Genomic DNA, 72,089 nt, shown 5'->3' with positions numbered 1-72,089 from the left:
AATCAAATAGTTATGCTCCACAACTAGTTGGTATTTTTGAAAATCTAATAGCTCGGCCCAAAACACAAATCTTAGCAAACAGTAGAATGTTCAAGATCCAACTTGAACACTTTCTGTCTCGCAGAGAGAAAACCTAGGGTGTCACACACACGAAATCTAACATACACACACAAATTAGAGAGACTAGGGGTTAGAAATTAAAACAGAGAATGGAAGGCAAAAGATTGATCTCCGAGTTCACCCCAAAAAATTGGTTACGTCTCCATATATGTGTGTTTGTAAACCCACGTAAATAAGTCAATCCCTTTGTTCATTCCTAATATTATCAAAGAAAGAATAATTAACTCATTCAATATATATTATATTTCTCAATAAGTCAAGATGCAAAAATTCAAGTTAAATGGATATCCATTTCTCTAATTAGTAACAATGGCAGATTGTCGGTAGAGTCCCTAGTTCTCTTTCTATTTCTCTCTCTCAAGTAGGGATGCACACGGGGCGGGGAATTGGCGGGGAGTGCTCCCCCGTCCCCATCCCCGTTAACGATTTTAATCCCCATCCCCGCTTATTCCTCATTGGGGATGGGACGGGAAATCCCCTAATGGGAGCGGGGACGGGGCGAGGAATCCCCTAATAGAAGAATAAAGTTTATAATAAAAATTTTAATATACAAAAATATTAAAATATATAAGAATTAAAATATTACACATTAATTATTATTCAATAAACTAATTATTATCCAAAACACAACATAAAATTCAAAAAAAAAATACTGATATACTAAAAAAAATACAAACATTAACTATAAATTATAAAATATTACTAGAAATATAAGATAATATACTAAACGGGTCCCCGTCGGGGCAGGGAGTGTGATCCCCGTCCCCGTCCCGTTTAACATTCGGGGACAAAAAGTAATCCCCGCCCCGTTCCCCATTTAGACGGGGAATCCCCGCCCCATTAGCCGTGGGCCCCATCCCCGTGGGGGAAATATGCATCCCTACTCTCAGGTCTACGGTCTACCCTCGTCACTCTCTGACGTGAGCTTAAGCAAACCCCATCCCTAGAATCCCTAACCTCTAAAAATTCTAACCACGTTCTCTTCCAACCCCCTCCCTCTTATTTTCTCTTCTCCTTCTTATTGTTCCTTTCTCAAAACATTACAGTAAAAATTTAAAAAACAAAAACAAAACAAAACATAACCCATATAAAAATTTAAATATACGCCTGATTATATTTTTGTAAATAAAATATAAAAATAATATAAATTTTGTAAAAATCCTAAATTTTAGAAAATGTCATTTTCCTAGATAAGAAAAAAAAGAAGCTATTTTATGTTGGGTGCATACGGATAGCAATGCTCCATTGAAAATGGCAGTAAGATTAATATGGGTGCATCGGATAACAATGCTCCATTGAAATACAATTCTAAAGATCGGAAGATGAAAAATTTCCTATAATAAAATATGTTTGTATGAAATTAACACAAAATATTATTAATTTCTATCCAAATGTTTATTTTTAGATGCTTTATGATAATTTTAACATCTTATTAGTAGCTCGTACTACTCAAGTACTATTTGGCCTAAAACTTATATTTGGAAAGACAAGAGTGTTATTCATTGAAAGTGGAAGCGTAAGAGTTATAATACGTAAGTAGAAATTCCCTTTCTTTTTAGAAGGTTAATATTTTATACCAAATAAATCAACCATGAATAAAGAATTTCAAATTTCACAGAGACAAGCTATCAGCATATTGTGTTGTATATTAAGTACAAGCAATAATCTATATCCATATATTGTTCAAAAAAAAATCTATATCAATACGCTCTTCTACTATGCAATAGCTTATTGTAGTAAAAAGGAAAAAAGACAAACAAGAAAGACCATTCTACAGAACAAGGGAGCCCAAATCACTCCTTAATAACGAGGTATCCTATTCCTATACCTACAAGCAATTACAAATGAAATGATATGTAGCAGGAACTTCTAATGCTCAGTTCACTATTGAAGTTCAAGCCACGAACATAATGAATACAATCAAGAAAAATATCAGTACCCCAAATATTTTGATTAGAAGCCACCTATTTGATGATATTTGGTTGAGATTCCTCAGAAGAGCGCTGCGAGCACCTTCAACATTGGTCAATGACTCATCCATGTTATCATCAATCCTGCTTGCATCAATTAATCAGATTTAGTACAACGCAATTGAGACCAGATAAAATCAAGCACTAACAAGCTTTATTGATGGTGCAAAGTTTATTTAGAAAGTACATAGGAGCTTCCCCAATCTAAGAACACTAGCCAAAATATCATAGTATGTAATCAAGCAAAAATAGCAAACCTGATAGCTAGTTCCCCTTGTTGGGCAACCATAGTAGCCAAATGTGTAAAGATCCCACTAAGTTCAGTAATTGTAGATTCTACATTGTGAAGAGCAACCGCCCTGCTCTGCATATGATTCTCTTGCCGTGGAACTACCTGCTGTAGCATGGACATTTCCATTTGCTGGGTTGGAGGGCTGTCCCCTGCTAATCTTCGTCTGAAATAAAAAATATTTCAGAAGCAGCTATGTACAATCAAAAAAAATTATCTCTGATTATTCACAGGGTAAAGCACTGGAATTTTTATTGAAGAACACACTTTAATAGCAACCTCAATTATCTAAATGTCAGAAATTCTACCACAGCATCTCGAGTATTATTGCCCTCGAAATGTACAGAAGTTGAATGATACATCTGTTTGTTAAGCTTAACTATGAGGCATATACAAATACCATTATGCAAAGTAGTTACAAGTGACGCAGCAGTTACAACGAAAAGCAGCAAAGTTGGGGAAGATACAATGTTTAAGACCATTAATATACCTTAATTGGTTGCTAGCTTGAGCTCCATTAGGTGGTAAACTGCTAAAAGAGGGAGAGAAAGAGAAATAGATGAATCAGTTACTAGGAATAAAGCAGCAGAAGTCCCCAAGATTTGACACCAAACTATGGAGCATGTACTAAGTTACGACCACACACACACAAACTATGACTAGAAAGATACTCACACTGATGGTTGGGAACTGCCAGGTGCATTGGACGAGCTTGACCACGGGAGTGGTTCATTCAGAGTTTTTGCTTGATTCTTGAAAGGATTTTGTCTAGATGCATTTGTGGAAAACATCTGCCTTCTATTCTCATGAGCCTTTATATTCTGTGAAAGACAATAGATACATTAAACAAGGATTAGGGGTCAAAATTGCCCATTTAAGGCATAAAATTAAGTTAGAACTGACTTCTGTTCTAGCAGTCAACACATCTTGAAGCTTTTTGGTAGCCCCCATAAGTTTGCCTTTCAAGTCATCACAAACAGCTGTGGAGTGAACAACTTTGTCCTGAGAGTAATTGCCATCAGCTATCTCCATATTTTGTATAGTTTGCAAATCAGTGAGAGCAACATTGAGCGTTGTAATGTCGTTCTTTATCATCACAGTTAACTCCTGTATTTCTACAAGCGGGTCATCAAACATTGATGATCTTTTCGCCACTGCATATCAACACAAAAGAAAATGTTTTCAGGCACTCAAAATCTGACCTTCATCCAGACCACCCAGTTACAATAACCCTAAGTAAAAATGAACAGGGAAACGAAATCTGTTCGTCTAAAGGGACACAAAATTGTTTCCAAATAACCAATTAATGGATAATTATTAAGGCGAGCAGTAAATAATTTATTATTTGAAGCATCAAAAGTGCAAAACCACCGAAATGAAAATTTGTTAGAAACTTGAAAACTATGGAAATTGAAATCGAAAAATCTTCAACACCGAATGATAAAATCTTCTTAATTAAGTTTTTACTCATATTCAATTCTACCCTTGTTATCAATCACAGTCGGATTCAAATAAATCCCAAAAGTGAGTCCACATGTAAATTTGCAATCGCTATTTTCACATAAATCAATAATTGAATTGAAAATTCAACAACCAATTCTTTATCTTTTCCGTTGTATTTTCTTACGTAGTAACAGAAAAATAAGAACAAAGACAAATAAAAGGAGCAACGAGTACATACACTGAGCGAGCTTGGCGATTTTCTGAGAGGCTTCATGGATGCCCAACCCGATCAGCGAGGCTTTCTTATTAAATTGGGATCTAGAACTAGAAGGCGAGGCATGTAGGGAGGTTTCAGGTGTAGACGAATAGTTTTCTGCATTATTAACGGCTGAGATTCCTCCGATCTTTTTGAGAGTATCGGTAAGAGATCGGAACTCGACGGTTCGATCTCGGTAGGGAGAAGAGGCCATCTTAGATTTGGAGGGAGCAGAGAGAGAAGTATTGAACACACTTCGCTCGCAGTTTGTTGTATGCAATATTTCTTTTTTTAAAAAAGCCAATGTTGTATATAATATTGGAAACTGATCCTCTGTCAACAAAGGGTGTCTAATTTCCAGTCTATCCTATTAAGAATTGACATGTGTCATTAGCGATTAAATTATTTATAAAATAATCAACGCGTGTTTGGTATCATAACTAAATAACTGTTTTTTATTTTTAAAAATAAAAACTATTTTTTTGAAAACAATAAGGTATGTTTGGTCTTGTATTTTCAGATTCAAAGTTACAAAAAAAAAAAAAAAAAAAAATTTTGAGAACAACAAAATGTTATTTTTTGTTTTAAAAAATAATTCACTTTTGGTTAATATTTTTTTTTCACTTTATGTCACATCATTTTTTTAAATCATTTTCTCTCTCATCACTTTCTCATTCATTATTTTCTCACATTATTTTCTCTCTCATCACCTCTCTCCTCATTTTCAGTCCGGGCCATGGCCAAGGCCAAGCTGAGGACGGGAGCAAGATCGAGGTCCAAGGCCAAGATTCGGGTCTAGGTCCGAGCTAGGGTTTGGGGCCAGGACTAGGGACAAGGTTCGAGGCTGGGACTGGGGACAGAGTTCGAGATCTGAGGCTGGGAACGGGGTCAGGCCCGGGGTGTTAGTTTTATAGTACTAAATCAGGTACGTAGTAGAATAATAATTATCTGATTATCATTGTATCATAGTCCAAAGATCTCCACATGTATATACATTAAATCTTAAAAAATAAATTACATGAAAGGAATAAATACATCTTGATGACTATCAGGATATCCTCGAAACTTCTCGTAATTTGGATCTAATAAATCCCACATCGTAGTCTTCCAAATCAATTCACCACACACATAGAGTAGTGAGAGCAACTTGGATAAAGTGTATAATTTGTTCTTGTTGAATCCTCAACACATGAGCAAGAACTGTTCTTGAGAGAAAAATAATCTTCCTTTTCTTTGTATTATTCAAAAATAGTGTATCGAAAATAGTGTATATAAAAGTGTGTTCTGAGTTCTCAAATTAGACATCTATTTATAATAATAAATTTAATAAATTAAATCATATATAATTATTCAAATAAGTATCTATAACTGAATCGGTTACTAATATTTCTCATGAGGGAATCTCTCAACTACTTGAGAGAATATCTCAACTAACTTCGAGAGAATATCTCAACTACTTTAAGAGAATTAATCAACTAAAAATATATTCAACTACTTTTGAAATTAAAATATTTATCTAATTGAATTAATTAATTATTAATTAACCCAAAAAGATAAAACCAATAAAGACTCCCACTGTATGGGGCGCATGCACAGTTTCTCGACACAGCGCATGTGGCGCCTTTGATGTCTTGTTTAAGACAATGAATGTGCTTTTTGTCTTGACAACTTTTGTCTTTTTTTCTATTTAAATTTGAAAAATTATTGTTACAAAAATAAAAAATTACTAAATAGATTTTTCCAAACAACATTATACAACTATCTATCCTTACCCTTGATAGTGTTCAAGGTGGTGATTTGGGGACCATAGACCTATAATTTTAGGCTCCAATAAACTAGATTATTTATTGAGTCTCATCAACTAAATAATCTTGTTTATTAATTCTATGATTACTCTACTATAAATATGAAATTGAAGTCTTAGTAAGTATAGAAGTATATTTACTGAGTTTTATTGCATTGTCTAATGATACAATCAATTCCAATGATTAGCCCTCCTTGTGTTGGTTCGTAATTAGTTTTGGTCAATTTACCATTTTACTCTTCTAATTACTTATTTCTCCTTTAGTAGCATTAATTCACTAGTGAAAGTATAATTTAGTTCTCATCTAAATTTGTGCGCAACTTTCTAGTTCCATAATTAACACATAAAGAAAATTGTTAACGCAGATTTTTGTTAACTAATAAATAAGTCTTTTTTGTAATAAACGATTTCCATAATTAATTAAGTAATAATTAATATTAATAATAGCAATAAATGACAAGAAGGTTTTTACGTGGTTTTGAAGTTAATTCTTCATAGTTCACAAGTCCATCTTATTTTGTGTTGATCAATTGTATACAAAATATAATTAATTATTTTACATAATGAATAATAGATATAATTCTCTCTCTTTTCCCTAAAAATAGTCGTCCCATGTTCCCTGAATTTTGTCTCTATTTATAGGAGTCTAGGATGATAGTTATTCTCTTGGGATCTTATCATTTATAACTGTTCATGAAACGTAGACATTCCCCACATTTCATATTTACATCACAAGGGATAATTATAAATAACCGTTGTAATTGCTCTTTGTCTTTATCTATAGACAGTTATGTTGACTACACTTCATACTTCTCACAATTCAATCAATACTTTTCTAAGCACTTCATCGTGAACCAACATCTAAGTATATGTTGTAGTATTCCTCACGTTCTTCTATTAATGTTGAGTGAGGTATATGCGAGATGCTTGGTACAGTATGACAAAAGCGAGATGAATCATGTTGAAAGTTTTTGTCTTTCTTTAAACATACTCAAGTGTATGTGGGTCAATGAGCTGCAAAATCATTATCTACCCTTTCCAAACAATTATGTAATGTATTCTATTTAACCCGAGATGGACTTTCTTTACTCGTCTCGTCGGTCTCATCGATCGATAGTTAGTACTCGTGTCTACCATTGTCTACAAAGTGGTGAGTTTGAGTATTTCTATCAATTGTACTTCCCGAGGCGAGTCATCTGAATGCATTTATTAATGCATAATTTTTGTTGGTTCGTATTCCAGCTATATTACATGTGTCAGCACCATATTGTTGCTCAAAATATGAGTATAACAATTTCTCCCTAAAAGCTGCTTTTTAAAATATAAATGATTTTTTAATTACGGGTACGATTGTACTTTTCCCATTTAAAAATTGCATGCTTTTATTTTGGTAGTTTAAAACATCAAGGTAAATCATTTTAGCATTTAATACTCCAACATTTCTCTTTCCAATAGTTCCCATTTGTTCGATTTATCATCATCGTGATCGAACGGTTGTCACCTTTTGGGTATAAGTTTCAAAATCCCTTCACTTTCGCCATTCTCACCCACGAAGCCCTTAGAACTCAAAAAAATATCAGCCACTTTCTTTTCTAAAATTGCATGCCCTCACTGTCTCTTACTTATTTTATTCAAATTTCAACCGATTGCATTTCTCAACCTCAAAATCACCAAGGTCCAGGCCTCTCAAACCAGGAGTTTTTATTAGAAAGTTCTTCGAGACCCAAATTTTTCCGTCAAACTAGTAAGTGGTTTTTCCTTAATTAATCTCTTTATTTTTTCCATTTGATTTCTTTACATATGCTTCTTTCTTTTTGCATCATGTTGTAAAACCCAAACTTGAAAACTATTTATATAAGACTTTAACCATATAAAACCAATTATAACCATTCATAGATATACACATAAAATTTTATAAGTCGGGATCCCGCATTCAAAACCACATTTGGAAAATACAAAATATACATATAATTTTCTTTTATATATTTCATATATCACATGATGACAACAAAATCTATCCCAAAATACAATATGATCGAAACCTTTAGGTTACACTGCCGCGATATGTACAATCATTGTCGAGCCTCCATCTCACTGTTCTTCTGCTTTAGCCATTCCCTTACCTACACAAGGTAGCAAACTGATGAGTCAACAGACTTACTAAGATATGCATAAAATATATATACCATGCAATACTGGCTTGTACCTAGGCCCTCATGTGCCTAATTACAAGACTCGCCAAATGGTCAAGAATGTTCTTAACGAAAGTACAACCTCTGTACCATATCCACTGAAGTACCACCTCCGTACTAGTGTTGGTAGGGTCAAATTGTACTTCTGGGTGCTACTGAGTGTTGTACCACATGCACTCTGTACCCACTTGTACTCGTGTTAGTAACATCGTAACATACCCTTAAACATCATACACTATACCAACACACTCAGTATTACAACTATTATAGTGTTGGTAGTGTAAACAATATAATTAACATCCATTCATACCGATATACACACACATGCCACCTAGGGGTAATTTGGTTATTTCTTAAACCCTGATTATTACCAACATTTCTAATGCCTACTAGGTTGCCCCACTACTACTAAAATACTAAACCATAAGAAAACGTGACTCACTATCGGCCCAACGTCACGTTCCACTGCTATCGGGCATAAATACAAAAAACAAGAAATTTCATATATATCATGAATAACGCATCCATAACTCAAATAAATCGTCATAAATACATAAATCATGGTTAATAATCTAATTCATAATTAAACCCTAATTATTTGCTAATCCATCATATTAAAATTAAGTGGTCTTCACAATTATTTCCCTGTTAAAAGGATTTTGTCCTCGAAATCTAACCTGAATAGCTCTGGATATTGAGTTCTTATGTTGGACTCCAACTCCCAAGTGGCTTCTTCCACTTTACTATTATTTCAGAGCACCTTAACCAACACTATGGTTTTATTTTGAAGAACTTTTTCCTTTCTATCCAGGATTTGCACTGGCTGCTCATCATAAGATAGATCTGGCTGTAGTTCTAGGGCTTCATAACTCAGAATATGTATTGGGTCTGATACATATTTCCTCAACATTGACACATGGAATACGTTATGCACAACTGATAATGCTAGTGGCAAGGCCAACCGATATGCCACCTGACCGACCTTCACAAGTATTTCGAAAGGCCCTATAAACCTAGGGCTTAGCTTGCCTTTCTTCCCAAAGCGTCTAATACCTTTCATTGGTGAAACCCGGAGGAAAACATGCTCTCCTGCTTGAAATGCAATATCTCTGCGCTTGGGGTCGGCATAACTTTTCTGCCTGCTTTGTGAAGCAAGCATTCGAGCTTTAATCTTGTCTATTGCCTCATTTGTCCTCTGAACTAATTCAGGGCCTATATACTTTTATTCTCAAGTTTTGTCCTAAAGAATTGGGGAACAACATTTTCTGCCATAAAGCAACTCATAGGGAGCCATCCTTATAGTACTCTGGTAACTATTATTGCAAGAGAATTCAACTAGAGGCAAATATTTACTCCATGAACCCCCAAAGTCCATGACACAAGCTTGTAACAAATCTTCAAGTATTTGAATTGTTCGCTCAGATTGCCCATTCGTTTGAGGATGAAAAGTTGTACAAAACTTCAGGTTGGTACCCATGGCTTTTTGCAGACTCACCTAAAATTTTGATGTGAACGTGTGATCCCTGTTTGAAACAATAGATTTTGGAACTCCATGGAGGCGAATTATTTCTTTTACATACAACTCTGCATACTGATCCACTGCATATGTTGTTTTCACAGGCAAAAAATGTGCTGATTTTGTGAAACGGTGAACTATGACCCATACTGAGTCATACATCCCTGTGGTTCAGGGTAATCTAACCACAAAGTCCATCGCAATGTCTTCCCACTTCCATTCAAGAAGTGTTAATGGCTGAAGTAGACCTTTCGGTCGCTGATGTTTTGCTTTAATTTGTTGGCAGGTCAAACATTTAACCACGTATTCCACTACATCCCTCTTCATCTCGTACCACCAATAATGAGGCTTCAAATCTTGATACATCTTGGTGGTACCCGGATGCAGTGAATAAGGTGTAGTGTGCACTTCATCCATTATCTCTTTTGTAAACTCAACATTTCTTGGAACACATACACGAGTCTTAATCAGTAATATTCCATTGCTTGAAATTGAGAAGTCCTTAGCTTTACCAGCTAATATCTCTTCTCGAACCTTAATTAATTCAGGATCTTCCAATTGTGTCGTTCTGATTCTTTCTAGTAAGTCCGAGTGGAGTGTCAGATTATGCAATTTTCCAACTACAAATTCAATGCTTGCCCTAGCTATATCCGAGTCTACTGAGAAAAAATCATTGCGGCACTGAAGGCTTGGTCAAGACCCTTTCAGCTCAAGGCATCTGCTACCACATTAGCCTTTCTGGGATGATACAAAATTTTACAATCATAGTCTTTAACCAGTTCTAGCCACCGCCTCTGTCTCATGTTTAAATCTTTCTAAGTAAAGAAGTACTTGAGACTTTTGTGGTTAGTGTAAATCTCACACCGTTCTCCATACAAGTAGTGTTGTTAAATTTTCAAGGCAAACACAACTGCTGCAAGTTCCAAATCATGGGTTGGATAACACTGTTCGTAGTCTTTTAGTTGTCGTGAGGCATAACCTTGTCTGCTTGCATCAATACACATCCCAAACCCTGTCTAGATGCATCACAATACACCACAAACTTTTCTTGATTAGTTGGCAAGGCTGAGAGTGGGGCTACAATTAACCGCTGCTTCAATTCTTGGAAGCTTTCCTCACACTTATCTGACCACACAAATCGTTGATTCTTTCTAGTCAACTCGGTCAATGACATTGCAATCTTAGAGAATCCTTCTACAAAACATTGATAGTAACCCGCTAAGCCGAGAAAACTTCGTACCTTAGTAACTATTTTCTGGCCTTGGCCAATTTTTTATTGACTCGACCTTCCTTGGATCCACCATAATCTCATCTTTTCTGACAATGAGTTTGAGAAAAGACACATGTGATAGCCAAAATCCACACTTTTTGAATTTTGCATAAAGTTTATGATCCGTGAGTCGTTGTAAAGCCATGTGAAGATGTTGCTCATGTTCTATTTTTGTCTACGAGCATACAAGGATGTCATCAATAAACACAATTACACAATTATCAAAGAAATCCTTGAATACTCGATTCATAAGATCCATGAAGGCTATTGGATTTGTTAATCCAAATGACATAACCAGGAACTCATAATGATCATACTTGGTTCGGAACGCTGTCTTCGGAATATCTTCCTCTCGAATTCTCAATTGATGGTAGCTTGATCGCAAATCAATCTTGGAGAAAACCGTCTTACCTTGAAGTTGATCAAACAGGTCATCAATTCTAGGTAAAGGATACTTGTTTTTAATGGTTAACTTGTTCAACTCTCAATAGTCGATGTACATCCGAAGATTCCCATCTTTCTTTTTCACAAACAAATTTAGAGCTCCCTAGGGAAAATGGTCCGGTAAACCCTAGATCTAGCATCCCCTGAAGTTGTATCTTTAGCTCCTTAAGCTATGCTGGAGCCATTCGATAAGGTGCTTTCGAAACAGGTTCTGCCCCATGTACAAAATCAATAATAAAGTGTATCCCCTGCTATGGTGGTAATCCTGGTAACTCCTTGGGAAACACATCCAAGAATTCCTTAACCACTCTGACCTCCTCAGGTCCAAGTACTCGGGCCTATGAGAATCAATCACAACCGCTAGAAATCCTACACATCCACTGCATAGTAAATCTCTAGCCTTCAACGCTGTAATTTTTGGGACACGAGAACCTTGAACTGTCCCGACATAAATAAATGGTTCCTCTTCCTCTAGTTGAAAAGTCACCATTTTTTGTTTGTAATCGATACTGGTTGAGTATTTAGACAGAAAATCCATTTCGAGTATAATGTCAAACTCTACCAAGGGTAAGTCCACTAAGTCAGCACTTAGTTCTTTGTTGGCAATTCTGATTAGCACGGAGCTAAACCATTTTCTGGAGATAATCAACTCTCCATTAGGAGCAGGGTTCCAAATCCTATCTCAAAGATATCACTAGGCCTACCCAACTGACTAAGTACCCTCGATGCTACATGTAAGTGTGTAGCCCCATAGTCAAACAAAACAATATAACTTAAGTTGTTGATAAGAAGCTGACCTGTAACTACTGAAGGACTGGCTGTAGCGTAACTTGGGTGATAGCAAATACCCGTGCTGGAGTAGGCTTGGCTTCTTTCTTAGGTTCATCTTTCTTCAGCTGAGGACAATCTTTCTTGAGGTGCTCGACTAGCCCACATTGATAACAAGCTCTTCGATTACACTCCCCAGGATGATGCTTCTTGCAACGCGAACAATCAGGATAGGAGTAAGTCTGACGTCCCCCTTTACTCTGATTTCCATGACACCTCTTGCTTTGACTTGAACTACCAGTAGTCGAAAAAATTCTTTTCTTTCGCTCAATGGTAGAATCACCAATCTCCTTACTAGGACTAGAAATAGAGAGGTACCAGCACTCGGGGCCTCTCGAGTCTCTTGTAGAATTTTTACTGCACCTTCTGCTCGAGACCCTTGTCAACCATTTCGGCATAAGTTGTGGTATCATCGGTTGCAATAACCAAATCATGCTAATTTTGGCATTCAATCCTGCCAAATACTTTTCTTTCTTGGTAAAATTTGTTTGTACTATTCTAGAAGCCAACTTGGCCAAACAATCAAATTTGGTTGTATATTCAGTAACTGTCATCTTCTCGCCCTGAACCAAATCAACAAACTCTTTCTGTTTTGCACTGTGACTGCCTCACTATAGTATTTGGCGTTAAATAGATCCCAAAATTCTTCCCAAGTCATTTTGGTGACGTCTCAAGTGAGGGACACCATTTCCCACCACACAAGGGCGTCCTCTTGAAACTGAAACGTGGTACACGCCACCCTATCATTTCCAGTAACTCCCATGAAGTTCAAAATTCTCTCCATCACTGTCAATCACTGCTCTGCTTTCAAAACATCAGGACCCCCAAAATTACGTGCATGTTTCCAGAACCGTCCATACATAAGTTCTATATAGTTGCCAGCAACAGGTTGTTCTACTGGCACCACAGGAACCACTACAGTTGGTGGTTGCGATGGAAGCACCATAGGAGCATCCTGCTGTCTAAGCCTTTGAATTTCTTCCTCTTGTTAAGTAATTCGAGCTTACATCTTAGCAAACCTTTGCTCCCAATCAAAAAGAGACTGAGGTGGATTTTCTTGGCCACCCCTTTGAGCTCAACCACGACCTCTGCCACGTCCACGGGGGTTTTGAGGGTTTCAACCTCCCCGACCACCTCCAGTCTCAACCATTTTGCCCTGACCTCTAACGTTTTACTAGGCGTCCATAATTTAGGACTTGGCTTGCAAACCCATAAGGCATATAGGTTAGACAGTGGTCAATACATAAGGCACATAGGTTAGACAGTGGGCAATACAACCAAGTTAAGTTTGAGTTCTTTAAACTCAAACTTGCATAACTTTTGCTACAACCACTCAAAAGAATTAAAACCACTTCTAAACAGTCCTAAATCACCTTAATAATCATTTCATAACCTTCCTAACTTATTCAACATGTTCTACTATAAATAGCCAGTGAAAACTAACAAAAACCCTAAAAATAAATAAATTTTAGGTTAGGTTTTATCTTAGAAGTTTAGAGGAGCTAGGGGTTGAACTCCTTGATGAATTCTAGCTAGGAAGAGGTTAAAAATTGTGGAAAACACTGAGTTTTGGCCCTGGTTAAGAAGCCACGAAGTAGAGGAAGAAGGAGAAAGTGATTTGGTGTTTTTTTGACTTTCTTTTTGCTTTTGACTTTGCTTTTTCTTTTTGGTTCCTTTTTATTTGCTTCCTAAGCAGCTGGTCATCCTCAAAAGGATGAGCCACAACCACCTATCCCTTCCAAAAAGAGTGACTAAGTTCTTAGGATAAAAAGACTAAAATGCCCTTATTTCCCCACAAAAGTTATCTCATAACCCTAGAGGTAAAATGGTGTAATTCTGTTATTTCGTTAAACTCTGGTATTCTAAGATATCCAATAATATTGCCCCATAAAATACTTGATACAAATTTGTATCCATGTGACTAAAATTGCCATTTGACCCATTTCCACTGTTATCAGGCATAAAAATGTAAAAATATGAAAATTCACAGATAGCATGCATATCACACATATAATTCAATAAAATCTCCGAAATTGAGAAATAATAATCATAACACATATTTTCATAAAAATAGAGTCTATAAAGCATAAAATACATAAATAATCACATAGTCATATTAATTAGTGCTAAGTGTCCCACTAATCCCATGTCTAAGTATAACGGTCATTACAACTATCCCTCCGTTAAACGGATTTCGCCCTGAAATCTAACCTGAATAACTCTGGATATTGCGTCCTCATATCAGACTCTAACTCCTAGGTGGCCTCTTCCACCTTCCATTCTTCCAGTGTACCTTGACTAAGGAGATAATCTTTTTCCGTAGAACTTTGTCCTTCCTATCGAGGATCTGAACTAGTTGTTCCTCATAAGATAGATTTGGTGCCAACTCTAGGGTATCATAACCCAATACATGAGTTGGATCAGATACATACTTCCTCAACATTGATACGTGAAAAACATTGTGCACTGTTGACAATGCTAAAGGTAAAGCTAGTCGATACGCTACTTGTCTAACCTTCTCGAGAATTTCAAATGGCCCTATGAACCTAGGACTTAACTTGCCCTTCTTTCCGAAGCGTTTTACACTTTTCATTGGTGAAATTTGTAGGAATACATATTCTCCTACCTGAAACTCTATGTCTCGGTGCTTAGGATCAACATAACTCTTTTGCCTACTTTGGGAAGTAAACATCCGTGCCTTGATCTTTTCGATGGCATCACTGGTCTTTTGAACTAACTCAAGACCCAAATACTTTCTTTCTCCAGTTTCATCCCAGTGAATAGGTGATCGACACTTCCTACCATACAACAAATCATAGGGAGACATCCTTATTGTACTCTGATAGTTGTTGCTATAAGAAAATTCTATTAATGGTATGTACTTGCTCCACGAACCTTCAAAATCTAACACACATGCTTGTAACATGTCCTCCGGAATTTCAATCATCCTTTTAGACTGACCATCTGTTTGGGGTGAAAAGCTGTACTAAACTTCAGCTTCGTACCCATGGACTTCTGGAGACTTTTCTAAAATTTGGAAGTAAATTTTGGATCTCTATCTGAAACTATGGATTTTGGAGCTCCATGGAGACGCACTATCTCCTAGCATACTGATACACTATAAAGGTGGTTTTCACTGGCAAAAAGTGTGTTGACTTTGTGAAATGATCCACTATTGCCCAAACGGAATCATATGTTCCGGTAGTTCTAGGTGATCCAACCACAAAATCCATGGTGATATCTTCCCATTTCAACTTAGAAAGTGTCAAGAGTTGTAGTAACCCTGTGGGTTTCTGATGTTCAGCCTTGATCTGTTGACAAGTCAAACACCTTGACACATAATCTACCACATCCCTCTTCATACCGCACCACTAATAATAAGGTTTCAAATCTTGATACATCTTGGTGGTACCTGGATGTAATGAATATGGAGTGGTGTGAGCTTCATCTAGAATCTCTTTCTTAAGCCCACTATCATTTGGAACACAAACTCGAGCCTTATAAAGTAGCATACCAGTATCAAAAACCGTGAAGTCCTTAACATATCTAGCTAAGACTTCCTCTCGAGTTTTGATTAACTCAGGATCTTCCAGTTGGGTACATTTGATTCTTTTTGTTAGGTCAAAATGAAGTGTCAAGTTACTAAGTTTGCCAACAACAAACTCAATACTTGTGTTGACCATGTCAGTGGTTAACTGGGGAGAAATTATCTTGGTACTACAAACTTGTCCAGGGCCCTTCCTACTCAGGGCATCAACCACTATATTGGCTTTTCTAATATGATAAAGAATCTCGCAATCCTAGTCCTTGACTAACTCTAACCACCATCTTTGTCTCATATTTAGATCTTTCTAAGTAAAGAAATACTTGAGACTCTTGTGGTGAGTATAAATTTCACACCATTTCCCATAAATGTAGTGTCACCAAATTTTTAATGCAAACACTACTGCTGCAAGTTCCAAATCATGTGTTGGTAACATTGCTCATACTCCTTCAGTTGACGAGAAGCATAAGTGATGACCGTATCGTCCTGCATCAGGACACACCCCAAACCATGTCTGGATGCATCACAGTATACCACAAACTTTTCTTTATTTGATGGTAAGGCTAACACCGGTGCTATGACTAGTCGCTTCTTCAGTTCTTGAAAACTGACTTCTTACTTATCAGACCACACAAATTGTTGGTTCTTAGTCAATTCTGTCAATGGCATGGAGATCTTAAAAAATCCCTCTATGACACGACGGTAGTATCCAGCAAAACCAATAAAGATTCTAACCTCAGAAATTGTCTTCGGTCTTGACCAATCTCTAACTGTTAACGCAGATTTTTGTTAACCAAATTTGAGCCTCATAGTGATGATTTCACACAGAAAAGAAAATAGAAGTTGTAAAAAATAAAAGAATGAACACAGGGGTTTTTACGTGGTTTTGCAATTAAAATACTGCATAGTCTACGAGTCAATCTTATTCAGATTTCTGATTGTTTTTCAGGGCCTCTCCTGTATGAGTTTTTTCGTCCCCTTTTGATCTTGTATGCCACAATTTATAATTACATAGTGGGCAGTAAATTACAAAAGTTGACTGTAATCTTTACAACAATTATTCCCTCAAATCATGGGATTTGATTACAAATCACGCTAAGTAAAATGTGGTTTTTATTTAGAATTCACACAGCTGTGAGTATCCCACTTTTATTGGACCGAGATGAATGCATATTTAAGATATAAGGTAAACCTTATCTTATGGGGATGCCTCGCTGGGAATGGAACCTAGTTAACTTTGATGGCGAGCTGGTGTTCATCATATAACTTCTCGAGGTTGATATTTTTTTAATTCTGATAACTATAGTTTCTGGTGTCGAGATTATCTTTCTCGCGTGCGTGCCATCTTACAACGAGATAGACGCCTCGCTATCTATCACCTTGACCCCCAAACTATTTATACTTAGTTTGTATATCATGTCATATACGCTAAGTGTTTTTATCGTTATCGTACCTCTTCCACGCAACGAGGTTAATGCCTCGTCATGAACACTTGCACTCACATGATTTCTCGTCGATACATAAATTAGCAGTTCGTACATTTCTGTCTCGCATAAGACTGTTCAGCCAACCAAGTTATAAACATACTCTACAAATTGTGCTTCTAACGAGTTGTTCCATGCCAAGTGTACTTACGATTGCGTGTTTGAGTTCTTTGTTCTTCCCAGCTCGACATGTGTCCTTTTCTGATGTGCTTACCGAATTTTGGATATAGCACAAACTAATTCAATCTTTCTTGGATCGACCATAATACCATTTTCACCGACAATATGACCTAGAAAGGATACTTGGGAGAACCAGAACTCACACTTCTTAAACTCAGCATAAAGTTTGCTTTCTCTAAGTAGTTGTAAGACCATTCGAAGATGTTGCTCATGTTCTGCTTCTGACTGAGAGTATACAAGGATGTCATTGATAAATACTATGACAAAGTTATCAAGAAAATCATTGAACACTCTATTCATAAGATCCATAAAGGTCGATGGAGCATTAGTTAATCCAAACGACATTACTAGAAACTCATAATGCCATACCTCATACGAAATGCAGCCTTCGGAATGTCTTCCTCTCGAATTCTCAACTGATTATACCCCGAGCAAAGATCAATCTTACAGAAGATTGTCTTCCCTTGAAGTTGATCAAACAAGTCATCGAATCTTACCAATGGATATTTGTTCTTCACTGTAAGCTTGTTCAACTCTCGGTAATCGATACACATCTGAAGGGATCCATCCTTCTTCTTGACAAACAATACCGGAGCTCCCCAGGGGGATACACTGGGTCAGGTAAACCCAATGTCTAACATCCCTTGAAGTTGAACTTTCAATTCTTTAAGTTCCGATGGAGCCATCCCATAGGTGCTTTAGAAACAAGCTCTGCTCCTGGTATCAGATCAATAATAAAATCTATTTCATGTTCGGGTGGTAAACTAAGTAATTCCTTAGGAATCACATCTAGAAACTCTTTAACCACCCTCACATATTTAGGCCCAACTGTTTCGAGTCTACTGGTATCAATCACTACTACCAAATAACCTATATGCCCATCTTATAATAAGTCTCTAGCTCTCAATACTGATATGATTGGAATTTGAGAGCCTTAAACTCTTCCCACAAATACAAATGGTTCCTCACCTACCGGTTATAAAGTACCATCTTTCTCATGCAGTCAACACTAGCTGCATACTTGGATAAGAAGCCATCCCCAAAATGATATCAAAGTCTACTAAAGATAACTCGATAAGATCAGTATTTAACTCCCTATCATCCACTGTGATTGGTAGAGCCCTAATCCACCTCCTGGAGATAACTAACTCCCCACTAGGTAAAAGGGTTCCAAAACCTAATTCATAACCATAACAGGGTCTACCCAGTTTATCAATTACTCTTGATGCCATGTAAGAGGGTGTAGCCCCAGAGTCAAACAATACAGTAAAATAGGAGTTATTTATAAAAAGCTGACCTGTAACAACTGATGGACTAGCCTCAGCATCTGTATGTGTAATGGCAAATACCCGAGCAGGAGTGAATATGAACTCCTTCTTTGGCTCACCCCTTGTCAATTGAGGGCACTCCCTCTTAAAGTGTCCCATCTTACCACACTAGAAGCAGGAATCTTGTTACATTCTCCCAAGTGATGTTTCTTACAACAAGGACTGGGTACGTAAATCCACCTTGATGACCACCACTCCGACCATGGTTCCCGCGGAACCTCTTGTTCTGCGTAGAATTTCTTGGTGTGAAAGGAGTCTTCCTTTTTGAATCAAAAATTGAATCACTACTACTCCTACCCAAACTAGAAAGAGGCGGAGTAGTGACTCGACAAGAACCCTGAGTCCTTCAAGGCTCATGCAAAAACTGTACTGCACCTTCAGCTCAAAGAGCCTTCTATACCATCATTGCATATGGGGTAGCATCATCGGTCGTAATTGTCAAATCATGACGGATCTTGGCATTAAGCCCACCTAGATACTTTTCCTTCTCAGTGTAATTTGTAGGTACTGTACCTAAGATTAATTTGGCCAGTTGTTCAAACTTGGTCGTATACTCCGTCACTAACATTGATTCTTCCTGAACCAATTGTGTAAACTCCTTCCATTTTGCACTGCGAACAACCTCATTATAATACTAGTAGTTAAACAGATCCTAGAATTCATCCCAAGTCATAACAGCGACATCCTGTGTGAGCAGTACTAACTCCCACCATACCAGGGCATCTTCCTGGAACTGAAATGTGGCACATGCCACTCTGTCGCTATAGGTCACTCCCATAAAATTTAGTATCCAATTCATAGTGGTTAGTCATTGCTCGACTTTCATAACATCATGGCCTCTTAGAAAGACCGAAGGTCCCTATTTCCGAAATCGTTCATACAGTGGTACCAACCTGTTGCCAGCTACAACATATTCCGCTGGCAACATTGGTACTGGAGCAATACCAATCTGAGGAAGAGGAGCAACCTGAGGGCCTTGCTGCCTCAGCCTAACAATCTCCTCATCTTGTTGCTGTATTCTAGCCTGCAACTCAGTAAACCTTTGCTCCCAATCTTGTGGAGCTTGTGGTGGATTAACATTACCCAGACCATGAGCCTGTCCACGTCCTCTACCTCGACCTCGTAGATGAGGGGGTTCTTAGTGGGCTTGATCGCCACTAGTTCCGATCACATTACCCTGACTTCGTACATTTTGCTGGGTATCCATATGATACTAGCTTGCGAACCCATAAGTCAGTTTAGTTAGGTAGTGGTCAACATAATAAACTTAAGACCACATACATGAGATCTTAGACACGCACATAATTAATTAATATATCACTAACATGTTTCCATCATGCTTTTCTAATTATAATAAGCTACTAAAACATGTAAAGGTTTACTGAACCGTGAGTCGAGCTTATATCTGATGATGATTGTACATATCTTGACAATTTAGTAGACAACTTGACAGCTCCGATACCAAAATTGTAACACCCTACTAGTTTAGGCGTGCTACAATACTTTTCATAATTACTGTGCAACCTTTGCTAATCAAAAGATTTATCAAAAGTGATAAAATTTAAACTTTAATAAATAAACATATATTGTATTACATTTATAAAATATGAGATCCCGTATGTATATTTTTCAACTTTACATAATCAAAAGATATCACACAGCGACTACAAAATCGTGAGCCCTAGTTGTCCCAAAGATCCAACACTCTAGGTCGAACTGTCTCGATATATACAATCTTCATCCAGCTCAAAACTCACTGCCGTTCAACAACAGCTTTGCCTTTACCTGCACATAACATAGCATCTGTGAGTCGACAGACTGAGTAAGAAAAGCATAAAACATAAATATATAACCGACCTACGACTAAGTGCCCATACACCTATCAACAAGTCATAAACTATGCAAACATGTATAATTGAGTCTCAAATGTTCTTGACCATAGTATAATTGACCATAATACCACTGCACTCATTACTCTAGTCGTACTAGTGTTGGTAGCATCAATCCATACTATAAGTACAACTAGCCATAATACCACATGCTCTCAATACTCCGATGTACTAGTGTTGGTAGCACTAGTTCATGCTTTCAAAAGTATAACCAACTATAATACCACATGCACTCAGTAATCTGGCGTACTAGTGTTTGTAGCATTGGTTCATACTTTCTGAATTGACAAACACATACATTCACGATATCAAGATGCAATCATATATACACCAACTATCGTTCTAACGGATATGTCATACATGTGGCAAACATATACATAAACATGTGCATATGTATGTGTGTTATACTAGTATTACTTCAATTTTGATTTTAGGTGTGCCGGTCAACCTTAGTGGAAATAGTTGCTGGTAATCGAAGGCCCTAAGTCACATTTCCAAAAAAACCAATAAGTGTTGCTCTAACACTTTTGGGGACTTAAATTGACAACTAAAATTTTCCCTATTGATAGATTTCATGGAAATACCCTAAGTATTGAGAAAACACTCAATCTGGATCCTGAGAAAAGTCTTAAGATAGACCTCCAAATTCTGCCTAACTCGGATGGCCCGAAACTCCACTATACCATTTTAAAACTTGCATAACTCCTGCAATTCTAAGCCAAACATTACAAAATTTTACAGGTTATCTAAAAACATTACAATACAAATTTTCATGAAGAAACCCCAATAAAATTCTCAACAAAAATCAAACTAAATGGCCGTCCTAAAACTGCCTAAATCAGATGGCCCGAAACCTCCCTGTCCGAGTTTGGAAATACCATAAATCATCCACTCCTGATCCAAACGTTACCAAATTTTGTAGAAAACCTAAAAACATCATAATTAACATATTTCATGAAGAAACCTTAATCAAATTCGCAACAGAAATCAAAATAAATGGCCGTCCTAAAACTACCTAAATCGGATGGCCCGAAACCTCCCTGTCTGAGTTTGGAAATCCCATAACTCTTCTAATCCTGATCCAAACATTACCAAATTTTTTAGAGCATCTAAAAACATCATAAAGAACATATTTCATGAAGAAAACTTAACCCAGTTCCTAACAAAATTCAAGTTATCACAACCAAGTTATAACTTTTGCTACAACCACCCAAAACAATCAAACCACTTCTAAAGGATCCTAAATAACCTTAATAATTATTTCATAACCTTCCTAAATTTATTCAAAATGTTCTACTATAAATAGCCACTGAAAACTAACAAAAACCCTGAATTTCAGCTAGGAATTGACTTTTCTTTTTGCTTTTGACTTTGCTTTTTCTTTTTGGTTCCTTTTTATTTGCTTTCTAAGCACCTGGTCATCCTCAAAAGGATGAGCCACAACGTATCCCTTCCAAAAAGAGTGACTAAGCTCTTAGGGTAAACAGACTAAAATGCCCTTATTTCCCCGCAAAGTTATCTCATAACCGTAGAGGTAAAATGGTCTAATTCTATTATTTCGTTAAACCCCGATATTCTAAGATATTCAATAATATTGTCCCATAAAATACTTGATACAAATTTGTATCCATGTGACTAAAATTGCCATTCAACCCATTTCCACTGTTACTGGGCATAAAAATATAAAAATATGAAAATTCATAGATAGCATGCATATCACACATATAATTCAATAAAATTTTCAGAATGGAGAAATAATAATCATATCTATATTTTCATGAAAATAGGGTCTATAAAGCATAAAATACATAAATAATCACATAGTTATATTAATTAGTGCTAAGTGTCCCACTAATCACATGTCTAAGTATAACGGCCATTACCAGTGGCCAGGCACAAAGTAAAAAAAATCCTAGAAAATAAAAAGGATGATTAAATTTAAGAATACTGAGATATAAGATAATGAAATTTATCTAGGTTGGTTTGAAATTGCAGAGCGAAGGAGGCGAAGGGCTGAATCTAGGCTGGTTTGAAATCACAGTAAGAAGGATGCACATGAACGAAATCGCCAGTGGTGATGTTGGAACGAAGGAAAGAAGGACAACGAAGGAGGATGGCTGAAGTCGCAGGGTACAAAGTGTGCATGGTGCCGATCTTGGATGGAGGAAAGAAGGTGGTGAGGAGGAAGGAAGGTGGGTAGGGATCGGGGAGGTGAGGAAGGTTATTTTTATAACATAAAGATATAACCGGGATATAAAAAATTAAGGGAAAAAAACAGGAATATTCTAAAAAGGGAAAAATATTACAACAATACTGTGGGCCGGCCCGATGAACATTTGTACAACCCAAAATGAAAATATTACAAAAATACCACTTGCCCTTACCTTCAGCCGCACGTCACAAACGGAGAGGATGAATGAACCTCCATCGATGCAGTCGGCTACGCAACCAGAATGAAACCAGATCGAACGTAAAACAACTGTAAATCCCGTCGAATTTCAATAGGAAACGAACAAATCCAACGATCTAAACAGAATTTTTTTAAAAAAAAGAGCAGGAAAACCGTGGAGAAACTGAAATTCAACATTTGATTTCGGTTTTTATAGTGCAATATCACTCAAACGAGCGTCGAAAATTCAGATTGAAGCAATGTAAATTTGTATTGAACAGATCTGGAGCTCCGACTCAAATCCAAAAAAAAGGTATGAACTGAAATTTTTTTTCAACAATGATACACGTCATTTTTAGTTGCATTCTGGTTGATTCACTGGTGTACAACAGGAAATTCATATGGTAAAAACAATAAACAAGAACTGATTCTGATTAAGGAACCAAGGGATACTAATAAGGTATTTTAATTTTTTTGCGTTGGCTTACAGTTGCATTATCGTTTGAAAATGGTTTAGAAATCATGAAGAAGTGTCAAATGACAAGTACCAAGAGCTAGCATATATACAAGGTAAGATTTATGTTAATGGTAGCAAATTAGTTTTATAATAGTTGTAAATCGATCTGATTCGAATAAACATGATGAAAAATGACAATGAGTAAGAACTATGTAATTTTGGGGATAGAATTGTGGTTTTTAAGTTGGTTTACAGTTGCATAATCATTTAATAATAGTTTCATTACGTTTTTTTGCAGGAATTTATTTTGGAAAAGATAGAGGACAGAACAGTTTGAGAAATGGTTAGTTTCCCAAAATTTAAATGAAGTTTCTTAATAGTTTTATTCTCGTTTCTTTGTAGTTTATTAACAACCAAAAAATGGCAAAATCAGGAATCAGGACAAGAAATACAATGCTTGAACAAAGGGACAGAGATAGAAGTAAGTTTGTACTCTATTTCATAACAGAATCAAACCAGTTTTAAAATTCGTTGCCTCGGACTAATAACCATTGCAAAAACACAGGTTAGGAAAGACATTCCATTCCTAGTCTTCTACAATGGACAATTCGATGATCGAATGAATTATAAAAATTATGAAGCCAGTGGACAGTACATTTCAGCCAATTGTAACTATGAAGATTTGCAACAGAAACTCAAAGATGTCCTGGAGTGCAACCAAGAAAACACTGTTTTGCAACTGAAATATCAAGTGAAGGAAGGATACCAACCATTGAGGATAAAGGATGATCAAAGCCTGCATTTCTACATACAACTCAAACTGAAAGACCCCGACTTCACAACATACCCAATGTGTGTGAATGTCATCAACAACCCAACAACAACCATCGATGCATCATTCTTTGGAAATGACAATTCATTAATTACACATACAAGCGCCTTCCAACCAATCGAATACAATGCAGCAACAACAGAAGACTCAACAAATCAACAACATATAATTGAAGCTACAGTACCGGAATTTGGGGGAGAAAGTTTTGACTTCATGGACTATGCAAAACTTGTGGCAGAGGAAATGGTTGAGCAACTGGAAAACAACAGAAAAAAGGAACCAGAAATCACAGATTATGACGAACTACTAATCACAGATCCGCATCATCCTGAAATAGAAGAAGCACAAATATACAAAGACAAAGAAACACTGCAGAGTGTGCTTGGTTTCTATGCAATTAGGAACAACTTCCAATTCAGAGTTAAAAAATCATGTGCAAGAACATACAAGATTTGTTGTTTGGATCCAAAATGCAAGTGGGCACTAACAGCATCCAGAAACGGGCCAACAAAGTCATTCATCATTCGAAAGTACGACAGAAAGGTGATACACACTTGTGATCTAAACATCAGATTTGCCGACAAGAGACAAGCTACAACGAAATTGATTGGAAACTACATCAAGCCACGGTTCACCAACATAAAAACAACTCAAACGCCACAAGACATCAGAGGAGAAATGAAACACAAGTATGGGGTGAGAATGAACTACATGAAAGCATGGAGAAGCAAAGAGCACGCGCAAGAAGAATTACGAGGAAAAGCCAACGAATCATACAGGTTGCTGCCCGGTTTTTTGCACATGTTGCAAAAAACTAATCCCGGAACAATAGTGCACATGGAAACAGAGGATGACAACAGCTTCAAGTACTTGTTTGTCGCACTGGATGCATCAATAAAAGGATGGAAGAAATGCAAACCTATAATAGTTGTTGACGGAACTTTCCTTAAATCAACATATGGAGGTACATTGCTCTCTGCTTGTACACAGGATGCAAATGGGCACATTTTTCCACTAGCTTTTTCTGTTGTGGATTCAGAAAACAACAACTCATGGCAATGGTTTTTCACAAAAGTGAGAGAAACATATGGGATTAGAGAGGAACAGTGCTTGATCTCAGATAGACATGAGAGCATAAGTAAGGCAACTTGTCAAGTATTTCCAGAAATCACACATTGCTATTGTGTATACCACCTGTTAAGCAACCTAAAAGCAACCTTCAAGAAGAATGCAAGCAAGCTGGATAAACCATTCTTCGCTGCAGCCAGAGCATACACAGAGAGGAAATTTGAATACCATATGAGCGAGTTGGACAGCTTGGACATCCGTGTAAGACCATATTTACAACAAGTTGGATACCACAAATGGTCAAGATACCACTGCAAAAACAACAGGTATTCAACTATGACTTCAAACATTGCTGAATCTCTAAATGCAGCAAACTTGGCAGCTAGAGAGCTACCAATCACAACACTGATGGAGTCATTGAGAGCATTGATTCAACAATGGACATACACAAACAGGAAAAAAGCACAGAAAACAACAACATTTTTAACACCTACAGCAGAGAAGAAATTAGTCGACAACTTTGTGGACTCATTGACAGAAAATGTAATGAAATGTTTAATATTTTAGTTGCATTATAGTTTCTTAATAGTTTGTTTGTCGTTGTTATACATATTAACAGTTTTACACTTAATCCGCAGGTAAAACCAATAAACGAGACCATGTTCGAAGTCGTTGAACTAACCAGATCATGGGTCATCAACCTCAAGGAGAAAACATGCAGTTGCAACAGATTCCAACTTGATGAGTTACCGTGTGCTCATGCGCTTGCTGTTATAAAAGAGATGAACTTGAATGTTTACAACTACTGTTCAGGTTATTACACCACGCGAACATGGCTTGAAACATACAACGGCTCAACATATCCGGTACACAATCACACAACTTGGGATGTGCCACAAAACATAAAAGATATCATTGTTCTGCCACCAAACCAAAAAATAAGATCTGGAAGACCAAGGAAACGAAGGTTTTTATCTGAATGGGATACAAAAAAACATAACAGGTGCAGCAAATGTGGACAACACGGACACAATCGAAAGACATGCAACAATCAAGCAATAAAATAGATACATATGAAATATTTGAATTGTTTAATTTTGTGTGCAAATTCAAACAGGTTGATCTGTGATGTTCTAAATACATGGGATTTCATTTTTATGAAATTTGAAACAGTTTTTTAATAGTTTCAAAATCGTTTTGTTACAGTTGCGACCCTTTGTAAATATTAAGTACAGGAATGACTTATTCTTTACAGTTTTAAAGGCAGTCAGTCAAGAATTGATAAAACATAACTAAAATAAAGGGAAAAGGATTAATGGAATACGAAGAATAAAAATACATTCATAGCACAATTTAGAAAAAATAAAAACATTGTTTGTATTCAGTTGGTTAATAGTTTCTCCATAGTTGTGCGACCGTATATAAGAACTTGAACAATTAAAAAAAACAAACAACTTTGGGAAATACAAACCTATACAATAAAGATATTATAAGGAGTAAATGTCAAATATCCTAAAAGTTTTAAACCAGGTACATAGTATAAAATCAAATATAATACCTACATTCAACCAACAACACTAAAAATTGTCTGGTAATAGATTCAACAAATAACAGAAAAGAGCCACCAAATTAAAAGATCCTATTTCTTCAATTTAGATGCCTTAGAAGACTTGCTTTGCTTCTCATCCTCGCTGTCAATGCTTTCGTCAATTTTCCTTTGGCCGTACGAGAAGAAAAGTGAAGCAAGTCGGGTACGATAAACTTCGATGTCAAAGTCTGCAGGGACATCCTTTCCGTGGATAAAGAATTCAGCAAAGGCAGCAACATATGCCCCGCAATCACTATAAAAAACAGAAGAAAAAGTAAACAATTTAGAAACTAAAAAACAACATAAAAGAAACTTAAAAGAAACACTCACTTCTTCTGCTGAGACGGAAGACCACTAAGCTCCACGATTCTGAATGGAGCTGTAGGGTCAGAAACTGAGGCAGGAGCTTGTGCCCTATTCTTCCAGAACCCAAGTAAATCGAAAAACAAAGGCAGCAACACGGAATAAGCCTTCATCGCATTCCTAGCTGCGACATTCATCTTCGCGGTCCTCAAAGAATTGTACAGAAACAACGTCCCTTCGTTCAAGTCAAGACGCCCAAAAACCCAATGACTTTCCCTTCTTAAATTGATGATGAATAGCACATGATCGGCTTCATACCAAGGCTTGGAACAGGGAATGCGCATACCTCGGATGTAATGCGCTATTGGGTGGGCAGCGTGAATGTGTGACATCTTAGTCTTCATTGACTTGGCCTTGTTATATTTGTGGTACAATGCTTGGATGGAATCATCAAAAAGACAATCAGTAGTTGCGAAATTCAACGTCACAGCGGAAGAATATTTACCTTTTTTCCGAAGGTAATAGAATATGGTGTTCATATGCTGAGAAAAAAAACAACACAGAAACACAAATGAAAAGGTTGAACAACTGTAAAAAAACTGAAATGCAGTATCAAAACTAAAAAACATTTATAAAGCAACTGAAAACAAACTATCATAACTACAATATAAATTGGAAACTTTACCGAGTCGTTCATAAACATGTCGCATGTAGCCAAATGATAAAACCAAGTTTTATCCTCAACATAATCAACACCTAGCCTAAAACCCGGGGTAAATTTCTTTGCGCCATCTTCATAACAATTATAATGCCTACAACAACAAAAAAACAGCAAAAAAATAGCATTAAAACAGGAATAAAACTGAAAAATAAAACATAATACAAAAACTGTAATATCCCGATAAGTTAAATGGTAAATAATTAGGGTTTATATTGATATTATGAATTAATCAGGTAATAAGTGGGATTATGATCCTACTAATTTATTTCAGCATAAAATTTAAATTTTGCTATAAGTGAGTAAATAATCGTAATTTGTTAATTACGGAGATTTATATAGCATGTGTGAATGTAATATGAGCTATATGTGGAATAAAAATATTTCAGGTTCGGCGACCCCAGAGACTCAATAAGTGGATATATAAGCGTAATTTGTTAATTACGGGGATTTATTTGAAATACGTGGATATAATATGAGTTATTTGTGAAATAAAAATATTTTCAAGTTTGGCGACCCTGGAGACCCGATTGGAGGCCAAAAATGTCACAACAGTTTTAGTTAGAAATATTGATGAGATTATTGGGATAAGTTGATTTTAGAAATATTGGGGTATTTTAGGGTACTCGAAGTTGACCAAATACCCTAAAAATAGAGATTTCTTAGTGGCTAAGAAATAATAAGATAATTATTAATAATAAAGTTTTTATTAATATTATTATATTATTATTATTAATATATTATATTATATTATTATTATTATTATTATATTATTATAATATTATTTATATATAAGTTAACGTGTAAGTTAACTTTTATATATATATATATATATTAAGTTATCAGTGAAACAGAACAGAACGAACGACGAACGAAACCCTCGTTCTCCCTCCTTCGATAAAACCTTCTCCCCTTATATCTATTTTCTTCAATTTTCAATCCAAAACTTAGCGATCTAAGCTCTGGTAGTAGCAGGATAGCAAATCTTTGAAGAGGGAAGCTTAAGGTATGGTTTAATTTCGTTTTAAGTTTAAAAACAATTGGTTTCGTATAGGGGTTTTGTGAATTAGAATAGTTATGAAGGTTCTGACCTTATAGAATTGTTCTCGGGTAGTCATGGGACTAGTTTCGATATTTTCTTGTTGAATTAGAAGTGATTTTTGAGTTAGAAATCGAGTTTGGAACTTTTTAAAGCTTAGTCCGAACGTTAATGGCGTTTTTCATTTAAGGGGTCGATTTTTATTTCTGTTACGTAAGGATGGTAGTATTTATGGCATACATGCACCCTGTGAAGTTTGGAGTGATTTGGATAAGTTTTGGTAGTGTTTCGGTGAGTGCGAAAATTGAAATTTTCGTATTTCACAGTTTATAGAAATTCCTAAGAGATCAGAAATCGTATTTTTGTCATAACTTTTGACTCGGGTGTCCGTTTTGGATATTCTATATACCGTTTCGAAGCTTGAGACGAGCTCTACAATATGGTGTATGTTTTAGAGCTGAAATATAAGTTTTATTTTAGTGTATTTATACCGCGGGGTTTGGTAGAAAACCCTAGATTGTCTTATGTGAATATAAGCAGTGTTTTAGGATAAACACTTATTAGTTTATCGTTGTTGTGACATAGGGCCGGGATCATCGAGGATAGTTCTCCACTTGGATTGATTGAAATGTATGAACCTGGATTAAAGGTAAGAAAAGTATATTGTACTGCATAGTACGTTGTATGTAATACCGTTAGTATTGTTATGAATTGATCAATATTGAGATATAGTTAATATTGTTATATATAGAAAAGTATATTGTCTTGCATAGTACGTTGTATGTAATACCGTTAGTATTTTTATGAATTGATCAATATTGAGATATAGTTAATATTGTTATATATAGAAAAGTATATTGTACTGCATAGTACGTTGTATGTAATACCGTTAGTATTGTTATGAATTGATCAATATTGAGATATAGTTAATATTGTTATATATAGAAAAGTATATTGTACTGCATAGTACGTTGTATGTAATACAATTAGTATTGTTATGAATTGATTAATATTGAGATATAGTTAATATTGTTATATATTGAAAAGATTGATTGGTTGAGTATTGATAATGTGATAATATTATGCATGTGATATGTTGGCTCACCTGATTAGGTGATGCAATTTTTCTGGTAACGTACTGGGCGTAAGTACGGGCGTTAGTGATATATGATGAGTACCGAGTGTAGGTACGGGCTCACCTGATTAGGTGATGCGATTTTCCTGGCGACGTACTGGGCGTAAGTACAGGCGTCAGTGACATGATAAGTACCGGGCGTAGGTACGAGCTCGTCTAGTTAGACGATGCGATATATTGGTGCCAGATTGTGGCACGGGCTCACCTGATTAGGTGATGCAATTGTATGATATATGGGTGCAGGTTTTTGGGCATAGGCTCACCTGATTAGGTGATGCAGTTATGCGACATATGGGTGCCAGGCTATGGCATGGGCTTGCACGATTAGGCGATACAATACAAGATCATCAGATTAAAGCATCGACTTGCCTAATTAGGCAACATGATGTCATGAAGATGGTTGCTTTATGAGGTAACATATATATTATTTATATGATTAAATGAATATGAATTCCATTATTGGTATAATGGTTTTGTATTACCAAATATCTATATACTAATGTTTATTCGTGGCAGATGCCAGTAGTGATTTGGATTTCATCTTATGAACAAAGTGTGATGGTTTGATTTTTATTGTGTATAAATGACAATATTTGAATAATAAGCTATATGATTGTTATTATTACTTTTCTTCTTTGAGTCCTTGTGACTCACGGGTGCTATGTGGTGCGGGTAAAGGCAAAGAAAAGCTAGATCAACCATGAGGTGGCGAGTCTTCTCCAAAGAATGTACATATTGACCTCGCCGGCTGCGTGCCGAGTTGCCAGGAGTTGTTTTAGACTGGTTGTATCTGCTGTGTATTTTGATTTTATGTTTAAATGGTTGTCGTACATATTTCTTTAGCAAAACTTTTACAACGGGGATTCCCGAACACACTTTTTATGCCGTTATAATGTCCATTTTTAGTGTTTTATTTTAGTCAAGTTTTTAATATTATCACGGTTTTTAATAATTAATTATTCTATTAGTATTAAACTAGTTTATAAAATCACACACGTGGCGTCCCTATAGATTAGGGCGTTACAACTTGGTATCGGAAAGCACCATGGTTTTAAAGGTCCCGAAGATCGGTCGAATATGTACATTCTTTGCGAGGACGAGGTCGACTCATGGTATATAGTAAGTATTTATATTATTTGCTATTGGATTACCTGCCTAGGCAATTATAAAGTATGTTGGGAAAAGTAACATACTGATAATTTTGATAAGAATATGTGTATGGTATATGCATATTGATATTAATATCCGTCTGAGTTTTAAATAGTTAGAAGACGTGGACTAAATATGTGATAAGTTATACAGTAAGGGCAATCAAATAGTCTGATTAGCGAGCTATTTGGGCTCAGGGCAAACAATATGGAAGAGAATTATTTATGACCATAATGCTTGGAACATGTAAATTCTGTTATACAGGACATGGTTAGACGACAAGGAGAAAAAAATAAATCTAAGATTTGAAAAGATAGCAGGCTCATCTTGTGTCTGTTCTTATACTACCGAGACTTCCTGTTGTACCACTAGATGTGGTGGAATATATGAAGCCACCTTACTAATAGATCAAGAAGCAAAAACTAAATGAACCACAAATTATGGGATAAAACGAAAGGTTCTAGGGTGACCATGATAGGGGTCAAAGTGAGTATAAGAGATGGTGACCTTATCCTGAGTGTTCAAGATGCAAAAAGGCGCCATTTGAGCCAATTTAGAGCCATATCTTGTTTTTTTTTATGGGGTAGCGGGTCATCTGAAAAGAACCTACACGTAGTTAAGAAAGACTTATGTTAAAGGAGAAAAGTGTACGGGTCTTGCCCAAGTGCTGGTTATGACTCAAGGGGACAGGGATATCGGTCCTTCGGCCAACTCAAGATAGAATTTATGGGCAATATCATAATTACTATTGATATTAAACATTGTACATTTAGTTAGAGACATCAAGAAATCTGAATGGACTGTGCATGTATGTTATTTAATGGTAATCCATTTAACATGATAGACAGATTAGAAAGATGACAATATGAGTTAAATTGTTGATATTCCCTAGTGGAATATAGAAAATGAGTAGTTAATGGAGGCATCGATCTAATTGATTCAAATAACAAAATCTTTTGTTTAGAAGTGATCTAGCGTTACCAAAGGTGGGACAATTTATGAGTATTGTCTGGAATCCCAGATGAATTGAAGGTGATGATTGTGTAGTAATTTTGAGATTATGTAGTCGTGGGACTACCTATGTTAGCAAGAAGCATCTTGTTTTGGTAGCTCGGCATGTAAGAACTCCATGGTTGAGTGTCCTTGACTTGGGGTGGTTTCATTTAGGAAATTTTCCCATGAAGCGTGCGAGTCAGAGCAAAGCACGTTAGAAACACTTGGATTGGTTCGTGGGACCAGTCGTTAGTCCAAGAAACAACTAGAGTGATGAAGTCATGTATAAGAGCCATCATTCTATGGGCGTAAGGGCCCAATGGAGGCATAAAGTGTGTAACGTATAAAAGAACGTCAGGAAGAGTAGTGGTATCACTGAAGTAAAGAAGATTACCTAAATTACTTAAGGTGATACGGTAATGATGGAGAGTACTTTATAATTGACTGGATAGTCAATATGGTATATAAGGAGACCATTGACATTTTGGGAAAAGATTACTTTATTGTGCAATTATGGAAAGGCATACTCACCCAGAATGGAGAAAAGCTTATGAATTGAGTTGCAATTTAATAGACACGTAATTGAGTGATTGGTGGATGTTGGATCACAAAGTAGGTTGTTTATTAAACAACGAGTTATATAATTGAGTGTAGAATAAGTTTTAAAGTGGTTAACGAAGTATGAAGATAGTGATGATTGCAGAGAAGCAATGGTATCATATGAATCAGGGAGTGAAACCTTAGTGGTGATGATGAAAAGAAACTTCAGGATCAAGGAATGATCTTTAATTAATTGTTATTAGTTGAGAATTCGGGAAATGGGTATTTCCAGTTTAGTTGTGGGTACCTGGTATGAGCAGTGTTGCCTCTACTGTATAGGTTTAATCAAATTACTTTATAATGGTGGTTAATCGTAAATGATCGAAAAATTTAAAAGTTGTGTCAATTCAAGGGAAATTGATACAAGTTAAAATAAGTGGAGATGAACAAGATTTAAGTTGACAATAAGAAGGGAATTCCTTAAGTTTAAGTGAACAAAACCGATGAGAAATTGCAAGAGGTTAATGAAGGGGTGATGGAAATTGAATTTTATTAACGAAAGAATGAAAGCAAGAAATACAATTAAGAACGACAAAGAAGCATCTACTTTCTGATAACCCACCATGAGTTTACTTTGGAGTTAAGCATATTTAAGTTGGGGTAATCTCAAGATGGAAAATCCTTCGGAGAGTCACCCCGGGAAGTGTATGAGTGAGGACAAAGTACGCTAGAAAGATTCATATTAGGATGCAAAATCGGTAGTCGCTCCAGAAATTATTAAGAGGAAGTGATGTGTTAATAAGCAGAAATTTACAAGGTATTGAGACAAGTAAGTGAGTGGAAATAAGAAGTGCTCTAATTGAATATCTATCAGAAATGAATACTTAACTTGTTACTAAGTTAAGTCAGTAGATCAGCTTAGGAGATCTCATAGAAGGAATAGAAAGACATAATTATGAATTATGTATTATGGGATCTTATGATTTTGACCGAGTAGTAACGATTGGACATACAGAGTTAATATGTTGTCTATCAGTGTAGACAATTTATACTATAAATGAGAATACAAAATTCATACAAAGGAATAGTCTAATCTTGTAAAATTCCAAGGTTGATATTTTTGGCTATGATGTTAAGAATTAAAGAAGGTTATTGAGAACCATGGAAGTTAAAGCGAAAATAGTATAATGCTTTATTCTTGAAAGGTGGGTAACTTTGCGAAGATCAATAGAATATTAGAAATATACTGTGAGCATATTTGATAAAGGTTAGAATATCTTAGAATAATATCTTCCCTTATGAGGTGTTTATTTAAAAAGTGATAATTAAATGTACCACTGGTTAGGTACCTTAATAAGTGTGGTACAAGAGAACTATTATATACATGTTCAACGGATTAAATAGGCTAGGTAGCCTATTAGCTAGCCTTAACTCTGCGTTGTCGGAGTATATAATGTGTTTCATGTCTCCATGTTGAGAAAATATGAATCGGACTCGACCCATGTTGCGAGTTGTGACGATGTTAAACTTCGTACAAATTTATTATATGAGAAAAATATCTTGTCCAGGGTTTTGGACTAGAAAGATGAAATGAGACAATTCTACTAGTTAAGAAAGTGCTATAAAAAACAAGAAGATAGAAGCAGCAATTTGAGAATTAGAATCATAAATATTGGGGTAATATCCCGAATTGTTTAAATAAATTTCGAGGACGAAATTTCTATAAGGAGGGGATGGTTGTAATATCCCGATAAGTTAAATGGTAAATAATTAGGGTTTATATTGATATTATGAATTAATCAGGTAATAAGTGGGATTATGATCCTACTAATTTATTTCAGCATAAAATTTAAATTTTGCTATAAGTGAGTAAATAATCGTAATTTGTTAATTACGGAGATTTATATAGCATGTGTGAATGTAATATGAGCTATATGTGGAATAAAAATATTTCAGGTTCGGCGACCCCAGAGACTCAATAAGTGGATATATAAGCGTAATTTGTTAATTACGGGGATTTATTTGAAATACGTGGATATAATATGAGTTATTTGTGAAATAAAAATATTTTCAAGTTTGGCGACCCTGGAGACCCGATTGGAGGCCAAAAATGTCACAACAGTTTTAGTTAGAAATATTGATGAGATTATTGGGATAAGTTGATTTTAGAAATATTGGGGTATTTTAGGGTACTCGAAGTTGACCAAATACCCTAAAAATAGAGATTTCTTAGTGGCTAAGAAATAATAAGATAATTATTAATAATAAAGTTTTTATTAATATTATTATATTATTATTATTAATATATTATATTATATTATTATTATTATTATATTATTATAATATTATTTATATATAAGTTAACGTGTAAGTTAACTTTTATATATATATATATATTAAGTTATCAGTGAAACAGAACAGAACGAACGACGAACGAAACCCTCGTTCTCCCTCCTTCGATAAAACCTTCTCCCCTTATATCTATTTTCTTCAATTTTCAATCCAAAACTTAGCGATCTAAGCTCTGGTAGTAGCAGGATAGCAAATCTTTGAAGAGGGAAGCTTAAGGTATGGTTTAATTTCGTTTTAAGTTTAAAAACAATTGGTTTCGTATAGGGGTTTTGTGAATTAGAATAGTTATGAAGGTTCTGACCTTATAGAATTGTTCTCGGGTAGTCATGGGACTAGTTTCGATATTTTCTTGTTGAATTAGAAGTGATTTTTGAGTTAGAAATCGAGTTTGGAACTTTTTAAAGCTTAGTCCGAACGTTAATGGCGTTTTTCATTTAAGGGGTCGATTTTTATTTCTGTTACGTAAGGATGGTAGTATTTATGGCATACATGCACCCTGTGAAGTTTGGAGTGATTTGGATAAGTTTTGGTAGTGTTTCGGTGAGTGCGAAAATTGAAATTTTCGTATTTCACAGTTTATAGAAATTCCTAAGAGATCAGAAATCGTATTTTTGTCATAACTTTTGACTCGGGTGTCCGTTTTGGATATTCTATATACCGTTTCGAAGCTTGAGACGAGCTCTACAATATGGTGTATGTTTTAGAGCTGAAATATAAGTTTTATTTTAGTGTATTTATACCGCGGGGTTTGGTAGAAAACCCTAGATTGTCTTATGTGAATATAAGCAGTGTTTTAGGATAAACACTTATTAGTTTATCGTTGTTGTGACATAGGGCCGGGATCATCGAGGATAGTTCTCCACTTGGATTGATTGAAATGTATGAACCTGGATTAAAGGTAAGAAAAGTATATTGTACTGCATAGTACGTTGTATGTAATACCGTTAGTATTGTTATGAATTGATCAATATTGAGATATAGTTAATATTGTTATATATAGAAAAGTATATTGTCTTGCATAGTACGTTGTATGTAATACCGTTAGTATTGTTATGAATTGATCAATATTGAGATATAGTTAATATTGTTATATATAGAAAAGTATATTGTACTGCATAGTACGTTGTATGTAATACCGTTAGTATTGTTATGAATTGATCAATATTGAGATATAGTTAATATTGTTATATATAGAAAAGTATATTGTACTGCATAGTACGTTGTATGTAATACAATTAGTATTGTTATGAATTGATTAATATTGAGATATAGTTAATATTGTTATATATTGAAAAGATTGATTGGTTGAGTATTGATAATGTGATAATATTATGCATGTGATATGTTGGCTCACCTGATTAGGTGATGCAATTTTCCTGGTAACGTACTGGGCGTAAGTACGGGCGTTAGTGATATATGATGAGTACCGAGTGTAGGTACGGGCTCACTAGATTAGGTGATGCGATTTTTCTGGCGACATACTAGGCGTAAGTACTAGCGTCAGTGACATGATAAGTACCGGGCGTAGGTACGAGCTCGTCTAGTTAGACGATGCGATATATTGGTGCCAGATTGTGGCACGGGCTCACCTGATTAGGTGATGCAATTGTATGATATATGGGTGCAGGTTTTTGGGCATAGGCTCACCTGATTAGGTGATGCAGTTATGCGACATATGGGTGCCAGGCTATGGCATGGGCTTGCCTGATTAGGCGATACAATACAAGATCATCAGATTAAAGCATCGACTTGCCTAATTAGGCAACATGATGTCATGAAGATGGTTGCTTTATGAGGTAACATATATATTATTTATATGATTAAATGAATATGAATTCCATTATTGGTATAATGGTTTTGTATTACCAAATATCTATATACTAATGTTTATTCGTGGCAGATGCCAGTAGTGATTTGGATTTCATCTTATGAACAAAGTGTGATGGTTTGATTTTTATTGTGTATAAATGACAATATTTGAATAATAAGCTATATGATTGTTATTATTACTTTTCTTGCTGAGTCCTTGTGACTCACGGGTGCTATGTGGTGCAGGTAAAGGCAAAGAAAAGCTAGATCAACCATGAGGTGGCAGTCTTCTCCAGCAATGTACATATTGACCTCGCCGGCCTGCGTGCCGAGTTGCCAGGAGTTGTTTTAGCATCGGTTGTATCTGCTGTGTATTTTGATTTTATGTTTAAATGGTTGTCGTACATATTTCTTTAGCAAAACTTTTTACAACAGGGATTCCCGGAACACACTTTTTATGCCGTTATAATGTCCATTTTTAGTGTTTTATTTTAGTCAAGTTTTTAATATTATCACGGTTTTTAATAATTAATTATTCTATTAGTATTAAACTAGTTTATAAAATCACACACGTGGCGTCCCTATAGATTAGGGCGTTACAAAAACAGATTTAATAAAAACAGTCACCTAGGATGTTTAAGCAATCCTTCACCAATCCAAGCGTCAAATTTTGCCTCAATCTCGGTAGATACGGGATCAACAAACGCATCATTAAGAGCATAAAGGCCCTTCACATAAGTCACCATTTTGAAATTCCTATCATCCCCAGCTGATTGAGAACCTGAGGACATAAGCTCCATTGGAGTGCTCCCGACATCAGCAGACCCGAAATCAACAAATGGAGATTTCAAGGCCGGAGCACGCTTCCTCTTATCCAACAGAGGTGTATCAGAGACAGTGTCCTCAGTTTCTTCATCAGTATGAAGGGCATCTGACTTTTGACCAACAACATCTGGATTGGGTGCGGGGACCTAAAAAAGAAAGAATGCATTAAAACAGTTGCAAAACAGACTAGAAACTATTGAGCAACCAAAAAGAAACCTAGTTTTCTTGAAAACAATTAAAAGTAAACTTACATGGATTTTACCAACAGCCTCCAAGCCAGCCAACACAACTTGATCATCATCTATTTCAAGCTGGCTCAACCCATCAAAGAAATCGTCCCCCTTCAATCGAGACTCATCGCCCTTCGGCTTCTCAACATCCTTAACATTTTTATCACTCCCTCCAACAGCCTCAGATGGATTCACATCAGCAGCGGGAACAGCAGTAACAACCTTGTCAGCATCATCAGCATCCCCACCAACTTTAACCAACTCACCACCATCGTCGGAGTCGGAATCAATATTTTCTGGATCAGGCAATTGCTTCTCATCATCCTCGGCATCATCATCATCATCATCATCAGCATCATCATCAGAATCTTGAGTTACTAATTCATCCGATGACTTTCCCTATATCAACCAACATAAATGAAACTTAAATAAAACAGTAAAGAAACTTTAAAAAAAATATGAAAAAACCTAAACAATAAAATATGAATAAATACCTCATCAGAAGGACGACGATGAATGGCATTAACCTTCTCCTGGATATCCTTAATTACAGTCATTACGGACTTGAAATTAAAATCAACAAAACACCTCAATGAAATGAAGTCCTCGGCCAATGATGATTGATTCGAAATGAACATCTCCAACTTAGATTTCATCCAATCAATATCTGCTGAATCAGACTTCTTTGAAGATGACCCACCCTCGAAGGATTGCTTCGCTACACCACGATCATCAATAGATTCATCGAGAAATAAACCGTCAAGTTGAAGCTGCTGCTCTCTTCATCAGTAGGACGCATGTTTTTTATCTTCAACTGAACAGCATAATCAAACATAATATGAAAAAAAATTAAAACAATTGGAAAAACCAAAAATTAACAACATAAATAAAACTGAAAAGAAACAGTAAAGAAACTAAAAAGAAACTGTAAATTACCTTCTCCAAAGGTAAATCAAAAATCTTGCCCTTCAAGTCTCGAAGAGTTGGATTTTTGGTGACGATGGTGTTGCTCCAGTTCAGAATCCTTGGAATAGAAGATGAAACTCTCTTACAGAAAGAGTTCACCATTGCAGGACAACATTCATAAAACCAAACCGTGAAAACCCAAGGACATCCCAATGCCCTATACCAGCCATCATATTGGCCTCCCTTCTCTGCCTTCCTATTTTTCATAATGATCCCATGCTGGATCCTACCTTTGAATGAGTCAATTGTCAATTCAAATGATTCCCTACCCCAACAATACTCGTCCCACCGACCGCTATCCACTACATCTAGATCAAACCTAGACACTTCTTTGTCAGGAGTATTGCTAAGAAGAAAACACTGAATGAAATACAAAACAGCCATTTTCAAACCAATAGACTCATCCAAACCCCACCGACTACCCAGAAAAGCATCCTCGATGGCTTTGTGGTCAATAGTTTTTACACCACGGAAACATGTTTCTACCAATTGATTTGTTTCCTGTGAAAACAACAACTTGTTGCAATCACCGAAACAATCTAATCCAGAAATCAGGTAAAATTCTTCGGCACTAAACCGTATGCAACGGCCAGCAACCTTAGCCCAAAACTCTTTAGGATTGGGCTGGAAAACTTCCCTTAGTAATAAACTATGTACGACTTGCGGATGAAAAAAAAACTCAGGCATATCCAAAAAATGCCCAAACTGAGTTTGACGAAACAAAGAAAGCAAATTAACAGAGAAAGTGTTCTTAATATTATCTATCACGGAATAAACACTGGTGCATACACACTTAGATCTGTAAAAATCAGAAGGACTAAATTTATAGTTCCAAACCTGCAACATAACGAAAATGGCCACAATAAATTATAAATCCTAAATAAAACAGTATGAAAACTGTAATACAACTATAAACAAACTATCAATGACATACAACTAAACAGAAAAAAACAGTAAAGACCTGAAATCGTTTTGAAACATAAAAAAAACAGTAAACAACTAACCCAAAAGGAAATCGAAAAATACAGAATAAAAAGAACAATAAAACTATATAAAAACAACAAACAAACTACAAAACAGATACAACTATAGAAAAATATAGAGCAAAGATTTGAAAATCGTTTTGAAACCTAAAATATAACAGCAAACAACTAAACCTAATGAAAATCGAAAACACATCAAAACATACCATTAACAAACTATTAAAAAACTTATAAGAAACTACAAACGACTGATTGAAAACACTAAAAACGAAAACAAAACACATAACCTGTAAGCACAAAAAAACACTGAAAATAAAGAAAACAAAACCAAATTAAAGAACAACACCCAGAGAAGAACCAAATGAAATGTTCAAAACCAACAATAAATAACTAAAAAATTTAAAAACATGAAACGAAATGTGAAAATGAAACCCTAAAATTACACAAAGCAGAATGAACATAAAAACGCCAAAATCTGGGTAAAGTGTAAATGAAGGAAAAGGGGGAAACGATAATAAAACTAAAAACCAACCCGAGTCCGATCTTCAGCAGGTGCAAGAGTTTTTTCCCAGAAATTTCTGGAACCGTGTGCTCCTCCAAGTTGAGCTTCGTTTTCTTCGAAGAATGGGGTCTCCCACGCTTGGGCATTGGAGCTTCAAAATCAGAATCATAATCTTCAATGATCGGGCGTTTACCCTTGGATTTGTTGGCCAACGATTTCTTGCCCATTTTTTATTTTTGTTTGAGAACTGGAGAAGGGGATGATGATGAACGAGTGATTGCCATCTTATAAATAAGATTGAAAAAAACTGAAACAGAGAGGGAAAAACAGTTGCTAAATCGTGGGCTAAGAGGAAGTTGAAAATTCGTGGATGAACCAAAAAGAAGAGGGAAAAACGTGATCAATAATGGGTGGTTAATGGAGGTTACTTGTATTCAAATGAAGTTAGAAAACAGAAATGAAAAATCGAAACTGAAATTAAAAGAAAATGAAAAAAGAGAGGGAAGAAAGTAGGATTTGATTGATGAAGGATGGGGAAAGCACACGTGTATGTGCATGGAATGATGACTAAGTGGTATTTGTGTAATAAAACTAACATTGTAAGTAAAAAAGTAGATATAGGCGTGTAGGAGTATTTAGGTAATAAATTGTGCAAAAGTGATTTTTTATGTAAAAATTTCAAAAATTAAAGTAGTATAAATTAAATACCAAGAAAAATAAAGTAAAAATAAAATGAGTTAACTAAAAAAATGGTACACCTTGCAATTTCCATAGACTTAAAACAACAAGGTAGTTGTTGAAGCCCACGAAAAACTCAAATCAGCCAAACCACAGATCAAATACAAACAGAGCATTGAGAACCGTCGGATCTAGGTTAGAAGAAACCACAAAGCCATCATCGTTCCAAATACCGAGTATATAAGTCAACGTAAACAGATTTTGGGCTTTCACGCATTCTCGCTCTGGTAAAGGTCTCTCTAGGGTTTCTTCCTTAAACCTTCTTTACTTTCCACATTATAGAGAGGTTAAAGGTCGGCGCTGCTCTTGCCGTCCGCCTTGATTAAGCTATAGCTGCTTCGTCTTGGCCCTCGATTTTGCTTTAACTCTAATATCCTTTATCTTCCATTTTCAAACCCCAAATTTTCATAATGGGCAAGCTCTCCAAGGCCGAGAAGAAGATCAACTACGACTCCAAGCTATGCCAGCTTTTGGACGATTTCACCCAGGTCCTTATTGTGGCTGCTGACAATGTTGGATCTACCCAGCTCCAGAACATTCGTAAGGGTCTTCGTGGAGATTCAGTGGTGCTTATGGGTAAGAACACTATGATGAAGCGTTCAATCAGGATCCACTCTGAGAAGACAGGCAACCAGGCCTATCTCAATCTCATTCCCCTTCTTGTGGTACGTTTTTTTTTTTGTTTTAGAAATGGGATTTATTTAATTGTTATTGCTAATTTGAGATTCGTTATGTTGTGATATAATTTTTTATATGCTCATAAGCTAATTTTGTGCTGTATTGAATTTTTCTTTTAGGGTAATGTTGGTCTGATTTTCACCAAGGGTGATTTGAAGGAAGTTAGTGAAGAGGTCTCGAAGTACAAGGTGAGGAATCATTGCGATTTATGTAAATATGCTATATATTTATGCGTGTGTGCGTAGTTTTTGTGCTATGTTCTGTACAGTCTCACATATTTATTATTGTCTAAATCGATGAAATCATAGTGACTAATTATTATCACTGTTTTTTATTCAATATTGCTTTTTGCTAAAAAAAAATACTTTTAGATATTAAGTGTTGAATCCGAGAACACAGTGCAACTCTATTGTTGCTTAGTTTTACCTGTTGGATATCAATTTAGTTGTGTATGGTATTCACTGATTCTTGTATTATGTTGTATTCCATACCACATTTTCATGATGGTAATTAATATCTTTGTTTCTATTTAATAATTTCATTTTGTTATAAAGTACGGAGGTTGATAGTAAGCTTTGAATCCGAGAATAAAGTGCGAATCTGTTGTTACTTAGTCTTGCCTATTTATTTAGGTTGAGTGTGTCTAATTTAATTGATTATGTCTTGCAAATGTAATAGGTCGGAGCCCCTGCTCGTGTGGGTTTGATTGCCCCGATTGACGTGGTTGTTCCTCCTGGCAACACTGGTCTCGATCCATCTCAGACTTCTTTCTTCCAGGTCTGAACACTTACCTAACCTATATTTTTTCATTCATTGTATTTCCTTAGAATTTATGACTAACACCCTTGGGCTCAACAGGTGCTTAATATCCCAACTAAGATTAACAAGGGTACTGTCGAAATTATCACCCCAGTTGAGCTCATCAAGAAGGGTGACAAGGTTGGTTCCTCTGAGGCTGCCCTTCTTGCCAAGCTTGGCATCAGGCCATTTTCATATGGTCTTGTTGTCCAATCTGTTTATGACAATGGCTCAGTCTTCAGCCCTGAGGTTCTTGATATGACTGAAGATGATCTTGTTGGGAAGTTTGCTTCTGGTGTAGCTATGGTTACCTCATTGGCATTGGCAATTTCATACCCCACTATTGCTGCTGCTCCTTCCATGTTCATCAATGCCTACAAGAATGTTCTAGCTGTGGCTGTTGCTACTGAATACTCGTTCAGACAGGCTGATGAAGTTAAGGAGTTCTTGAAGGTAATGTGCTGTTTGTACGAGTTTACTAAATTCTTGCAGTTGTTTTTTTGTTGGGCATCTTGTTAAAATATTTTGTGAACATTTCAGGACCCTAGCAAGTTTGCTGTCGCTGCTGCCCCAGTTGCTGCTGCTGCAGGCGGAGCTGCTCCAGCTGCTGCCAAGGTCGAAGAGAAGAAGGATGAGCCAGCTGAAGAGTCAGATGATGATATGGGATTCAGTTTGTTTGATTAAGTTATATGTTAGTTGTTTTTACCATTTTAGGATTTTGAGTTTATCTCTTGCTTGATTATCTTTTTTGCCTCAATACATTTTCGTTTTTATTTCTTATTTTGGAGATGTTCTACAAATATAAATGGTTGCTTAGGTTATCAATTTAATTTTTATTGACTATTTTTTTGCTTTAGCTTTTCTACCGTTTTGATAGTCGAGCTATTTATCTTTAAAAATGACCATATCATTTTCGTTCAGTAATTCTTGTTTTTCATCCCATTTGTTTGTAGTTGTCTATTCGAATAGAAAGTCTTGTGAAATTTGAAGAATATGCAAGATGTGGTAGGCAAATTTGTGAAATGAAAGTGAAAATACTTAATTGCATCAGCTTTCTAATTAAAGGTGAAACAGTTTATGGTTGGCTGATTTAAGTAGGGGTGTTTATAGTCTATTCAGATACTATTTATGTTAAATGTTGCTACCCAATTCAATTAATTTTTATTATTTATTGAATGTATTTGATGTATATTTATTAATTTAATTTAAATTCATGAAATATTTTAAATTTACTATTTTTTGGATCGGTATCATCCATCTAATATATTGGATTGGTATCATCCATCTAATATTTTAAATGTAATATATTGGATTGGTATATACTTTATGGACGATGATATTAGTTTGATTAGATCTATTTGCATTTTTGGATACGTTATTTTTATCTGTTTAGTAAATAACTTAATACAATATTATTTCTGTTTTATAGTTTAAATGGATTTATTTATTTTATTGATTATTTTGATTTCAATTGTAGTTTAATAAGCGTGTCATTATATCAATTACTATATTATAACATAATAATAAAAAAATTATTTTATTTACATAAAAATAAAAGATGAATATATTTTTATGTTAGTTTTTTAGCTATTTTGGTATTAATTTTTAATTATTTGTACATTATTTTTTTTATATTATTTTGATATTTTTTATTATTATTTTTATGTTGTTTTTTTTATCAATTTTATAATTTTTTTTTAATGTTTTTATAAAATACCATAAAAATATATAAAAAAAATAAAAATAAAAGTGAATATAAATATATATCTATTTTGTAATTATCCCTTCAATGAAACCTGTAGTGTCCAACAAATTTAATGGATTGGGTAGAGCTCTTTGTTTGGATCGCAAGTTTGAATCTTTGCCTGAGTTTTGCAAGTCATAACTTTTGCGGGCTAATGGGGTATGTTATTACCCCGACTATCTTAAGAAAAAGTGGAATTACATCTTCTATGGCTTTTTTAAAATAGTTATGGTTTTTATGGGTTTTGTCTAAAATTGTTTATCAATATCTATAACATATATAATAGAGGATGGTTCAAATGAATATTTCCCTTCCGCTTCATTTCTTTTTTATTCATTCAGCAAAATATCTTCTTTCTCATTTGGAGCCCTTTTTTAGTTTATGGTTCTTCTCTTGAATATTTGAGTATTTCTTTTTTCACTTTTGGATATTTATTTTGGCTAAGCAATCTCTTCCTCATTGCTATTTTCTTTTCCCTTTTCTTCTCTTCACTCTGGTCATAGTGCTTTTTGAGAGTTTTTTTTGAATGGGTTTTCTGATAGTTCATTCCTATTGTCATGATTTTTTTTTGGGTCTCAATTTTCAGTCGGCATAGATTGTGGGAAGTTAATCGATGTTTGTGGATGGTTTTTTGATGGGTTATAGAATTTGTAATAGTTTTATTGTTACTTAGTTTTTTATCACGAGTTACATTTTGCATTTCTCTTTCCTTTTTGATCATTTTGTTGTGGTTTATTTTATCTTTTTATTCTCTAGGAGTCTTAGAGCACTCTTAATAGCTCTTCTATTCATTTTTAAAATACATCACTAAAATTCTATTTATTTATTTATTTTTTTTTTAATTTCACATCAATTTTTTTACATTTCTCCATATATCAACCTTACTACTTTTTTCTCTCCATATCATTAAATATGATATTCAAAACTTTTTATTCATTAAAATAATAATAATAAAGACATAAAGTAAGAAATAGAAACAAAATATTATTACTTTTAGAAAAAAAAAGGTGAAAGATAAATATTAAAAAAAGTTTACAGAAGCTTTATTCTCTCGCTAGATGTACTGCAAAGTTTAAAGAAACTGTAAAATAAATTTGTTATACAGAAGTTGATGGAGTGCTCTTTCATTGTCTCTCTATTGTATCTTAAAGAAAAAAACACTTTTACATCAGCTAATGCTAGTGTTTTTATGTCTTTATTTGAATTTTTTAGTTGATTGTATTAGGTAATTAGTTTCTGTATTTCATTTTTGGTTTTCTTATTTTACATAACTAGGTTCCAAATTTTAGTTTTTGATTTGGTTATTTCATGTAATTAATTTTTATGTGTTAATCTTTAATTTGGTTAATATATAACTGATTTATTTTTATTAATTTTAATTAGTTATGTGATATAATTAATTTTTGTAATTTAATTTAAAAATTAGTGATTTTGTTATAAGTATTATCTAGTATATATAAATATGGGTAACCAGTTACTATAACATAAATTCAATTGATATTGTAATAGTAATTGGTTATTAAATCAATAAGGAATGTACAAAAAGTGAATATTTAAATATTATAAATATGGGTAGCTAGGTACTGTAGCATAAATGTTCTTAGTGGTAATTTGTTATCTCATCTGTAAATAAAATATATGAAAATGAGTAACCATTACTGTACATATGGTTAACTAGTTACTACAACATAAGTAAGAAAAAAATATGGTAGTAATTGGTCATCACATTGGAAAAAAAAACATTTGTAAAATAAGTAACATATTACTACAAATATTATTAGCCAAATATATGTTTCGAAGGAGGTGAATCGAAAATTTAAAAATCTCAAAAAACAATTTATGCATATATTCAAATTCAGGGCGATTACATAGTTAAACACAAGTATAAACAAATATTAAACTTGAAATGCAAAGAGTTAGGGATAAAAATTGTAAACTCTCGATTTTTACAAAGTTCGGTAAAACTAATTAACCTACATCCTTTGTCTTCAAAGCTATAGACCTAATTTTGAGTTTAACTATCGAGTCAAGTTAACGGGCTTGATTGACCCTTACAACAGGGTAATTCTACACTAAGGTTTTTCCCAAACCTCACACAAAGTTTTCTTCTAAGGACTTTCAATCTCACCGGATTGTTGAAGTGTCAATCTCTCCTAACCATGTTATTTTCAATACCGGTGCCAACTTGACCTATAACCGGGTTGTTTTTCAATACTGGTGCCACTCTCACCTCAATACAAAAAATATATAATCTTGGATTATAAAGAAACTCTCTCTAATAAGATAAAACACAATGCCAAATCTTAGAGAGATTTACAAGCACACTAGAGTAGATAAGAACTAATTGACTCAAGTGTGTGTGGTTGGGATGTTTATAAAAGAATGATGCAAAGTAAGTTTAGAGTTAAGTAGTCAAAAATGTATATCTATTAATGCAAAAATAAAAGATAAAATTAATGTGATATATCTTTATTTGGAAATATTCTAGTGTTGAGTTAATTTTGTAAGAAAAATAATATTTTATGACACAAATAAAAAAAAAAGAAGATAATAAAGAAAATTCATATTATTGAAGAAATTACAAATTAATTAAATTTTAAATATATTTTCATGAAACTAAATGCGATGAATTTTATAGAAATATTTTGTTTGAATCTAATTTTATATTGACTTGAAGTAAAAGATAGAATTTATGAAATACAAAATGCAGAAATAAAGAATGGCAAATATATGGCCCAAAATTATGAAGATTTAGTATTTTTGAAAGAATTACTACTATCTTAGAAGTTCAACCAAGAGGCCCAAAACACGATCAAATTTCTCCACACACTGCCACATGGAAGCTCCACATTCTTTTTGCATGCGGATCCCACAGTGCAACACCTTGTCCCCCACTTCCTCCACACGTCCTTGTGACACGCACTCTCCAGTCCACAATCCCATGTGTGACTTACTTGCTTAGTCTAGAGTGGGTTTTGTTTGTGAGACAAATTGAAAGAAACATGGAAGTCTACGTCGATGATATGTTGGTAAAGTCGATAAAGAGTGGAGATCACACAACTGACCTCGCGGAGTGCTTTGAGATATTAAAAAAGTACAATATGAAGCTTAACCTGAAAAAGTGTTCCTTTGGAGTATCCTCAGGAAAGTTTATGGGATTCATAGTCAACGTGAGGGGCATTGAAGCAAACCCTGAGAAGATCAAGGCTTTGATAAATATGTCATCACCGACCAAGCCAAAGGAAGTTCAGGCCTTAACGGGAAGAATGGCTGCACTTAACCGATTCATTTCGAAGTCAACTGATAAGTTCCTACCATTCTTCAATATACTGTGAGGTAACAAAAAATTTGAGTGGACAGAAGAGTGCGAGGAGGCCTTTAAAGCATAAAAAGGTATTTATCGACACCTCTAGTTTTGGCGAAACCAGTAATTGGAGAGACATTACACCTCTACTTGGCTGTCTCAGAAAATGCGATTAGTGCTGCAATAGTGCGAGAAGAGGGAAAGCACCAGCAACCTGTTTACTATGTTAGTAAAAGGAACCTGGGGGCAGAATCGAGGTATCCCCCTCTTGAAAAACTTGCTTTATGCCTAATCCACGCGTCTCACAAGTTACAACCCTACTTCCAGGCACATCCGATTAAAGTGTTAACTGATCAACCCCTGAGACAAGTTTTATCAAAACCAGATGCTTTTGGAAGATTGATAAAATAGTCAATTGAACTGGGGCAAATTGACATAACTTATCACCCACGAACGTCCATCAAGGGCCAAGCCTTAGTAGATTTCTTGATAGAAGGAATAACTCTAGAGGAAAATCTGCTTGTTCAGCGAGACGCGGATACTTAGAAATTATATGTGGATGGTGCATCCAATGAGCATGGCTCGGGTGCAAGGGTAATATTAATTTTGCTAGAAGGCTTTAAGTTTCACTATGCTGTGAGATTTAATTTCGACACATAAAATAACAAGACTGAGTATGAAGCCTTGATCGCTGGTTTGAAGATAGCTGAAGTATAGAAGGTTAAAAATCTCATATGCCATAGTGATTCACAATTGATTGTAAATCAAATTCTCAGGGAATACTAGGCTAAGGGCTTAAAAATGGCGAAGTACCTAGAGAAAGTTCGAAAGAACTTAGAAATGTTTGATTATTTCAAAATCGAGCAAATACCAAGAGATCAAAACTCTAATGCCGATGCCTAGGCAAAACTGGCCTCGCAAAACGAATAGGATGAACTGAACTTGGTTCCGATGGAGATGTTAAACGAACCAAGTATATGTGAAAAGGAAGATGTCGAGATAAATGATAGCTTGCCCATGTGGATGACACCTATAGTCAACTATTTTCTTAATGGACAACTCTCAACTGACAAAAAACGAGGCACAAAAACTCCTGTATTCAGTGCCTCGCTACACAATAGTAGAGGGGAAATTGTATAGAAAGGGCTATTCAATGCCTCTCCTTCAGTGTGTTCTTCCCGCAGAAGCAAACGAGATCATTAAGGAAATCCATGAAGGCTTTTGTGGAGATCATGCAGGTTGGAAAAGTCTATCAAAAAAGATTATTCGACAAGGATATTACTTGCCAACTATAAACAAGGACACCCATGAATTTATCAAGAAGTGTGATAAGTGTCAGAGATTTTTGCATATACCTCGCATAACACCAACGAAACTGAGAATGATGACCTCACCTTACCCATTTGCAATATGGGGGATCGATTTGATTGGGGCACTTCCCACAGGGCGAGGAGGAGCAAAGTACACAGTAGTGGCTGTCAATTTCTTTACAAAATGGACGGAGGCTGAACCTCTGGTTTCCATAACCTGCAAAAAAGTTCTCGACTTTGTGGTCAAAAAAATTGTATGTAGGTTTGGAATTATAATGAAAATAGTATCCGATAACGGAACTCAGTTTGGTGGAAATTTACTCATTGAGTTCTGCGAAAGGAACAAGATTATTAAAACCTTCTCGTCAGTATACAAGCCTCAGGCGAATGGACAAGTAGAAGTTGTTAATAAGACCTTGAAGGATACTATAAAAAAGAAACTAGATGCTGCCAAAGGTAGATGGGTCGATGAACTACCTCAAGTACTTTGGGCTCATAGAACAACTGAGAAGACATCAACGGGACATACTCCATTCTCGCTAGCATTTGGCTCGGACGCAATGTTGCCAGTAGAAGTAAATATCTCGACTCACAGATGAGAGTTTTATAATCAAGAAGAAAACCAAGAACTTTTAAAATTGTTCTTACTTGATAAAAAATGCACTAATCACAAATTACTAATACAACATACCAACACCGAGTGACGAGATACTTCAACAAGAAAGTAAAGAAGAGACTCTTCAACGTTGGATACTTGTACTAAGGAGAGTATTTGCAAATACAAGACACATCTGCAGGAGTATTCAACCCAAACTGGGAGGGTCGTTATGTGGTCGAAGCGATAGTAGGAACTGGAGTTTACAAATTGGCTCGGCTGAATGGGTCGCTGATAAAGAACTACTAGAACGTGAAACATTTACGACCCTACTACCAGTAATTTGATAATATTTTGAACTTCAGTTATTAATAAAGTTGAATTATTTTTCAAGTAATTACTAAGTGTCATCCTTTAAAATTACTTGAGGGGCATATGTGTGTTATTAACCGGAATCTATCTGGAGATACATGATATATTGCAAACCATTACTTTAGAATTTTTTAAATTTTTTGAAGTTTTTAATTAAAAAACCTTTCCCACGAGAAAGGAGAATCAAAAGTAGTAAATGAGATATAACTCATATGCTACATGCGAAGCTGAATACTAACGTCTTGCATTTTGTAGGAAAGTATTAAACGACACACCAAGATACCTTAAAAAAATACTTAAACGTAATGTATGAATAGAAGCCTTAACTATTCATATAAGCAATCAAAAAATATACAAAGTGATGAATCATTAAGAGTATATTCAAGTTTGCTTAAAACACATTATAACTGTTTATGCGGAGCAAAATTGATAACTGCTCACAAATCAAAAGCATAGCAGATAAAAACTGCTCGCGCACATAGTAGATTACTAACTACTTAAATAATATCAAAGCAAATTACGAGCAATGAAAATGCTTAAAGTATTTTAAATCTGTTCAAAATATAATTATTTAAGTTGTGAATGAAAACGCAAACAAACAGATATATTAAGTTCAAATATAAAAGTACGAAGCATTCAATAAAAAGATAAAAACAAAGTTAGCCGTCCAACCTTACAAATTTGTCTTTACAAAAAGTGCCACAAAGGGCAAACCATTGTCTCGGCCTTAAGGCCATTTTCCTAGATAAAACAAAAATAAATAAAAACCAAGCCTACATAGTAGGAGACTTGGACAGTTCTTCTTCCTCTCCTTCTTCTGTTGTCTCGACTTCCTCATCTTCCTTCTTAGCCTTCTCGCAATAGGCAAGAACTTCCCCCTCAGAATCTCCCATGAAACTTGTATCCATCCCTAGATTTTCCATCCAGGCATGGTAGATGGAACGCAGTCCAACAACATTGCATCACTCAAGAGTCTCAGCTTCTTTCCCCTCGAGCTTTACTTTGACTGCGTCAAGTTCCCCTTGGAGTTTCTGGCATGCATCGACCTTGTCTTTTCTCTCCTTAGCAGCTTCAAGCTTAGTCTTGTGGGTCCTCTTCACCTCCTCGAATTCTTTGATTAGGCGAGTGTTTTCCAATTTGGCATCATTCCATCGTTTGGTCACAGCCTCACATTGACCTATCAGGTTCTGGATCTCGCTCTCCATATACTTTCTTTTTTCCATGCCCCGCCATTGGGCAACAAAGGAGATGAAAGATTTCTGGAAACCAACAAATAAAAAAGCATGAGTATTTTGAAGGATGTTGAAAAAAGAAGTAAACAGATAAGGGTAGAGGAATTTACCAAGAGGCTATGGGATACACTCCTTTCAAGCATCTCCTCCAGATCCCCATTATTGATTAAGTCCCATTCATGGGGGAGGAAAGCCTTGAAATGACGCCAATAAGCTGCACCAAACTCTGCAGTGTACTGGTGCCAGTATTCCCGATCTCGATAGGCAGAGTTTCGAGGGCTTGGCTCGAGGAGGCAAAAGCTTGAGTCGTTTTGGGAATAGGCTTATCGGTATGTGCGGGGGCCGGAGGATGGATCAGAGCCTGAGTCTCAATTTTAGGGATCTTGAGGCTAGCACTCTCGGAGTCTCGCTTCTTGTTGGCAGTAGTCTTCTTGAGCCTTTTTAAGGGCTCCATGTCGACATCTGATGGAGCCTCCGAGATGGTCAACCTCTTCTTTCCCTTCTTGCCTGATGAGTGAAAGAGACCCTTGAGATTCATTTCTGCGAGACAAGATAAGGTGTTAGCATTTATTTAAAAGCAAATAAAAGGAGAAATTGGGGCATAATTTCCTACCTAAGGAATTTACCATAATCATAAGAAGATGGAGATGAAGGACTATAATATCCACTAAAATTCCTACATCCTGTGATCCTGAATATATCATAGGAATTAATTGGTTCTAAATCCCAGCTCGTATCTAAGTGACTTGGCCTATCCAGCACGGTACCGTACTGCTCGGCTATGCCATAGTACGAGTCAGTACAACTAATTTGGATGTGAAAACTTGGGTACCAACTATCAAACCTATGTGTAATGCAATCTATGAGGAGGGGATTCCAAGTAAAAATTATAACGCCTATCTAGAAATGACACTAAAGTGTTACGCTCGGCCCTAAGCACTGTGGGTGACCGACCACATTGATTACCTTGGGATGGTCCTTCTTCGGCTTCCCGAGGGGCGTTGTTCTAAAGATAATGCACCCGAGCCACACAATCTTGAGCTTCCTCGTTGGCTGGGTCGGGAACCAATTGCCAAGAAGAATACTTGGGATATTTATAATCACTAGTAAACTCCTTATCAGTTAGGAGATCCACAGACCTCAAGTTGACCTCATTCAAAATAAACTCAGATGATAGAAGACCAAATTGAAGACCTAGTAGGAGCCTGCGTCGCTCGGCCATCTCAGGAGTCAGAATTGGTCTATCAAAAACAAAGGCAAAATTAAGATCAAGAAAAGTAGAGAAAAAAGACATGGAATAATTTCACCAAGTCATACACAAAAATTACTTACGTATTATGCAAAAGGTGGTTGTGTCGATTGGGGAAAGACCAGTCATCCTGAAGAATTCGTCTTTAAAGGGAGTTTTATTTGGTAAATCCACAATGATCTTACGATCACCTATGTGAATCCCAAGGTAGTAAAAACCCCCTGCTGCATTCTTCCTCGCAGGAACAACCTTGACAGAGTAAAGATACTCTATTTCTTGGGGAGGGGGCACTCCCAATTCAAAATTTTGTATAGAACCTTCTAACTTGCGAGGATTCTGTATGAAATGGGATTCAATTGGAATGGGGCAAGCCGGAGATGGTTTAGGAAGTCCTTGAAATAGTCTCATAGGGGGATATTGGCTCCAACCCTAATGTGTTCGAGGCTCCAAGCACCTATTCCTGTTGAGCCACTCGTACTGGCCACACCACTGGCCCCCTCAGATGCTTTGCGAGTAAGTCGTACTGGTGCATAACAGCTGAACTCGCCAATAGCCACCAGTCTAACCCGGTAGTCTCGCTTATACTCAATACCACAAGCCCTCAGGGTATTACCTACGTAATCTGCGATGGCTCGCTCCTTCGACTCTATTAGTTCAGCCTTGAATGTGACGTTAGGATCCTGGGTAGTCTTTGATTTTTAAGGCTTGGAGGTCATGATTTCAAAGTCCAGGTGACCTGGTTCAAAAGAAATTGTGACTCTGGGTAAAAATAAAGGCCTAGCCATAGGTATTGACGATAAATTGGTGCGTTCAAGCTAAGCAGCATCTCGCAAGAAACAACATTTGCCTTTTGTAAATTCTTACAAGGCGTCATCATCTTGGTAGGTTTTTACTAAGTGTTCCATAATTTTTGCATCATTTATCTCTAATTTGGATTTGGGTTCTAAAATTCTAGGTTTGTATGGAATGGCAAGTTCAGTGGGACACTCTGTTTCTAAATATTCTGGACGATAAATTTCTGAACCAGATTGGGACATTGCTGCAAGGAGAAAGCAATCCCAATTCCTGGATAAAATTTATCAAACCGTAGGTTGGGAAATTGGAGAGCCTAAAAAATCTACGTTCTTCCTAAACCCTAAAATTTGCCCAGATACTTAATCCAACCCTAAAATCTCTAAAACCAGATAAGGAGATGAATGAGCTAATTAAGGAACTATTGATCAAACCCAAAAATGCAAAATTAAAATCATGTAAGAAAATAAAGAGAGAAATCACTTACTGCTTGAAGTTGGTTTATGGAGTGATGGATGGTCCTGCAATCGACGGAACAACGAATGACGTGATGATCCCTCTGAATGCTTGAGGTCGAAAATCAAATCGGACAAAACTTGCAAGCAGAATGTCAATGACAAAGATGGCATGCAAGGTTTCGAAATAATCTGGGTATGGTAATCTAGGTATGGTTTTCTGCAGAGAAGCTCAAAAAATTTCCAGAGTTTTCGAAATGGCAAAGGTATTGAAAAGGTGGTTCCTTTTTTCATTTTATACTCTTGGGTTGATCTTCGTCAGATTAAGGAGACAATTGATCCAACGAGTAGAATTTAAAAAAGAGAAGTAGAAAAGATGGTTATCAAATGCTGATGTGCCTCAAAACCACAAAACCGCCAAAATCAGAGGACATGCATTTTTTTAAAATGGATTATGACAAAAATACCCTCCGTAATCATTTAAACATTTTTCACCAAAAAGAACTTTTTAAGGGGCAATTGTTATACTTGAAATTTGGATGGCACTTCAGAGGAGGACACGTGTCAATCTTGGAGAATATGAATCAATGAAAATAATGGCAATTATATTAAAGGGTATTAAAATGGAATAACTCATTAAATGCGGAGTTTATAGAGTATATCTATAACTCGTTGACTGTAAAGTCTTAAGTGAGACACGAATGTACAAACTATTAATTTACATATTGACGAGAAACCATTTCTAATATGAAGACACAATCATAAGGATGGCGTCAAAATACACAGGGAGGCATCAACCTCGCTGCATATAAAGAGTTGTCGAGGAGACATGTTGACTGTTAGAACACTTAGCGTATAATATATATTATACAAACTAAGTATAACAGTTGGACGAATCTGAATAACGAATAGCGAGGCATCTATCTTGATATAGGAAGGCATATTTCTAGTACCTTCAATAATTAGCTCTAGATATCTTTCAATGAGATCTACTGCTCTGTCGAGTTAGCTCTCTCAAACAGAAGATGACATTCAAATGATGTTGACTGCTGAAGTTCACCTTGTCACCAAGAAATGCGATTGTCAGATGGAGCGTTATGTCTTCAATAACAGAAATGACAGAATTTACATTGTCAACCTCGTAAAAGACATGGGAAAAGCTCCAGCTTACTATCAGGGTTATTATTGCTATCTCAGCGAGATACCCTTTGCAGCATATCTAAATCCACGTCAGCATTGACCTAGTAAAAGCGAATAAATCACAGCTGTGTGATATTCAAATAAAACCCATATTTATTTTACGTGGGATGTCATCAAATCCCATAATTTCAGGGAAATATTGTTGTGGGATATGAATCTGATTGTAATTAAATGCCTTCTTATGTAACTATAAATAGGGGTAAAATGTACTGAAAGAGGGACAAAAAATCCTTGAGAGAAAAGCCCTAGTTTTGTATTAGAGAAATCTAATAAGATAGACTAGTGGACTATGCAGAATTTTAACTGCAAAATCACGTAAAAAACTTGGTGTGATCTTTGCATTATTCTTCTTATTTCTATTATTTCTGTGCAAATAAATCACGAAATAGACTTTATTAATTGTTAACAAAAATCAGCTTTGCCATAAAAAATATGGATCGTCCCATACGTGCCTATATTTTTAAAGGGTAGGTTCGATATTTTTAAATTTTACTTTACTCACTACTACAAAATTGGGCATTAGATACAGTTTTTAAGGCCTCTTAGCATCAGTTTTGGTAAAATTCGCTACCGACGATATTCCAGGCAACGCTATAGGGGTTAAAAACAGCTGACTTTGTAGGGATCCTATGGATTCTGTTATTATAACCGAATCGTTAGGGTCTCTATGATGTCGGTTATTATGAAATAACAGACTCCATAATAATCGACTTCGTAGGGATCCTATGGAGTCAGTTATTATAAAATAATCGACTCCATAAGGACTTCTTATGATTTTCTTTAGCTTTAAAATTTTGTGTTTTGACATATTTTTTTAAAATTTTTTATGAAAAATCTAATTTTATTTTTTTCACATATATATTATTTTATTATTAATAAAATTAAAATAAGTATAAATTATATATAATAAGCATAAATAAAAATTAAATTGAAAAGTTAAATAAATACATAATTTACATTACTTTAAGTGTTTGTATATTAGCTATTTTTTATTAATATTTTATATTTTATAATATTAGTTTGTATTTTTATTTTAGTATATTTTTATAATTTTTTAAGTTATGTTTTGTATAATAATTAATATATTAAATAATAAATAATGTGTAATATTTTAATTTTTATGTAATTTAATAATTTTTATGCACTTAAATTTTGTAATATGGGTTCATATTTTTCTAGTATATTAGTATCATTTTTATAATTCTTTAAGTTATGTTTTGTATAATAATTAGTATATTGAATAATAAATAATGTACAATATTTTATTTTGTTGTTTTACTTAAAATACATTAATATAATTCTTATGTTAAGTATTAGAATCAATGTTTAGGATATATTTGTTAATTCTTATAAAAGTATGTTAAAGAAACCATACCTAATTCTACTAAAATTTCAACAATATAACGACTATAATTGAACGTTTCTAAAAAAATTAAAGCTACTAATAACAACAAAACATAATTCAAAACAATATAAAACTATCACAATAATATTTAGCAATACAAAAATTTACCAATCATCCGACCATAGTACATGTATTCGTAGAACCTACTTCATTACGGGTGAATATTTAAGATATTCAAACTCATTTAACATGCATATTATTCTACTTATCGATCTTACCGCAGTATAATATATCACAGAATCTACTAATTTACTAGTTAGTAACTAACTACTGTATACTAAATATAATTTGTAACTAACCAGTAACTAATTTTACTCTAAATTACTAACTATATAATAACCGGCGCTACTCACGCATCCATGATTTTTCCATAACGAAAAGCAACAAAAAAAATCCTAACAACTAAGTTTAAGAGAAACTTATATCAAATAATTTTATCCTAAATCTATTGAAATTTTAACAACATAGCGACTATAATTGAACATTCTCAAAAAAATTTATAAGACTATCAATAACAACAAAAAACAATCTAAAAGAAGATAAAACAAGCGATGATGACTTATATGATTTCTAATCATCATTGCATTTTTTATTAATATTTTAATTCGAGTTTTATCAGTCAAGTGTGTTATAGTATAATAGAATAGTTCTAGAAACATAATTATCTTTACTTTAGTTTAAGTTTTATGATATATCTTTGGTATGTTTGAATTTTATGTGATATTTTATTCATCCTTAGGTGTTCTAAAATATTATTTCAATATAATTTGTGAGACGCGTCAAATGCCTCGAGGCTTACGAAATTAATAACTAGTGACTAAGTATAGTATACTAAATTACTAACTAGTAACTAGTCATTCTACCAAATTTCAACAGCATAATGACTATAATTGAACGTTCTCCAAAAATTTAAAGCTATTAATTAATAACAACAAAACACAATCCAAAATAATATAAAAATAATCACAATAATATTTAGCAATAAAAAAAATTACCACCCATCCGACCGCAGTAGATGTATTCGTAGAACTTACTTCACTACGGATGAATATTTAAGATATTCAAACTCATTTAACATGCATATCATTCCACCCATCTGACCATAGTAAAATATTAGCAGAACCTACTTCACTACGGATGAATATTTAAGATATTCAAACTCTACTAAGCATTCATAATTAATTAATAATAAAAGTTAATAAATGTATACCTCGCACTAGGTAGAAATCGATCAATACCAAATAAATTGGATCCTTGTAAATTGATCTCACAACCTACAATATAAAGAAATATTACAAAATTAAAATTTCTTTATTTAACTACTTATTAGTTATATATTTATGAGTAACTAGTTACTAACTAGTTACCAATGAGTAATTAGTTAGTAATAAAAATACATCAATGAGAATGAAAATTAGTAACTTGTTAAGTAGTTGTAACTAACTATTTTACTAGCTACTAAAAAATTAAAAACACATAAATTAAATTGAAAAGAGAAAAAAAAATGATAAAAATAGAATTAATTTCTAAACTTTTTTTTAAAAAATTAATTTCTAAACTTTTAATTTAACACTGTCCTATCTCATTTTCATTCACAATATTTAATAAAACTATTAGTTTAAAATATTCAGTATATACATATACAATAAATAAAAAAAATACAATATAATTATAATATTTATATACATACATATAAATACAATATGTATACATACAATACATATACATATACAATTATAAAATATATATACATACAATACGTACATTCAATAAAATACAAAATACATATATATGTACTATTAAAGTTTAAATTTTTATCTTATTACCAAAATCCAGCCACCATGCACAACTACAAGAACACAATCTTAACAAAAAAAAATCCTAAAAATCAAAATAAAAAATAAAGCAATTTACATTAATAAAATTATTAGAGATTAGATAATTTATACCTTAATGGACGTTGAGATTCAACGATTTCTCCACCAAAAGCGGCGGCCGGCTACAACCACCACAACTACTACCTCTAAGCTCGACTTACCCTAAAAAACCAAACAAAAGATGATCAAACTTTGGGTATAAAAAATGCAAGATTTTTTTTTTTTTTAAAAAAAAGGGTAAAAATAGATGAAAAATAAAGAAATGGGAGGAAGAAAGAGGTGGTTGGGCGAGTTTCATGGGTTTGACAGGAAGAAGGGTTGCTAGTTATTTTAGAGTTTGGAGAAGACAATAGCTGGAGAGGTTATATATAAAGATATATAGCGTCTGTTATTACAAAATAACCGACGGCATATGTATTTTTTCATAAAAATTAAAAAAATACCGATGGAGTCGGTTATTACAAAATAACCGACTTCGTAGGATTTTTTTTATTAAAATTAAAAAATTATCACCTACAGAGTTGATTATTACAAAATAACCGACTTTGTAAGTGTTTTTAATTAAAATTTAATTCAACCACACTCTATGGCGTCAGTTGATGATTAATTTACTGAAAAAAAGCACCTTTAAAGGCATGTCATGTCGTATTAGAACTATTAAATTTTGAATACTTATTAATAAATACTCAAATTATTATTATACATTATATTATAAGGTTTTTAATTTGTTGTTGTTTCAGACTAGACTATTTGTGCTTGTTTTATCATGTCGTATTTTTTTATGCGTGGTCGTGTGCTCATGCCTTATGAGTTCAAACCGTGTAAAACAAACTCGACCAGTATTTACAGCTTTAGGTGTGACTATATCTAAGCTTTTGACTACTATTTACAAAAATTGGCTTCCGTTCTAACCAATGAAAAATGATCATTATTTTCTTGTTGTGCAAGTTACTAATGTTTCCTCAACGAGCTTGTGGTGCACATTACACCCAGATTTTCTGGAAAGTAAAAGAGAATCAAATTGATAATCCAAGCCTACAATAAAAATTCTCACGAAAGTGAGGTATTTTATTTTCTTATTCTAAATAAAAATTGGCATGGGCTGCTGGTAGGTCAAAGACTCCAGCTTTTCTTTGTGCACATTCCTTTTAGGCAAGTAACTATCATGATTCTATTTTATCTCGTTTTTCTCATTGAAAATAATAGGGAAAGAAGATACATGTCTATTTTAGGCAAATTTTAAAGTTTCTATTTTTTTTTAGTGTAACATAGTATTACAATCTATTAATAAATAATTAGGAATCTTGAGTTCTAGCCATGCTCATCCCCTTTTCCCATCCCTCTCTTAATTTTAAAGTTACTGAAAGCAGTAGATATATATGCTTTTGCCAAAAATTAAAAAAATATAGAAGATAATGGTTAACATGAAGGACCGAAAGGTCACTGTCACCCTCGATAAAAAGATGTGGGAAAAGCAATTACGTGATTGTTGTTAACTGGTATCTCTTAGATTCGATAATTCTAAAATAGTGTAGTGGGATGTGTTTGATTATGTTACTTTTGGATAATTTTGATATTATCAACAATCTTGTTTTTGGCAATATCAAAACTATGTGCAAAGACGTGCATAATTGATAATATATATATGCTCAATCAAATCCTATGTAAACCGTAACACTAAGCTAACTTAATTGGTAAGGTTTTTTTATCATATTTTTATTTAAAATACTAAGTAAAAACACAATATTAATATACTTGGAGTGAACAAGCCGACGCCCATTCATCCTTCATGCAGCTTTTTATGATAATTGATAATGGATGTTATTATTTATATAGAGGGTCGTCGCAAATATTTTGGAGGCTCTGTTCTAATTTTAAAAAGTAGGCCCCTAACAATAAAAAAATATAAATTGTAAATAATATTTTTAAATATTATCACATTACGAAAATATATTTTACACAATTAAGCACCCAAAAACTCAAACAATTTTATTAATATTGCTATTAATTCTAATACAACTTCAAGCCAATATCAACATTCTATTTAAAAAAATGGTCATCCTTCGAACGTTTTTTGAAGCAAATTCATCAACCAACTCTTTATATTCTATCGTCTCCAAAATCTCATTTTCAATTAATATCGATGCTAATCCATGAAGCCTTTCTTGTAACATGGTAGACCGCAAGTAGGACTTCAACAACTTTAATTTTGAAAAACTTCTTTCTGCAGAAGCAACTGTCACAGGAATAGTCAACAAAATTTTATATGCAATAATTGTATTAGGAAAACAATCTACACATTTCAAAAATTTTAATATGTCGATAGCTCTCATTTTCTCACTAGGCAAGATTTGCCTTAATAGCTTCAACTCCGCACATAATTTATTCCCATCAATAGCAGATTGTTCATTATGTTTCAATGCGTTTTCAAAATGGCAACAACAAGACTTCAAATTTGTATTGTCTAACGATTGTAATTTGTCAGAAGTAAACAAGAAACCAAAAATATTTTCATATTCTTGATATTGTTTAAATCTCTTAGTAAGAGAAGCAATGTCTTGATAAACAAGGTAAAAAAAATAATTAATTTTAAAAGATTCCTCTCCAAATAACTCAACAGGTGGGGTATTCAAGTTTTCATCAAATTGTCTTTTTCTTCGAATTGTGCGCCTTTGAGGAAGTACTGGATCGATATTCATTTCAATAGCAATTTCCTTAGCATTATCCAAGGCGTTATAAAAACCTGTTTCTCTATATCCCATGAAAAAAGAAATTAACCCCTTTATTTTTTTCATAGCAATATCAATAAGCATATCCTTTGATTATAAAAGCTTACTAACCAAATTAATTGAAGATAATTGCTCGTAAAGTGACGTGCCGACAATGACAATAAGATTTATTTTGTGGAGTGGTAGAGTATAGTTATGGCGTATACCCTATATGCCCCCTAAGTTATAAATGCATTGGGTTACTTTTGTAACTTCTTTGGGTGATGACGTAACATTATAAAAGAAACATTTTTGCAAAAAAGTGCAAAGATTTATTAGAAAATAAACAATCAGCTGTCTAAAAAAAAATTTAAATATCGTGCTTTTGAAATGGCACTTAAAACTAAAAAACCATAAAATTGTTCAATTTTGAGAAAATTTGCGACTACCATCACTGATAGTATTTCCTCAAATGTTGGTCATTCCATGCTATTGGCACAAATCCCCATTTAATCTAGCGAGCTTGTACATCCTTAGACGAATTATGGAGGATATTTTGTAAGGTCCTTCCCAATTTGGTCCAAGTACTCCTGTAGATGGGTCCTTTGTTGTGAGAAAAACTCTTCTAAGTACTAGATCCCCTATCTCAAACTCTTTACTGTGTACTTGGGTATCGAAATATCTTTTGACCCTTTGTTAGCAAGTCACGTTCCTTATTTGTGATTCTTCCCTTCTCTCATCAAGTAAGTCAAGAGATTCTTCTAGCAACAAATTATTACGATATTTTTGTAATATTATGTGCAATGAGAAGCAATATTAATTTTGACGAGAATCATGGCTTCACTTCAAAAATAAGCGAGAAAGGAATGTGTCCAGTTGTGGTTCGATGTGAGGTGTGGTATGACCATAGTACTTGGGGGAGCTCTTCGGGCCAGTTCCCTTTTGCTACTTTGATTCTCTTTTTTAATGTGTCTTTCAAAATTTTATTCACAGCTTTGACTTGTCTATTGGCTTCAGGACGAGTAACCGATGCAAAACTCTTTATGATTTCATTTTTCTAGTGAAAATCGACAAGGAGATCGCTTTTGAACCGTGTGCCGTTATCCGACACTAATTTTTATGGTATACCGAAGCGACACACAATGTTTTTCACAATAAAGTCCAACATCTTTTTTGCTGTAATTGTGGCTAAGGGTTCAGCTTCAGTCCACATGGTAAAATAGTCTACTGCGACCACAACATATTTTATACCTCTTTTTCCTTGTGGAAGAGCTCCAATTAGATCTATCCCCCAAACAGCAAAGGACCATGGTGATCATTGATGTCAATTCCATGGGAGGGGCCCTTGGAATTTTGGAAAAGCATTGGCACTTGTCACATTTCTGTACATAGTTGGAGGAGTCTTGGTTTATAGTGGGTCAACAATATCCTTGCGGATCACCTTCTTGGCAAGGATTTGCCCTCAGTGTAGTCCCCATAAAACCCTTCACATGTATTTCTTTGAGGATGACTTGTGACTCTTCCATTATCACGCATTTCAACAAAGGCATGGAATAGCCTCTTTTGTATAAACTTCCCTCTAATAGTGTGAACCTTGGGACCTTGTATAATAATTTTCTTGCTTTATTCTTGTCATTAAGGAGGGTCCCACTACTTAAGTACTCAATGATGGGTGTTATCCAAGACTTTGTTGGGGACTTGGGGTGATACTTCTTTCGGCTAAATGTTCTATTGGGACCATATTGAGAGTGTCGGCTTCTTTTGTGGTGGCAAGTTGTGCGAGAGCATTAGCATTGGAATTTTTCTCCCTTGGGATTTACTCAATTATATTCAAATTGTTGGAACAGGCTTTGTGCCTTTTCCAAGTAAGAGGCCATGTTAGCTCCTCTTGCTTGGTATTCTCCAAGAACTTGGTTTACTACTAATTATGAGTCGTTGAAACATCTTTTGGATTTGGCTTGTAAACCTCGTGCGAGTCTTAGGCCAGCAAGCAAGGCTTCATATTTAGCCTCGTTATTCGACGCTTTGAACCCAAATTGCAAGGTTGTATGGATTTGGCAGCCATCAAGCTTGACTAGTATTATTCCTGTCCTTGAGCCATTTTTGTTGGATGACCCATCGACAAATAACTGCCATGTATGCTGAGGTGACTTTTGAATTTCTTCTCCTTCTGGAAACCCGGTACGTTTAGCTATGAAATCGGTGAGATCTTGAGCTTTTATGGTATTTCTTGGATGGTAAGTTATTTCAAATTGTCCCAATTCAACAACCCACTTGAGGATTCAGCCCGAAGCTTCTTATTTCATTAACACTTTTCGAAGGGGTTGATTAGTGAGTACATGTATCGGGTGTGCTTAGATATATGGGCAGAGTTTTCTCGATGCATGGACCAGGTAAAAAGCAAGTTTTTCCATGACTGGATATCTTGCCTCTGCCCCCAAGAGGCGCATGCTGACATAATATACTGGTTTTCGGGCCTTCTTCTGTTCTCGCACCAAGGTTGTGCTGGTGGTTGTTTTAGTAATGCCCAAGTATAAATATAAGATCTCTCCTATTATTGGTTTGGAAAAAATAGGGGGCTCTGCCAAGTGCTTTTAAGTGCTTGGAAAGCTTGTTAACATTATTTTGTCTATTCCACCTTGTTGTTTCCCCGAAGCAAGTTGAAAAAGGATAGGCATTTGTTGGTTGACTTTGATACAAACCGATTTAGTGCCGCACTGCGACCAGTAAGGCTTTGCACATCTTTCTTTCTTTGAGGTGAAGGCATGTCCATGAGGGCTTTTATCTTTTCTGGGTTAATTGACAATGAAATCCAAAAACTTTCCAGATGAAACAGCAAATGAGCACTTCAAAGGATTAAGCTTCATGTGGTATGTCGTCTTGCTAGTTTAGTCTTCATTGGCATGTCGTCTACGTAGACTTCCATACTTTGCCCAATTGGAGTGGCAAACATTTTGTTGACAAGTCGCTAGTAAGTGGCGCTAGCATTTTTTAGTCCGAATGGCATCACATTGTAACAATATAATTCCATGTCAGTGGTAAAACTTGTATGTTCTTGGTCAGCGACATTCATGGCAATCTGGCTGTAGCCGGAATAAGCATCCATGAATGACATGAGCTCGCGTCCAGTAGTGGCGTCGACTAACTGATCAATATGTGGAAATGGAAAGCAGTCCTTGGGAGGGTTTCAAGAAACCCACCCTGTTATGACTTGGAAGACACTTGTGATGAAAATCCATTGTTAGTTTAAACAAGTAATGGATAGTGAGAATAAGGAACTAAGAAGCAAAGTTAAGAGAACTATGGTTAAAACTATTCATATGGAGTAACCAAAAGTTTTCTATTATAAGGACAAGAAGGGAAATTTTGATAATAAGTATATTCAATAGACTTAACAAAACTTCCCGATCCTAGTATAGTAGGTTTGAGATTATCTAAACATGTGGCTTGTGGTATACCTGGTAATTTACTTACCCTATTGCGAGCAACTTACTTTAGTAAAATGCTGAAGCATTTTTTTAATGGCTAACTCTAAAGGAAGTCTTTTGGCTCCTTAGACATAGATTTTATTTATTTATGGAACAATTTTAACTTTTCCAGAAAAAGATAAAAGTCATTAAAGGAATTCCTTAAGAATTAACAGTGAAAGGTCTCATGTATGTTTTGTAATGCATTAGACTAAACACCTCCTGTTGAGTGGATGTTATGAGTAAGTATCAGTTTAATCCAGGAAATGAATATTGGAAGACAATAAAAGAAATCCTAAGATCAATAGAGGAACTATATGTTAGTTAATAAAGGTGGTATTTTAATACCCTTAGACTACACCAAATAAGGTTTCTAGACTTGCATCAATGCTAGATTGTCTACTTATGAGATAGTGATTACTTTGGGGGTGGAGCAGTGATTTTTGGAGAAGTGTAAAAACCAATCCGGAGTCTCTAACTCTACCAGTTAGACTGAATGTTAAAGTGGCCAGAAAGGCTGCTACATAATTATTCAGTCTATGGAAAGTTCTATACCATTTTTGGTGTTATTCTAATAAGAGTAACTACTAGTGTTACTTTCTGACTAACACAGATTTAGTTGTCAAACATATAGAAAGAAATTTCACAATATAAAAGATTTTATGATTAAGGAGATGCAATGGTATAAGAAGGACGGTAATTGAATACAACTTGTCAGACCCTATTACAAAGATAATACTACATATTACGCTTGATCTGCACATCAAGGTGTTCAGATTAATTGAGATGTACTTTTAGTTTAATATTAGTGCAAGAGGGAGTTTGTTGGGATTTTATGCCTTAAATAAAACCTATTTTTATATAATCGAATATACTAATTAATAAAAGATGAGAAATTATTTTATGTCGCATTGTTCACATGTTTGCTTTCATGATTATATATTTAATATATTATTTCTATTAACTCTAAAACATATTGTTATTCACAATTACAGTAATGACATAACAGTGGAAGGTAATTCTAATTATATGTTTCAAAGCTTATGTCCCATGATTCAATGCACTGAATTTACACTGATGTAATAATCAACAATAAAGTTTACTTACACCTTGGATAAGTGTAATGCCATTTTCAGGGTATTGGTAAAGTATGCTAGTATCAGATGTATGGACTATACATTAGACTGGACCGATATTGAACTTGGTAAAGATATCATAAACTTACAGTTGTATCTTTCTAAGTCAATATCACTTAGTTGATCTTAGATCAATAGATCTTAATCCTAATGTGGTTAGGTTCGATCTCAACTATGTTATTTATGTTCTTAGAGTTGTTCGTTAAAGTTGACAAATTGGACTGGTCCAATAATTACATCTTGGGAACATGGTAGTACAATTGAGTGGAAGCGCTAATCATAGATACAAAATCTATAGCTTCTATCTAGAAATAAAAGTGAAATGTTAATTTTCTTCGAGCTTGGCTTAATAGATATAAATGAAAGATCTAATTATATTAGTTTACTGAAATATCATTTATTGGAAGCTAATTATTTTAAGGATAAAATACATTGAGGGGTAGAACGGTAAATTTTTTCCTACTCGATGTAAATCATCTATAGAGGATCTTTAACTATTTAGATTATAACAATAGATAATTAATAGCGTATCTATATCTTGGAACATATAGAGGTTCTATATAATTAAGAGTGTAATTCTAAATCTATAGTGGAGTCATGAGGAATTAATAACTTAGAGAATTTACTTAGTAAATTCTAGAACTAGCTTATTGAAAGCTTGATTATATAGACCTATGGTCCCCACACTAGTTGAGGTAATACTGCTTGTAGACTTAGTTAATTGGTTTTTATTAATCAATTATAATTCTAAAATTAGATTATGTCTTATTTATTAATTTTCACTAAGGGCTTAATTGTGAAAAAAAGAAGTTTTAGGGTTTATTTGTTAATTACGAGACTTTGTAAGGTCTAATTAATACATAAGTTAAACGAAAATTTTATTTAATAATTAATTTAATTATTAAATAAATAGATTTGGCATTTAAAAATGTTTAAAATTAAAATATGATATTTGTAAAAGGAAAAAGATGAATTATGAAATAAAATAGCAAAACTATAACTAGTGGAGTCCACACTAAGTGGTCAACCACTTAAGGAGTAATTTAGCCATTTATTTATCTTTTTTTAATCTATATAATTTAAACCTAGCCCTAGATGAAAGCCTATAAATAGAACATGACAGACTCATAACTTGATAACTCGTCATTAGTCTATTTTATCACAGAATTGAAAAGAGAGGCTCCTCTCTCTAATTTTTTGAGTTCTCTTCTTTTTCTTCATCAAAATTTCGTCCCTATAGTGATAGGAGTAGATCCACATTCATATCAAGTCAAGTGCTCAATCATAGTGTGGAAGATTGTGAAGAATCCAACACATAAAGGAGATCTAAGCTTAGATCTTGTTATTACTCTACGACAAAAATGAACAAAGGTTAGAGATCTAAGTAGAATGAGTCATATCACTCTGCTGCCACCAATGTAAGATTTTCTATAACTTTATATGTGTTTAGCTCACTACTTTAGGAAATTCATGTTTAGGTGTTAGATTATAGAATATAATCGACATACTTGTTAGTAAATCTAGATCCTGGTAAAATAACTTCTAACAAGAATATATTGTGGTTACAAAATTATAGTAATGCATCCAATTGAATCTAATTGCCTACTCTATTTCTAAGTGTTGAGGCTAGCTTGGAAGATCGTTGTGTGAACTCTTCAGTAAGATCCTAGATTGGATGTTCGATAATAATACGAAAAGATAGCGAGAGTCCCCTAATAGGCTACAAGAGGTATTGTCTATCTTTTCATTAGTCTAGATTTAATATATATATATATATTATGTTGAGATCCTTGGGATATGGTTCATATTATATTAAATTATTTTTAATCAAATTTACTTTCGTTATTCTAACTCTGATATGGACCATAAAATCAAACGCAAGAAACCGCCTCCTTCCTCCTCCTCCTCTCTCTCTTTCTCTCTCTCTCTCTCTCTCTCTCTCTCTCTCTCTCTCTCTCTCTCTCTCTCTTTCTCTCTCTCTCTCTCATCTCTCATGCTGTGAGTGACTCTTGGTATTGGGTAGAGGAACATCATGGCCAGTATTCTGTTAAAAGTACTTGTAGTCTAGTCTAGAGGATTGATGGCCATGAAACTGGTGATGGTGATACTAGGTTTGGAAGGGTCTTTGGAACATGAGAGTTCCTCCAAAAGTGAAGGATTTTTTATGGAAAGTCGTTTCTAATTGTCTTCCTACCAAGAAGAACTTATGTGATATGCGGGTTGGGTTGGATGTGGTTTGTCAAATGTCTAGTATTTTTAGTGAAACAACCTCTCACTGCTTGTTATCTTGTGACTTTGCTTGGGGTTGGCAATAGGTTGACATTTGTTACTTTGTTAGGGAGGTAAGATCTTTTAGAGCATGGTTTAGAAAGATTATGGGGAAATTTTTTGGGGAGTCTTTGGCTAGAGTAGCTATGATTTGTTAGGGTATATAGCGGCCTCAAAATGATATGGTTTAGAAACAGAAGGGGTAGTCGTTTAATGAAGTGGTGTCGATTGCATCCAGTCTCTAGACTAGTGGAGTAAAGCTCACATCATGGAAAGTCTTTCTCATTGAATTCATTGCATGGATGTGATGGTGTTGAGCGTTGGATCAAGCCTATAGATAATTGTGTCAAGATTAATGTTGACAAAACCATTTTCTCGGAAACTGGTAATTATGGGATTGGTTTTGTGGTTCGTGACTCATCCAGGTAGCTTTTGGTGGCTGCTACTTGTCATCATTTGGGCGTTGTTGAATGTGACTGTCAGTAGTCTCGTGATCTATAAGGGAAAATACCGAATAAGTTGTGCAATCTCACATCGCTTAAGGAAGGTCAAGTTCGATGATTCTGAGACTATGTAGGAATGGGACACAAAGTTGAAGAGGACTTAAATGGATTAATTGGTACTACCTATATCAACAAGGTGCATCTATTTTTTGACAGTCCATCACGAAAGAACTCCACAGTATGCTTAATTTGGAGTAATTTCAGGATGAGTGAACTCCTATGAAGTTTTTCCAAGAAACGTGCGAGTGAGGACAAATCATGCTGGAAACACGCGTGTTGGTCTGTAGGGCCAGTTCTTAGTCCAAGAAGCAGCTAGAGTGATGTACTCATGTATATAAGAGCCATAAATTCGTGGGGGAAGATACAATGGAGGCTTGAAGCTAGCCAGGACATTACATTAAACCAATGGTGGTCGAGGCCCTTTGAATTAAGGAGGTGCTGGGTTGGCTGAAAACTCAATCATTCATGAAGATTATTTTGGAAATTGATAGTCTTTTAGCTGTTCAAGCTATATATTAGGAGTAATTTTTATTTGTTCTCTAGTTTTGGTTTTATTGTTCATGATTGTCAGTTGTTATTAAGTTTTTAAAGTATTGTGTCTTTATATTTTGTTAAACGGTCTATCAATCGGATTGCTCATTATCTAGCTAGGCAATGTCAATGTTGTGTTGATATTTTTATGAGGGTGATTTGCTATCTTCTATTTGGAAGTTGATCTTTCATTCAAAAATAAACATTTGTATAAATATCAATTAATCATGTAAACAAAGCAATTGGTTGATAAAAGTGATATCTACTTTTTAATTGATAATAAATTAATTATATAAAAAAGTATAGTTTTATAAGAGCATACAACTTAAGAGCATCTCTGCAAATAAGTAGTGAAAAATTAATTATAGCTCATTTAATAAAAAGTGTGCTTCAATAGTATGTTAAAGAGTTATGTAAATTTGGCAGATATTAAATTTTGTGCCAAATTTGGCACAACATTTACTATGATATAAAATTTACATCACAATAAATATATTACTTTTTTATTTATATTTATGTCATTTGTATTATTTTATTATTATAATTAACTATAACATTAAATTATGAAACATTTATATTATTTTTTATTGTCTTACATATTAAAATAATAATAAAATTAATAATAAAGTTATTAGTTTTATTTTTTTAATAAAAATATTAATTATATATTAAATTTTACATCAAAGTTTTACAATTGTGTATTGAAACACAATGCTAAATTTTAATGTAAATTTATCACAAAATTATTTTTTGTACCAAATATAACACAATTTTCCGGAAATGATCTAATAGTTTTTAATTTAGTGTTGATTTCTTTTAATTTTTAATGAGTTGGCTCAGTGTAATTTTTCTAGCTTATCCAAAATAGCTAATAATGATGCATAAGTTTTTTCAACATCAATAAAAATATTTAATCCAAAGTGAATAATCACCCAATCAGGAACTAAATATTTGTTTTCAAAAAAAAAAAGGAACTAAAATATTGTTCATGCACTGTAATTTTAAAAATTAATAATGATGATTTGAAAGATCGTAATATATATTATTGCCTCCTCGGCTGTCTTAAAACCCGACAAAATCAATTTAATAAAAGAGAAAGAAATAATAATGTGATTGGATGAAATGATAAGAATTAAGCATGAGAGGGGAGGTTAATATAATTGAATAAATTTGTTGAGAATATATATATTGGAGTCCCTACTGGATTTCCAAAAAGCTTTCGTGACTTTTGACTCTCAATAAGGAAGCAGAAAAGCCATCCCATGCATCTAATGTTTATCCACTTTAACAACACACAAAGTTGACTTTTGCTTGTGTTAAGGAACCTAATTTCATCTTACATGTATTCATACGAATTATTTTAATCTTCATTTCTTTAAATAATATTCTCTCGGTGTTTTGCACTTCGAATAAAGTGGTGCGTGATGTTTACATAAATAAATAAACTGAGCTTTTCAGGTGAATATTAGGTTTTTTTTTTTTAGTTTTTAGTACTTTGATAAATTATATAATCTTTTTAATATAATCGTTTAAATTTATTTATAGTAAATATTTCAATAATTTTTCAAAAAGATCAAATAATTTATTGTAAAAATAAAATTTAAATAATTTGTTTAACACGCTTATACAATAAATGAAAAAAAGAAAAAAAGAAAAAGCACACACATGTTGTTTAAAATCCATTTTTAACATTGTAATTTTTAAAAAGAATCTTTCAAAATCTCACATAATATCTGTCATTATGTCTTCATGTAAAAAAATATATTTTCTACAAGTGTTGAAAAAAAAAATTATCCCCACAATAGGATTACTTACAACTTTTCCGATAGTAAATGTATATCATCTCAATCTTCAAATAAAAAGTGCAAGAGTTTCAAAATAATAATAATAATAATAATATAGAGTTTTAAAATATACTAATAACAATATATTATATTTTTAAGCCGCATTTAACATTTCTAGCATTTTTCTCACTTAAATAGTGCACTTTATAGCTAGGCGCGTACACCCCTACATATGTCAAAACATGAAAGGTTAATGTTGTTAACTTGTTGATTATAATAAAAAGAGAGCTCGTATAATATTAATAATGTATGTATGTGAGAATTTAACCGAGAAAGAATCTAGAGAAGATGAGTTTGAGACTGCAAATGGATATGATTTTGTTCCTTTCTATGTGACCCATAGTGAGAATCTAGTCATTTTTGCCTGTTAAGGAAAAATGTTAATGGACAACTGACCAATGGAGTTAAAAAATCACAATGCGGCCGTCTTGGTCTTCCCATGTTTGCCAGTTACTATTGTCGGAATTATTAATTAATTAAAGCTGTTCATTAAGTTATATCATTTGTAAATAAATAATTACAATTTATTGAGTATATGCTTTTAGGATATAACTTGAAGATCTAATAAAACAAACAAATAAAGAACGTCTAATAGTGATCATATATATTTTGTGGTTTAGTGGTATTATGCAAGCAAACAAGGTACAAAACAAAACTGGAATTTAGAAACTCTACCAGAAAAATAACTAATATACCGTTTTGTTTCTATTTAAATTATAAATTAAATTGATGGATAAGGTTCAATGGTATGGTACAGTTCAGAAAAAGATTAGACCATAAATATATATATGGTACTTATTAGTTTTCTTGTTTGAGTTGATTTATGATATAACTTTGGTCAAAACTCCAAATCAATGCACTTCCCTGGTGGCTAAAATTCCTCAATATATATCCGATTTATTTCCTATTCAATTATTTGCTTTAACGAAACCATTTTCTATCCGCTATTCAGTAATATATATGATTTTTTTTTTAAAAAAAAAAAAAGGTTAATTAAGATTTTTGCTCCTTGAATTTTAACATGTACCAAATCATGCCCCCTGAACTTTTAAGGTCATTAAAAATGCTCCCTGAACTATTGAGTTTATTAGATTTAAGGACTTTTTTCTAATTTTAGTAAAAAAGTCTAACATGAATGAAAGTTCAGGGGACATAATTTAGTACATGTCAAAGTTCGAAGGGCATGATTTAGTAGATATCAAAATCTGGAGAACATGGTTTAGTACATAAACAATTATTGAAATAGTAAAATTGAATAAAATTAGACAAAAGTCCTTAAATCCAACAATCTCAATAGTTCAGGGGGCATTTTCAATGGCCTTAAAAGTTTAGGGGGTATGATTTGGTACATGTCAAAGTTTAGGGGGCAAAAATTCTAATTAACCAAAAAAAAAATTGATGGAATTTAATAAATACTATAGATGAATTATGATTCAGCCAAAAATTAC

At 34.4% G+C, this 72,089-nt stretch overlaps 4 protein-coding genes across 5 annotated transcripts; 2 read left to right on the top strand and 2 right to left on the bottom strand.

Annotated features, from left to right (window-relative positions):
• Positions 1–1,668: 1,668 nt before the first annotated feature.
• Positions 1,669–4,397, bottom strand: LOC115708162 (syntaxin-31). Of its 2 annotated transcripts, none has more exons than XM_030636371.2 (6): positions 4,061–4,397; positions 3,283–3,533; positions 3,055–3,200; positions 2,870–2,911; positions 2,348–2,545; positions 1,669–2,174 (listed from the first exon to the last, which is right to left on the bottom strand). In XM_030636371.2, the coding sequence occupies exons 1-6, from the start codon at positions 4,290–4,292 to the stop codon at positions 2,015–2,017; spliced, it is 1,029 nt and encodes a 342-aa protein (XP_030492231.1). In that variant the 5' UTR covers positions 4,293–4,397; the 3' UTR covers positions 1,669–2,014. The 2 variants fall into 2 exon arrangements, with proteins under 2 accessions (XP_030492231.1, XP_030492232.1); XM_030636372.2 differs by having other exon boundaries at positions 2,870–2,908; positions 4,061–4,375.
• Positions 4,398–22,670: 18,273 nt separating this feature from the next.
• LOC133035826 (uncharacterized) lies at positions 22,671–26,508 on the top strand. The gene is made up of 4 exons (XM_061112196.1): positions 22,671–22,749; positions 23,339–23,406; positions 23,912–25,846; positions 25,942–26,508. Exons 1-4 carry the CDS (start codon positions 22,671–22,673, stop codon positions 26,368–26,370), a joined length of 2,511 nt encoding a protein of 836 aa, XP_060968179.1. The 3' UTR covers positions 26,371–26,508.
• Positions 26,509–37,533: 11,025 nt separating this feature from the next.
• LOC133030742 (uncharacterized) lies at positions 37,534–41,142 on the bottom strand. The gene is made up of 3 exons (XM_061103553.1): positions 40,466–41,142; positions 38,921–39,787; positions 37,534–38,798 (listed from the first exon to the last, which is right to left on the bottom strand). Exons 2-3 carry the CDS (start codon positions 39,635–39,637, stop codon positions 38,703–38,705), a joined length of 813 nt encoding a protein of 270 aa, XP_060959536.1. The 5' UTR covers positions 39,638–39,787; positions 40,466–41,142; the 3' UTR covers positions 37,534–38,702.
• A 27-nt stretch (positions 41,143–41,169) lies between these two features.
• LOC115705126 (large ribosomal subunit protein uL10) lies at positions 41,170–43,492 on the top strand. The gene is made up of 5 exons (XM_030632367.2): positions 41,170–41,838; positions 41,971–42,039; positions 42,530–42,628; positions 42,710–43,102; positions 43,190–43,492. The coding sequence occupies exons 1-5, from the start codon at positions 41,584–41,586 to the stop codon at positions 43,331–43,333; spliced, it is 960 nt and encodes a 319-aa protein (XP_030488227.1). The 5' UTR covers positions 41,170–41,583; the 3' UTR covers positions 43,334–43,492.
• Positions 43,493–72,089: the final 28,597 nt, after the last annotated feature.

The sequence above is a fragment of the Cannabis sativa genome, chromosome 1 (genome assembly GCF_029168945.1).
Source record: "Cannabis sativa cultivar Pink pepper isolate KNU-18-1 chromosome 1, ASM2916894v1, whole genome shotgun sequence".
NCBI lineage: Eukaryota > Viridiplantae > Streptophyta > Magnoliopsida > Rosales > Cannabaceae > Cannabis > Cannabis sativa.
The sequence above is the reverse complement of the archived record's forward strand: the minus strand, read 5'-3'. Positions and strand labels throughout refer to the sequence as shown.

Coding starts and splice junctions, on each gene's coding strand:
- LOC115708162 (XM_030636371.2), bottom strand. CDS start 4,292: ATGGCCTCTTCTCCCTACCGAGATCGAACCGTCGAGTTCCGATCTCTT. Junction 2,912..3,054: donor GGCAGTTCCCAACCATCAGT/GTGAGTATCTTT, acceptor TCCCTCTTTTAG/CAGTTTACCACCTAATGGAG. Junction 2,546..2,869: donor CAAGCTAGCAACCAATTAAG/GTATATTAATGG, acceptor TTTTTATTTCAG/ACGAAGATTAGCAGGGGACA.
- LOC133035826 (XM_061112196.1), top strand. CDS start 22,671: ATGGCTGAAGTCGCAGGGTACAAAGTGTGCATGGTGCCGATCTTGGAT. Junction 23,407..23,911: donor AACCAAGGGATACTAATAAG/GTATTTTAATTT, acceptor ATTTCATAACAG/AATCAAACCAGTTTTAAAAT. Junction 25,847..25,941: donor TGGACTCATTGACAGAAAAT/GTAATGAAATGT, acceptor CTTAATCCGCAG/GTAAAACCAATAAACGAGAC.
- LOC133030742 (XM_061103553.1), bottom strand. CDS start 39,637: ATGCCTGAGTTTTTTTTTCATCCGCAAGTCGTACATAGTTTATTACTA. Junction 38,799..38,920: donor TTGATTTACCTTTGGAGAAG/GTAATTTACAGT, acceptor TATGCTGTTCAG/TTGAAGATAAAAAACATGCG.
- LOC115705126 (XM_030632367.2), top strand. CDS start 41,584: ATGGGCAAGCTCTCCAAGGCCGAGAAGAAGATCAACTACGACTCCAAG. Junction 41,839..41,970: donor ATCTCATTCCCCTTCTTGTG/GTACGTTTTTTT, acceptor TTTTTCTTTTAG/GGTAATGTTGGTCTGATTTT. Junction 42,629..42,709: donor CTCAGACTTCTTTCTTCCAG/GTCTGAACACTT, acceptor TGGGCTCAACAG/GTGCTTAATATCCCAACTAA.